A 72,089-nucleotide genomic window follows, 5' to 3' on the forward strand; every position below is an offset into this window, starting at 1 on the left:
GCTTCTTAAAAGAAGTGCCTTTTTATTCCATAATCTGACTGAAGTTGTTCATGTTTTTGTTGTCAAGCAAAGAAGACCACCAGCCTCAGCCTAAGGCATTCCTTTCAATAAAATCATTAATTATGTTGTCTTTCATATGTTCTGTACTATACCGCGACTACCATATCTATCTTTAAAATGTCTCGACTTCTGTATGGATACAAATGAACAATTCAAAAATAAAAATGCTAACTCTTTTCCATACATTAAAACTTAAGAAAAGTTATAATATAGGGACACGTGTGGAAATCAATTATGTTAAAAAATTCGATGACGTCAACATTAATATTCATCTAAACGCCTATTGGTAGTTTCTATTCCACCTCAGTAGAAATTAAATGAGCTTGAGAACTATAAAAGTCCCTACACCGACGACAGGTGAGATATCTAGTTACCGACATGATGGATCGACACCTTATTTCCCTGGCCGTGGCCATACTGCTGGTCTCTGTTGGGCCTGGCACGATGGTAGATGCCGCACTCACTCCTGATGAGATTGAAGACGGGCTAGCACCATACGAAGGCAACACCGCACATATACCAGTATCTGGCCAATACAGCCTTGACAGTAAGTAGACATAACTAATATTGATAGAGTGTGAGCGTGATGGCTGACAAGAAAACCAACGTACATTTCTCTCGCTACATCACTTTTTGCCGTCATTGCGACGAGACATTGGATGACAATGCTACTGTAAAATATTCGCTATATTATGTAAATGAACCATCATATCTTTGGTTATTATGGTCATAAGGGTGTATCCTGTAGGCATTGATCTGATACTTTCAAAGTATCAAACGTGAGTGCAAGTAGTTTAAATAGTTTTTTCATACCATAGGTCAAATACTTCAAGGAGTTCGTGTTTACATGTATGTTGGGCGGAATAGAAAGCAAAAGAGTGACTAGACTTGTTGGCACCCTTCGCGTTTATTGTATTGTCCAAAGCTTGAAACTCTCTGTTCTCTTAGTTAGGAATAGCACGTGTTGGGGACGAGGTGATGTACGTCCGTACGCTGGACGGTCTGAAGTTCCCCTACAACACCCCTATTACTAGACTTGGCGTTATGGTCATGCCTTGGATGTTTCTTCCTTGGTGGGTGGTTACGACCCAAGAATTGTTTGATGGAGGTCCAAAAACGCGCATCGATGAAGTCTACGTTAAGTGTTCAGGCGAATACTTTAGGGCTGAATTAGGTCCAACTGTGGCATTATGGGTGAGTCTTTTTCCCAATATAGTTTTCATTCCAGTGAACACATTTTGCATTAAGCTGCATAATATGTGCACCGTATCCACTGATGTTCCTTTCTGTCTCTCTCGTCAGGAATTTTATGCACAAAAATTTAGAGCTATGACAATAGTATTTTGTTTACTATGCACATGCATATTGTTCTCAATACTAATTGATGTATTCCATTGTGCTATACTAACATGGTTCTTTGCATTTTGTTTCCAGCATTGGGCCGGGGCAGGGTGGGTTCCAATTCCACCACCTTTCGACTTTGCCGGAGGAGCTGTTACCGTGGGTTTTTTTGCGGCCAGCGGTTACAGTATATCTTGTCATGCCGTTCCAATGACTGTTTATGTCGCTCTGCACTCTGTTTGGATAACCATGACCCCCTTACACTCCGCCGCTAATTTAGGAATACGTGGTATTTGCGGAGACTACAATGGCTTTCCACAAAACGACTTTTTTATTCTACAGCCGCTTGTCCTTCCGCCATGGAAACCTCTCTTAGTACCTGTACCTTAATAAAGATAATCAAAACATGGACACTGACAAGGGTAAACGAGACTTGAATACGTACGGACAAACAAAACACGAAGGTAAACACAGACAACTAACTGGACTGAATTCCATAAGGATGCCGACAATGAGTTCTGAAAATGGGAAACGCAAACTGCAGTTTCACTTCTCTTTCTTTATTTACATTATTGATGATTGGGCTATATGGTAAGGATTTTAGTTTACTATATTTAGTGGCTTTCGATGCAGATAATTCTCCGATAACTGAATTCCATAAGAATACGGACAATTAGGACTGAAAATGGGGAACGCATACTGCAGTTTCACTTATTTTTTAAATTTTATTGAACATTATATATGTAGGATTTGGATTTCAGTTTACCATTTAGAAACTTGTTCAGGTAACTTTGTCGCTGACGTATTCTGTATTTATTCAATTTTAACAGTAGACAGTAAACATGGTGCTTAAGGTCAGATTTTTTTGTGAAGACATGTGGCTGTGTATTTATTTCGTGTATTATTTTTGATGGTATTTTTGATGTAACGTAAACGTCAGTACTATCTTTCCGGGTACATAGTTAAGATTGACATTTACCCAACAAACAAATCCGACATATTTGTGTTTTGATAGAGATATTTAGAGATGCTAATTGCAAATTACAAATACCAGTAACGAGTGAATAATGATATTAATGTATGGGTGTTTTCATTTCCATCATGTTGCTTTGCTTCATTCTTAATTTAGATATTTCTGTAAACTATTTTTCGCTTCTATTAGTATGGTTGTTCAGTTTTCTAAAATGGCTATTTAATTTAATTATAAAATACATTCTTAATAGTTAATAAGAAATCAATTCTATTTTGATTGTGCATTTTTAATCCGAGTGGACTTTATTAATATTCAAATATATTCATATATGTTAGAGGCAATAATTGTAGAATTCAACATATTACAACGAACGGTCTATAATTATGCGATTTATATCAATTATGGCTCTTAGCTTTGCTTCTGAATAAAGGGTGAAAAAGATTACTGTATATTTATTGTCTTTGTTTGATAATATTTGAATGGTTAAGAAGCCATACAGTAGTGTTAGAATGATAGAAATGCTAACTATCCTTTACATTATCAAGCAAACTGTCCTTCAGAGACGCCGCCAAAGCTCTGATTACCAAAATGACCATAAGCCACCGGGTCAAAAACAGTATTTTAAAACTTCTAATAAAAAGCGATATATACGTGGGTCAAAGGAACCCCGTAGGGTTAAATGTTGCCATTCGTGGATATCCCAGGGAAATGTTGGCACAGTGGCAGGGTCCAAAGGTTCAAAATTATGTGGCTTGGGGCTCACAGAGGTCCATATCCTTAACCATTTTACTGGTGCATCCGCCAATGCCCTGAATAATTAACAAGGCAGCAAAGCTGTCAAATGTACAGACAAAAACCAGAAAATAAAAACGCAGGAAATAGGATACTGTCAATTCTGATGAACTAATGTATTATGCTTACTGTAACTGCATAGCCAACATCAAATTCTAATTCTGCATAACATTGGATTAGGATGAAAGTTAAATGCGTATCAAGCATTAGACTGAGTTCCCATACCTAGATCAATCTAACAGGATCAATCCAACTCCAAGGGGTTTCTCACTAAATTGCTTTCAGCTTGAGAGTCTTAGGATTCTGGCATGCCAGTTTCAGTAGACGTGACAGACAGCTAAGCCACTTACATTGATTGCAATTTAGCGAGAATTCCCATGGAGATAGATCGATCCACAGTTAGTATGATAGGGTCTGGAAATAGTCCCTAAGGTGTCAGGCTGATAAGAGTTAAACTTTGGAAATGCCAGAATGAGGTACAGTGAAAATTACACAAAAAATTGCTTAAACTCATTAAAAAAATATATATCTATACATATATATATAATTTATTATTTTTTGGGGGGGCTGTATGTCAATCCTAAGAATCATTCTTGACTCCTAAGAATCATTAACTTAACAAAATACAGAAAATGTTACAAAGTAAGAGTACAGGGCTCCTGGCAGATGGGAGTGATAAGTCACAACTTGAAAATGCCAGTATAGCACTCTATAAACCTGCATTGCTTTCAAAACAGAAAACAATCACACTGGTTTTCAAACACAAGCTGCACTTCTGTCTTATGAAACTTTTCAGTAAGTTTCAGTATCGTAGGTAACATGGTTTTGCCTTAATCGCTATCCTGGCAGCAGTGTCCAAAATAGGGTTTTCTTCAACTTTCATGCAATAAAACATAATACTTAACAGCATAATGACCATCAAATTTTTTATAAAAAATAAAAATAAAAGTATCATGAATATTCAGAAAATGTGATTTGGGAAGGTCTTCAAGGCCATGGAAGTTCAGAGTCACACTTTCAAAATGCCAAAACGTAAACAAGAGATAACTGTACTGAAATGATTTTCTTTCCATTTTCAACACCTTCTTTAAAACAAAATAATCAATAAACTGTCATTTTTAAATATTCAACTAGGAAAATTGTTGACATAGGAAAAATATCAATAGAACAATTTTCAATGTCCAATTTGCTCCATTTGCAGATGCTGAACATAGTGAACGATTAAATCTGACAAACTGCAATGATGAGTTCCTTTCCATTCATGATACTTTATTACACAATGCACAATAACAGGTTTACCGTCATTTTTATATAATCAACTAACAATATTGTTAAGAAGCAGAAAATGTCAAAACAACACTTTTACATATCTTATTAGTTCCATAATGAGACTGTTAACATGCCTAAGAATTAACCCTCAAGTGACCGAGTGGGGTCATTTACGACCCCAGCCATATGATTTAATGTGCCATCTCTTTATTTTTTATTCGAATTTTCTTCCCTTGCATGAGTTTGTCAGTCTACTTTTCCTACACACTTTCACAGTTTTTTGTAGGGATCAACCAATTAGTGTGGCGTATACATCAAAAACTCTTGTGGGGTCATTTATGACCCCAAAGCGAAGCATTTGTTTTTACATATTAGTTTTAAAATTTTATTCAAATGTTTTGCCCAAGCAACACTGACAGGCAAATGTCACATGCATGTGCTTCATGCAACCAGCCAGTGTGCCCAAAACAGGCACAAATAAGTGGTTTGTGAAGATTGTGCTTGAAGTGTTACTAATAGTGCATCGCTGAATCTAATTTCAGTACTTTTGTTGGAACTTGTTCTCATAACTGGGTCTCTCATTTTGACGGTTACAATTTTCGGGTATTTCTGAAATCTAAATAATTCTGTCAATATCATATTATACATATATTAACAAATTGTTTGTGTGGATTTTGTTTCATACACAGCTGGTGTAGTAACATACATGTAGGTTGATTGAATGTGTTCTGAGTAGTACGACTTCCTTACCAGCATTAGGGTATTCCCTACTCAGCAAGTCAGCTAATTATTCTTATTGAAGTTAGCAGGATGCTATCTCAACATAAATCAAAATATTTTTACTCAAAGTAATTTTGTAATGTACTTTTTTCATTTAGTGTGGCAAATAAAAAGAGAAATATTTCTGCAAGTGGAAACTGACAATGACTGTCTAAATGCCGGTGTATGTTGTTCTTAAAATCTGTGCTTGGTTATTTCATGCAATAAAAGTATTATTAACAAATACTTATTACTTTAGATCATTATAAAATACTTGTCTTAAATCCTGGGAGTAGTATAGGTGTGATAAACCCTCAACAGCCTTTTATAATAAGGATCCCTGTACAGAGCACAATGGGGTCATAGATGACCCCACTTGGTCATTTCAGTCAGTAAAATAGCTTGGTCTCTTGAGGGTTAAATCTGAAGAAATAACAATTATATACAAAAATACAGAAAATGCACAGCACTTCTGGTGGATGGGAGTTAAAAATCACATCTTGAAGATGCTAGTGTTTGAAAAATAATTTAAAAAAAATTTTAATAAAACGTAAAAAATTCCAATAAAGCTGCTATTCAAACTTTTAATCTAGCTGTATTAACTTGATATTAATAACCCCACCAAGTTTGAGAAAAATAAAGCACTGTTATTCATCTATAGCATGTTGGCATAACACATTTTTTGTTGTAAATTTATTTGCAATGTTAAACACCATTTATCTGCATAATTATCACCAAATCCTAATTTTGTGACACAGTTAACAGAGCTAAACCTATGGGACTTTACAGGGAAATCTCAAGGAGTGTTTTATGTAATCTCATTTAATGGCCAATAGAAAATTAATTACTAGGCAAGACTTTATAGACCTTAATTTAATTAGGGATCACCCAAGGGACAATTTCATACAGTACCATCATATAGCACAAAGGTGTTATAGGTGTTGCATACATGCTGAAAAAAGTGAAAAAAACAGCATAACTACCCTAAAAATGACCCGATCATGCTGATTTTCAAACTTGACCTGCGTATTATAAATATTCATTAGTTCTGCAAGTTTCAAGCCAAAAGGTAAAATGGTTTTCCACTTATCATGTTATCAGTGTTGCATATGTGCTGAAAAAAGTGAAAAACAGCATAACTTCCTTAAAAATGACCCGATCATGCTGATTTTCAAACTTGACCTGCGTATTATGAATATTCATCAGTTCTGTAAGTTTGAAACCAAAAGGTAAAATGGTTTTCCACTTATCGTGTTATCGGTGCTGCATATATGCTAAAAAAAGTGAAAAAAAAAACAGCATAACTAACCTAAAAATGACCCAATCATGCTGATTTACAAACTTGACCTGCGTATTATGAATATTCATTAGTTCTGCAAGTTTCAAGCAAAAAGGTAAAATGATTTTTCACTTATCATGTTATCAGTGTTGTATATATGCTGAAAAAAGTGAAAAACAGCATAACTTCCATAAAAATGACCCGATCATGCTGATTTTCGAACTTGACCTGCGTATTATGAATATTCAGCAGTTCTGTAGGTTTCAAGGCAAAATGTAAAATGGTTTTCCACTTATCGTGTTATCGGTGCTGCATACATGCTGAAACAAGACAGCACTGTTCTGCAATGGGTTTACTTCTATTTTTAAAACCCTTTTTTAACATAAAACAAAATAAACAGTTTACTACCATTTGTATATGATCAACTAAGAAAATTGATGAGATGGGAAAAATATCAATAGAACAGTGTTAAATGTCCAATTTCCTCCATTCTGAGATTCTGAAGATAGTAGATGATTGAATCTGACAAACTGCAATGATATGAGTTTATTTCCATTTTTGACACTTTATAACATAATACACAATAACAAGTTTATCATCATTTTTACATAATCAACTAACAATGTTATAAAGATGCAGGAAATGTCAAACAAACACTTTTACATATCTTATTAGTTCAATAATGAGACTGTTAACATGCCTAACAATTGAATCTGAGGAAATGTGAAAAAACAGCATAACTTCTAAAATAATGGCCCGATTATGCTGATTTTCGCACTCATCCTATGTTTTAGTAAGATTGACCAGTCCTGTTAGTATAATGACAATTTCCCCATCTGTTTTTCTTATATTGTGTTATCAGTGCTGCATATATGCTGAAAAAAGTGAAAAAACAGCATAACTTCCCTAAAAATGGCCCGATCATGCTGATTTTCGAACTTGACCTGCGTATTATGAATATTCATCAGTTCTGTAAGTTTCAAGCGAAAAGGTAAAACGGTTTTTCACTTATTGTGTTATCGGTGTTGCATATATGCTGAAAAAAGTGAAAAAACAGCATAACTTCCATAAAATTGACCCGATAGCTCTGATTTTCGAACTTGACCTGCGTATTATGAATATTCATCAGTTCTGTAAGTTTCAAGCCAAAAGGTAAAATGGTATTTCACTTATCGTGTTATCGGTGTTGCATATATGCTGAAAAAAGTGAAAAAACAGCGTAACTTCCCTAAAAATGACCCGATCATGCTGATTTTCGAACTTGACCTGCGGATTATGAATATTCATCAGTTTTGTAAGTTTCAAGCCCAAAATTAAATTGGTTTTCCACTTATCGTGTTATCAGTGCTGCATATATGCTGAAAAAAGTGAAAAAACAGCATAACTTCCCTAAAATTGAACCGATAATGCTGATTTTCGAACTTGACCTGCGTATTATGAATATTCATCAGTTCTGTAAGTTTCAAGCCAAAAGCAAAAACGGTTTTCCACTTATCGTGTTATCGGTAAAAGTGCACGACGGCGACGACGGCGACGACGGCGACGACGACAGACGCAGATGACGGCTATATGTACAGACACATCTGTGTCTGTACATAAAAAGGGTTTCTTGTGATCTATTTAGCCTCAAGAATAAAAGGTAGCAAACCAAACGCTTCATCCCTGATGGATTACTGCGTAATATTTTCTTGTAACTTTGAGAGACGTAATAAAGCAACATAGTTTTGCTTTAGTTATTGCATTCCGTTTCTTCTGAAGATTGTAATTACTGTTTAGGAAGTAAGGTACAACATGCATATGTTAAATTCGGTGTTATAAGCAAGCTTTTAACCACGCTATAATTTGTATTTGGAATTCCCAGAATTGTGTCAGTATACCTGTATGTTAGTTGTAGTCTATTTCCTGTCTTTGAGTAGCTAGGGGGGCAAGTTTTGGAATTGTTACTAACAGAGGATGAAAGGTTTCAGTGTTTTTCACAAAATACTACAGTCAACTGCATCTTCAACGCCTATAATTCTGAGATAGTGATTTGGTGCTAATATTCTCTTTGAAATTTGTTATTGAAACCAGAAAAGTTTAGTATCTAAACAATATTGGAAAGGAATGTTATCCAGGGCTTTCCATCTTTCAAAAGTGGTAGGTTCATTCAAAATGAGTTCTCATTTCACATTGCATTCGTCTTCTTCAGTTCATTTGAATTAAAATATCATAAGAAGCTCCCCTCCCTTTTATTTTAATAATTTTAATAACCATTTTAGTTGGGTTGGTATTAGAGGGATCTCAATTTTTACCCGTAATTTATCAATATTCATTTGTTTTTGAAATGTTTTAACTGCACATAGCACACTTGTGAAAGTAACATAATTGGTTAAATTATCGTAGATTTTCTTGAACTGGTCATGTGTTAAGTAATTCCCCTCTGTATCAATCAAATTATTTATGTTTTCCAATTTATTTCATTTTTTATACTAAAGACTAAAGGAAAAAATAAGAGCATATTGAGTTGTTGTGCATGACTCCTGAGCCTTGCAATTTTAGGGAATTGATAGTCTTTAACGTTGGGAACTTTTATACCCCCATTTGAGAAAGATTGTGCCTTTCAACATTACGTTTTACCCTAATAACTTTTTCATTCCATAAAAAAATTGAATCACATTTTTTTGTATTTTATCTACGTATTCGTTTGGTATTGACTATGCAGATAATATATGTGTAACATTTAGGAGAGTGAAATTTTTGAAAACAGTATTTCTCACCAAGCCTGTCAGTGAGTGACAAGACCAACTGTTCATAGTTCTGTTCATGTCTTAAAATTTCTCTTTTTTTAGATTTTCTCCACCATTTATTGTAAATTTGTCAAGAAATCTATTTCAAGCCAGTTTAATTTTTTTTTTTTTCCTATGTAGTTCAAACATGTTTGAGAATTCTTCTAAAAACCTAAGTGTATTTCTTAAACTTTTTTCAGCTCATTCAGTTTCATCATAGGCATTTATTTTTATGCATTCTGTATTTTCTTCTCTTTATAACATAACACTAAGTAACTCCGCAGAGAGTATATGACGACTTAAAAAAAAACAGGCAGCAAACCAGGACACAAAACGAGTCATTTAGAAAGGCTTTATCTATGGAACAGATTCTTCAAAACCAAACAATTCAAAAGTTTTAAGGGTGTTGTTACCCGTTGTTACCATCAAAATACCGAAAATGAGTTTTTTCCTGCATCTAATCATTCAATAATTCATCTAACTTTGTGCTTATTTAAAACAATGAAAAAACAGTGTGACATTATATGATAAACCCCCAATCAATTGAATTTAAAGCCTTTACGAAATTGATTTGCATAAACAGGTGCCTCATGTGTTTCACAATATTCGAGTTAATCGAAAATAATTCGTGCATTCTCCCCCAATTTATCTGCCCGTCATAAATTGATTTTGGTCTTCCACCTCTTGGTTTGTACATCCAAGTCCTTACTTTCATTAATGTTCGTATTTTCAAATACAATTTAAATTTAAAAAAATTAGATCAAGCCATTTAATATACCTGTTATTCGTCCCCTCCCTCAGTGATTAACGAGTAGCTTAATTTACTTTCAACGACCAAACGGAATGACATTTCTGTTTTAGTCATTGCATTCCGCTTCTTCTGTAGAGTTTATTTAATGTAGGGGAGCTGAGGTAAAATATGATGGAAATAGCAAAGACGTCGCACTGAATGAATTGATTGAGCCGGAAAGAGCCAGAAAGCTTTCATTTGTGCTAAACGTTAAATATAAAAAAAAAAAAAAAAAAAAAAAAAAAAAAAAAAAAAAAAAACAAAGGCTGAATAATGAAATATTTTTTCTTCCTACGTTCTATGAAGTTCAAGATTAAATGCAACTCACCTGCCAATTTTCATTTAAATAACGTTTCGGAGGCAGTAAGGTAATTTCAAAGCAATGTAATATTTTAGAATGTGATAAGCCTATTAATACCCTAAATATGTGTTATTTATTTAGCATTTCAAAATGACCATATAATTTCCTCTGTTAGACTTTCTTCATCTGTCTTCCACCTCTTAAGTTGCACAATGCAAAGTCCTAAATTTCAGTATCGTTTGGAGATTGGGCTCAGGGACAACAGGTGTAGTATTAATACTTCAAAGGTCCATAATCTAGACCATGGAATAAGTTGCGTCAGACTATTAGAACGCACCTCTCACTGCACACATTTGTATTACAATTAACAGATTTAATGTGATTTTTATCATCGCATGTAGGACATAAGAGAATAATAGACCTTTTAATTCCTGTTACCGTTCATCCCCCACACCCTGCGAACACCAATTTAGAAATGGTGGGGGTCGGGTCAGGCTTTTTTCCCAGCTCTGGGACTGGGAATGAGGCGTAAATGCGCACGCAAGGGGTGTATAGTGTATTACCGTATTTTTAGATATTCAATATTTAATAATGTGAATGACCAGGGAAGCTTCTGTTTTGAACATGAATCCCACAGTGCCCGAGTTGTAAAACCGGTTTCTTGTGATCCATCTAACTGCAAGAATTAAAAAAGAAGGAAAACTTAGCAACTGCTGCATTTCTGGAATATTATTGTGTAATTTTTATAGAAACATCATTTCAATTATCATTGCAATACATGCAATTCCAAAGTAATTTTGAGATTTGTAATTAATCAAAACAATTACTTAAAAGGAGTCAGCAATAAAACCATTTGCCCATATCCCATTCACTCTATTATGATTGACGAGTGCAAAATCCACTTTCAACGACCATATGTTGCCATTCCTGTTTAAGTCATTGCATTGATTTTCAAAATGTTTTATCTATTGTCTAGAATCTGAGGTAAAATATGATGGAAATAGCAAAGACGTGTAAAGGGATTGAGTCAAAAAGCTTTCATTGTGGTTAACGATGAAATAAAACCCTCAAAGGCTAAAGAATTAAGTATTTTTTCTAATTTTCTATCAAATTCGAGATAAATTGAACCTTACGTGTCAAACGGAATGCTGCATTTATGGAAAATCAACATTTAAGTTTCATTTAAATCACGTTTAGGAAACCTTTCAAGTGAGTTTAGAATATGACAAGCCTATAAATAATTAAAAAAATATTGTTTTTCAAAGTGGTTTTTAAATTTCCTCTGTCAGTATTTCTACATCCGTCTTCCACCTCTTAATATGCATAACCCTAAGTCCTCACTTTCATTATCGTTTTTATTTTCAAATACAATTAAAATTAACATCACAATTAAAAATTGTTTCAAATCAAGCCATAAGTTATCTGTTACCGTGTTAACCTATTTGTGGTTAGGGGCAAATTTACCTGTAGCGAGAGAGATCTTGTATTTTAATACTTTAAAAAACTTTGACATTTCTATATTTCACGTTTTTTTCGGAAATTCTGGGCAGGAAAATGTAACAGCGAATAAAAATTCAACAAGCTGAAAGTATTGGGTTTGTAATCAATGTTTGTAGTATAAATACTTGAAAGGTCCATACAGAATTTATCCTGATAAGAGGGTAAAAGTGACCACCTTTGTACATGAAAAAAAAATGAATGAATGAAAAAATGATACCAAATTAAAACCAAGGTATTCCACTTTTTACCCTAGGTTCTAGATTTACGTATTGCCAGCTCCATGTAAGAATAGCAGACGTTAATTGTGATGGTCCCTACTTTATAAAGAGATCCATGCTATAGAGACCCTCTACACATAGGGTGGGCTTGACCCAGCCCACTTCTAATGGGTATGAAAGTACATATTGCACAACTTAGATCATTGTGCAAATGCCCGCTTTTATATCTATTTTGCATAAAAAGTAAAATAAAAGGCTCCATTACACACACCCTAGTTTTGTACCGACCTTCTGCACCAGCATTATATGGTAAAGGAATGTATTTTTTCCAAAATGCTACTAAATGCCTTCCGATGTCAAGGAGATCAGCGAAAACCTATTGACTTGGTAAATAGTCCAAACAAGAGACCACTGTAGAGCCGCATTTTGCAACCGACCGCATTTTGCAACCGGTTGCAAAATGCGTTCAGTTGCAAAATGCGGTCCTACTAAGTAGAGCCGCATTTTGCAACTGAACGCATTTTGCAACTGCAACGCATTTTGCAACCAAAGAAAATCGTGAAAACGCATTTTGCAACTGCAACGCATTTTGCAACCAGGATTTTTTTCTAAGTCCCTGAAACAGCTTGAAGTACGAGACAGGTAGAAATGAAGTTGGGACGGGTTTGCTTCGACTATGTATGCTGAAACTGGCCAGGCTGCCCCTGGGGTGGACGAAAATATAAAACTCATTGCACATTGTAATTTCCTAAACCATTAGAGTTAGGAACTCTAAACGTTAATAATTATAAACATTTTGTTAGGCATGTGCATGGGACTTCGGATTTTTTTTTTTAATTGGGGGTGTGGCCGTCCCTAGGGTGGTTGATAGTTCTTTTTACTTCGTATTTTTCTCCTATCTACCCTTATATCTTAAGAATTGGGAAATAAAAAAGTTGGGGATTAATACACTATCGTAAGAAATGTGCATGGGCACTTCGGAAATTTATTGTGACATGGGTGTGGTTGTCCCTGGGGGTGGTTGATTCTAATTTTACAACGTATTTTCTGCTATCTGCCCATTGTATCGGCCATTTGAGTTAAAGCATGAAACGTAGCTACAGTATAATTTGGGACGTTGAATGGCATTTAATTTTTTTGACTGAGGGTGTGGTCCTGGGGGTGGTTGAATACAATTAGACGTTGTATTTTCTGCTATCTACCTTTAGACCATATAATTCAGGAACGGAAGGCTATGGGAATTGAAAACATGTCTTTAGGGATATGGATCCTTCTCGGGTATTGATGGGTGTGGCCGTCCCTGGGGGTGGTTGATTCTATTTTTTGCACCGTTACTTCTACTACATGTATCTACCCTTAGAGTTAGGAACATGAAATGTTGGGGATTGATAATGAATGTACATGGGTTTTTGAGGAATGTAGAGAACAGCAGCGGCGCACATAGCACTAAACGCACTTACAGTCGTAGGCATGAATATAGGTCAAGGAATCCAGTTAAAGCTGTCCTTTCGACCCATGCCAACCATAAGGCCCTACACACTCAGAAATCCTGGCGTTAAACTAGCCGTTGTGTTTTATATGTTAATTAATCATAAATAGTAATTAGCATGTGTGTTGCTCTACAGAGGCTATGCCTGAAAGTACATGTATATGGGGTCTTGCATGGGTTTTTAATTAACTTGACCTATATTCAAGCATACCGCTGAAGGTCTGTTATTAAGTGCCGTCTGCTGCGTTCTTTGTATTCCCCTTCCTTCTTAACTCAAAGACAGCTTTCAGATTCATACATCCTACTAGCTGGGTCGGTCCAACTTTGCAGGGGATCTCACTTAAGTGCAATCAGTGGAATCAGCTTAATTGTCTGACGTACCACCAATAACCCCATCCCCTGAGGGACAATCACACCCAAAGTCACACTAAAATTCCCCTGTACCCATGCACCAAAGACTCGTGCTCCTAACTCGAATGGTCGAGAAGGAGATGAAAGAAATTACGGTGAAAATATTACAGTCAAGTAACTATCCCCAGGGACGGCCACTCCCCAAGTGACTAAAAAGTCCAATGTGCCCGAGCACATCTCTAACGATCTCAACCACCCCCAGGGACAGCTACACCCCAAGTCACAAAAAATCTGGAGTGCCCACGCACATTTCTGACGATGGTATTAATCCCCAACGCTTTTATTTCCTAATTCTAAAGATATAAGGGTAGATAACAGAAAATACAATGTAAAAATACAATCAACCACCCCTAGGGACGGCCACACCCCTATGTGCATGCCTAACAATATCTTTTTTACTCCCTGACGTTTTAACCTCCTAACTCTAATGGTTTAGGAAATTACAATGTGAAATAAGTTTTATATTATCGTCCACCCCAGGGGCAGCCTGGCCTGTTTCAGCATACATAGTCGAAGCAAACCCGCCCCCACCCCAATTATACCGTAGCCTACCTGTCTCGTACTTCAAGCTGTTTCAGGGACTTAGAAAAAAATCCTGGTTGCAAAATGCGTTGCAGTTGCAAAATGCGTTTTCACGATTTTCTTTGGTTGCAAAATGCGTTGCAGTTGCAAAATGCGTTTTCACGATTTTCTTTGGTTGCAAAATGCGTTGCAGTTGCAAAATGCGTTCAGTTGCAAAATGCGGCTCTACTTAGTAGGACCGCATTTTGCAACTGAACGCATTTTGCAACCGGTTGCAAAATGCGGTCGGTTGCAAAATGCGGCTCTACACCACTAGCTTATAATTATATAATAACCAGACGTTTACCAGATAAAGCAAGCTAGCCACTATACTGATGAGCATCTGCTAGATGGCCAGCTTGGAATTAGTGTATGTCAGAATGCACCTAATTTAATCAGAGCCAAAATGCAATTAACAAATCTGCAGGTAGCACACATCTAGACACCAGTACACATTATGGATTTTGATCTCCCATAGCAAAACTAGACCCATCAATGGCTGGTACTGTCAGTGTAAAGTAGGAGCCTGGGCAGTTGAAAGTTGTGCACATATCACGTCAGTCCTGTGGTATATGGAGATTACCAAAAGGCAGGGATGCAATCGAAAATTATGTTGTGGAAAAGGCTGCTTGTATGCCTCATATTTACCAACATAAAGTGATGACAGTATAAGCGAGATCGAAAAAGTCTTGGAAAGTACATACGATTGATTATCTATTGTTTCTTAAACATTTTATTCTCATCTTTTTATATTTTGTATAATGTAACTATTACAGTTACCATTCGTAGGATAAAATTGGCAGGATACATCATTCGACTACCAATTGAGATGCAACCAAATTCTAAAACTGCTATGACTTGGGTACTACCGGGAGGCAAGCACAAATTTAAATAATTCACAAATCAAAATATCTTCTCAAAAGGATTCACTGATTAAACTGGATTTTTACAGAACTGTCGGGAAAATACAATAGAGACATAATTGTAAAAATCATCTAAGATCACGCCCCTCTTTCTTGTTCCTAATAATACATTATAAGTACAATGCTTGTAAAAATAGAACTCAGCCACTCTTTTTACCGATAGCTGAATAGATTGGGGGAGAATAAAAACAAGTAAATATGTAGCGGGTAGCAGGTTAATTGCTTCATTTAATATCAATTTTATTCTTAATCATGCTTTATGTTGCGATTTCTGACCAATTCATTATTTGCTTAAACTGTTTATGGCGCCGTCATATCTTTAAATTCCCATTAAAAATTGCTAACTTTCTTTTCCGTCTCATTAATGTATATTTCTCTCAATATTATGCAAACGACTCCAGAGATTATGAAGAGAGTAGGCTGCAAAACCCCTATTTGCCTGTGTAGTTTGGACAAAAACACTAAGATCATAAATATTTAAATGATTTCCCCTACGTTTGTTCTTATTTCTAAAAGGTTTATCAAATGTCGCAAATGAGACGCTGTGTTTATGGAAATGAATGAATGTTTGTTATTTAAGAATTTTATTTAAGAAACTTTATTTACCTAAAATTTTCTCATGAAACCAAAGCAAAAGAATTAAGGAATTTAATATGATGTACGGTCATACTCCATAAAATATGTTTTTAATTCTCAACCTGTTTCTGTTCATGCTTTCTACATCCGCCGTCGCCTTAAAAAATTAAATGACTTTCTCCGTGTTCTGCCAAATTCGAGATTTTATGTATTCTACTTATACGTTCTGTATTTATGGTAAATCATTTTTTAATCATGTAACTGGCATCATTATAATGTTTTTAAAAGGGGTAACTGGTTTTAGAATATGACAAGCCTATAAATACTCCAAAATCTCACTGGAACAACATGAAAATGCAGGCAGCAAACAGCCATATACCTAAAGAAGAGAGGAAGGACCCTACCAGTCACTGGTAAATTAAGAGAGGAGACTAGTTAATGGAGACCCGGATAAATACATGTACAAGCAAATACAAAACACCATAGAGAAATGCAGAAAAGCTAAATAACAATGGCTAGAAGAAGAACGGCGTGGACATGGGTTATCTAATGCTATACCTGGTACTCCAGGTGTCCTATACATATCTACCGTGGACATGGGTTATCTGATGCTATACCTGGTACTCCAGGTGTCCTATAGATATCTACCGTTGACATGGGCTATCTGATGCTATACCTGGTACTCCAGTTGTCCTATAGATATCTACCGTGGACAGGGGTTATCTGATGCTATACCTGGTACTCCAGGTGTCCTATAGATATCTACCGTGGACAGGGGTTATCTGATGCTATACCTGGTACTCCAGGTGTCCTATACATATCTACCGTGGACATGGGTTATCTGATGCTATACCTGGTACTCCAGTTGTCCTATAGATATCTACCGTGGACATGGGTTATCTGATCCCCACTTATAACATGAAAAAACACATGTACAGGGGTATAGAGCAAATAAGATCCTAATTCAGTCTGATTCGATCTGCTCAAGCCTTTTACACCCGCCGTTATATCTTTAAATTATCACAAAAATTGCTAACTTTCTTTTCCATCTCATTAATGTATATTTCTTTCAATATTATGCAAACGACTCCAGAGGTTATGAAGCGAGTAGGCTGCAAAACCCCTATTTGCCTGTATAGTTTGAACATAAAACACTAAGATCATGAAAATTTAAATGATTTCCCCTACGCTTGTTCTTATTTCTAGAAGGTTTATCAAATGTCGCAAATGAGACGCTGTGTTTATGGAAATGAATGAATGTTTATTATTTAAGAATTTTATTTAAGTAACTTTGTTTACCTAGAATTTATTCATGAAACCAATTGCAAAAGAATTAAGGAATTTAATATGATGTACGGTCATACTCCATAAAAACATGTTTTTAATTTTCAACCTGTTTCTGATCTTGCCTCTACATCCGCCGTCGCCTTTTTATTCTCACATAATTTTGCTAACATTCTTTATCATTGCCACCTAAATAATGTATATTATCTCTCAATAATATAATAATAAATGCTGTATTTGAAACCTAAAAGATCATGATCATGTACTGTATTAAGCCATATAGCTACCTGTTACTATGCTAACCTGTTTGTGGTAAGGGAGACATTTACCTGTAAAAAAAAGGTATCGTTGTAATACTGCAGAGCAGTCTCTTTTTCCCTAATTTTCTTTCTGTGTCTCTTTATTTCTTGGTTTAAAGTCTCCGAGTGTTTTCCATTCTTCCCCTTTGTTCGGTTCTGTGCCAATACCCGATTCTAGGAAGAGCTCATGTCTTATGTCTACCTCAACACATCACACATTCAACCGTGTTTTGAAACCTTATCTTTGCAAGACAGCTTGTCCTTGTCTCGACACATTTTGCAGCGACTCCATGTCATTTACAAACGTGTACTTATTAACAGTGTACTTGAAACATTTTTTAATGAAATCATTACCTACATTTAATGCATACTTCGAATCATTGCATGTGGGTGTGAATGTAAAATCGCCAGCTTTTCTGTAGAATCCATTTTAGTCTGTCAATCTGATTGCATTCAGCGAGAATCCCCGTGGATTTATTGCACAGTAGACGGGTCGATATATTGATGATAAACGGACCATTGATTATCTGGCACCCATGGTTAGGTCCAGATTCCTCTATCCCATTTTAACACCGTGATTTTTGTTCGGTTGGTCTATTTTCGTCATATAAATTGAGGCATTCGTAGCCATTTTGATTCAGACTACAGAAATATCAATCGACCTGATACATCATTGACATTATGTCACATCTGACCACTGCAGTACAATGTCATTACATGTAACAGACCAACTGTATGTTGCTTTCATTAAATAACTCAATAAAATTGGAGGTTATTTTTACATTGTTTTAAAAACTGGCTTACGCCAATCTAAGAATTATCTTAAGCTTTCCAGTTATGCACTGTGACCATCAGGTATAGCATCAGATAGCCAATGTCCACGGTAGATATCTATAGGACACCTGGAGTACCAGGTATAGCATCAGATAGACCATGTCCACGGTAGATATATGTAGGACACCTGGAGTACCAGGCATAGCATCAGGTACCCCGTGTCCACGGTAGATATCTATAGGACACCTGGAGAAAATGAGGCTATCAAGGTGAATATCCCTGATGAAGATTTTCTGCTACACATCGAAACATTGGAAGTGAAATCTATTTCAATTTTAAACTGGTGACAGAAGAAAGATTACTTCATTCTTAAAACATAGCACAGCTGATGAAATTCTTCACCAGCTGTTATCTAACCTTGCTCAAGGTTTGTGGGAAGACGTAAGCTTCATCACTTATTTACCGCATTACGCATGCGCCGCCTGGGTCATTTTTGTACTTTTATTTGAATTAAACTTAAATGTATCAGCCCTATTGATGACGTGTACAGTATCACGTACAGCATCAGACTCTCTACCATGACCATTTGACATAGAACAGATGATGAGGGAGGCGGAGAAAGACTGTATAACATTTTTCGTCAGTGAAGTTTATTTCTGTTATCAGTAGCTTCTAGTTAGAATTGTCTTTTTATTCCACAATCAGACTGAACTTGTTTATGTAGTTGTTGTTTTTGTACTCAGGCAAAGAAGACCATCGGCCTCAGAGCTCCTTGATTTAAGACATTCCCTTCAATAAATTATGCTGTCTTTCATGTCCTGTACCATATCGACTACCATATCTATCCTTAAGAAGTTTCGACAATTCAAAAGTAAAAATGTTAACTCTTTTCCAGACATTTAAACCTAAGAACAAGTTACAAAATAGGGACACGTGTGGAAATAAAAAAATGTTTAACAATTCGATGACGTCAATATTAATATTTATCTAAACGCCTATTGGTAGTTTCTATTCCGCCTCAGTAAAAATTGAATGAGCTCCAGTTCTATATAAATCCTCACATCGACGACTGTTGAGATATCTGCTTACCGTCATCATGGATCGACACCTTATTTCCCTGGCTGTTGCCATAATGCTAGTCTCCGTTGGACCTGGTACGATGGTAGATGCCGCTCTCACTCCCGCTTACATTGAAGACGAGCTTAAGCCATACGAAGGCAACACCTCACATATACCGGTACCTGGCCAATACAGCCTTGACAGTAAGTAAACATAACCAACATTGATTGAGTGTGAGCATGATGGCGACGAGATAAATTTTAGTGACTATAGCGATTATAAGATTATCTCTATGTTATGCAATTGAATAACTTTATATTTGCTTATTATGGTCATAAGGGTGTATCCTATAGTTATTGATCTGATACATTCAAAGTACCATCCATAAGTGCAAAAAGTTAAAATAGTTTATTTCATACCAAGGAATTCGTCTTTACAGTATGTCGGGTGGAATAGAAGGCAAAAGGGTGGCTGGGCTTGTTGTAACCCTTCACATTTACTTGTTGTGCTATTCAAAGATGTGCTATTCAATGTGTATTAATTGACACTTATTAACATAACATACTCAAACTTGAAATTCTCTGTTCTTTTAGTTAGGAATAGCACCTGTTGGGGACGAGGCGATGTACGTTACCGTACATTGGACGGTCTAAAGTTCCTCTATAACACCCCTGTTACTAAACTTGGCGTTATGGTCATGTCCTGGATGTTTCGTCCTTGGTGGGTGGTTACGACTCAAGAATACTTCATCTATAAATACTTTGAAGTGTCGAAAACGCGCATCGATGAAGTCTACATTAAGTGTTCAGGCGAATACTTTAGGGCTGTGTTAGGTCCTACTGTGGCATTGTCGGTGAGTCTTCTTCCCAATAGTTTTCAACCCACTGAACACATTTTGCATTAAGCTATCGCATTCTTTTTTGTCCTTTCTAGCTCCTTTCTAGTCAGAATTATTATGCAACAATTTAGAGGTATGGTCATAGTATTTTGATTAATGTGCGCATTCTAATTATTCTCGACACTAATAGATGTAGTCCATTGCGCTAGACATATACTAACATATTAATTTGCTTTTTGTTTCCAGCATTGGGTCGGGGCAGGGTGGGATCCAATTCCACCACCATACGTATTTGCCGGTGGAACTGTTACCGTGGGTTACTTTAATCCCAGAGGTTATGTTATAGATTGCTTTGACGTTCCAATGACTGTTTATGTCGCTCTGCACTCAGTGTGGATAACCATGACCCCCTTACACTCCGCCGCTATGTTAGGAGTACGTGGAATATGCGGAGACTACAATGGCTTTGCGATTAACGACTTTTCTAACTTGGAGCCAGATATCCTTCCGCCATGGGCTCCTCTTTTGGTACCTCCGTAAATATAAACGAAACACGGACAGTGACAAGGATAAACGAGACTCGAATACGGACAAACAAAAGGTAAACACAGACAACAAACCGGACTGAATCCCGTATGCATACGGACTACGAGTTCTGAAATTGGGGGACCGCAAACTGCATTTTCACTTCTCTTACTTTATTTAAACGTATTCATTATTGGGCTATGTAGTAAGGATTTAAGTTTACTACATTTATTGTCTTTCCATTTAGGTTATTTGTCAGAAACTGAATTCCATAATAACGCAGACAATGAGGACTGAAAAATGGGGAACGCATACTGCAGTTTCACTCATCTTTCTTAATTTTAAATATTTATTATTGTATATGTTGGGTTTGGCTTTCGATAACTTGCCATTCCATTTAGAATCTTATTCATGTGGCTGACTTTTTATTTATTTATTTATTTTAAACAGTAGACAGGGTGCTTAAAGTCAGATTTTTTGTGAATACATGGTGTGGAAGTGAACTTTTTCGTCCTTTGGCGGTATTTTTGATTAAACGTAGACGTAAGACTTAATCTTAACTGTTACCGGTAGTAGAGATTGAAATTATACCAAGCTACATATTCAGCAAATCCGAATGTCTCGGTATAGTTGCGCTTTGAAGGAGAATTTTATAGATGTTAATTGCAGGTTGCAAATACCAGAAATGAGTGAAATGACAAAAAATGATTAATGTACGTGTCGTAATCAGTTCCAACATGCTGCTTTGCTTCATTCTAAATTTACATGTTTATGTAACTTATATATTTTGGTTTCTAAAAGTATTATTGTTCAGTTTTCTATGTCGATCAGTTTTTTTCCACTTTTCATGATGTCTTTTATTCTGGTTGTGACAAAATGGCTATTAAATTAAATAAGATATTATTTATAATTAAGCATAATCCAAATCAGTTTTGATTGTGTATTTTTTATCAGGACTTTATTAATTTTCAAATAAAATATATTTTTGAGGGATTGAAAGTCAAACAAACGTTCAATTTGACCATCTGGACAATATGTTGTTGGACTTTCTGTTGGAGTATAATTATGAGATTTTTAACAATTATGTCTTTCAGCTTTGCTTCTGAATAAAGGGTGAAAAAGATTACTGTAGATTTATTTTCTTTATGTGATAATATATGCATGGTTAAGAAGTCATATAGTAGTGTTCGAATGATGGAAATGCTGTCTTTTACACCATTAAGCGACTCATCCCTCAGACCGTCAGAGCCAAAGACACCGTCAATGTCTTGATTTTTAAATTGACCACAATCCAGCGCGTCAGAAAAAGTATATACATCAAAATTTATACACGTGGTTCAAGGGGGAGCCGTAGGGTTAAAATGTTGCCGGTCGTGAGCTGTTTGGGAGATCCAGGGGAAGGGGTGGAACAGTAGGAGGGTCCAAAGAGTCGAAATGATGTCGCTTGGGGATATCACAGAGGTCCTTCTTCCCTGTTAACCATTTTACTTGTGCATGTACCGAGGTCCGAAAATTTGAGGGAAAAGCAGTGTCTGTTTTTATTTGAGCGGGAAAAAAATCCCCAATGCCTGAATAATTTTTTTTTTTTTTTTTTTTGTGATTCATTTAACTTCAAGAATTAAAAAGTAGCAAAGCAAACGTTGCATTCCTGGTGGATTATTGCGTAATTGTTACAGAGATTTCAAATCATTAATCATTGAAATAATTTTATAGGCAATTTTAAGAGATGCAATAAGCCAAAATATTTTTGTTTTAGTTGTCCAGGGTCTGAGAAAAAAATATGATGGGAAAAGCAAAGACGTCGCACATTTAATAATGTTATTGAGCCAGAAATCTTACATTTGTGGTAAACGTTGAATATAAAATCCGCAAAGGCAAATAACTAAATCGTTATCTTCCTACGTTCTGTCAAATTCGAGATTAAATGTATCTTGCGTGTTAAATGGAACGCTGTATTTATGGAAAATCAACGTTTAATTTTCATTACAATCACATTTCTGAGACCATGCCTACAAGTGATTTAAAAGCAATATGATATTTTATTATATGACGAGCATATAAATACCCCAGAAATATTGTTTTTATACTTGGTATTACTTGGTATTTCATAAAGCGATAAAATGATCATAAAATGTCCTATGTCAGTCTTCCACTTCTTTTTTATTGCATATCTCAAAAGAAACCTGACAAGTTTATAAAGAAAATAATGAAAATAATAAATTTCATAATTTCCCGCAAACATGAACTTATACCAACTCAAACACGCACACTGACAGAAGGGTGTTTGAAATATAATTGTACAATTTAACGAATAATACGATGGCAAAAATTAACAGAACCATACAGACAGAAAAAAATTCACAAAAAAAAAAAAAATTCTTACTAATTACTTAGGCCCCTAAATATGGCAGACCTACATGAAAGGAATACGGCTTAAACCTGAAATGGTCTCTTCGCCTCTCACACGCCTCCCCACGCGTCGAATCTCGACCGATTGAATTTAGCCAATATTAAATTACTGTGCCCCCAGATTTTCCTCTGTTAACCTTTCTACATCTGTCTTTCACATCTTGATTGTACAATCCTAAGTCCTAACTTTCATTATTGTTTGTTGGCTACCATGGTTTGGGGTCAATGTGTGTAGAAATAATCCTTCAAAGGTCCATAATTAATTTACGACAAAGTGCAAACTGAAAGGCTGGGTTATTATCAAAATTTACTTTTAAAGTAACAAATTGCGTCATAATATTAGAATGCACCTCTCACTCTTTTGTACGTTGAATTAAACACATTTAATGTCATTTTCATAATCGCATGTAGGATACTAGAAAAATAGACCTTTATTTTGGTACCCTTTACCCTCTACCGGCTTGTAACACCAAAATCTAAATTCAGAGATTATACTTTGCTATTTTTGATGTAGCAGTGTATTATGTAAAATCTGAAGCTTCTTGACCGGAGTTGAGTTAAAATGTTAATTAAAATAGCAGTGGTGTTGCATATTTATATACGTGCATGAGCACGAGAGCTTCTAATTTAAAGGCATCCCCAAAATATCCTCATTGCTTGAATAATTATATCGGTTTTATATATGGTCTAACATATTTCAAAATTAAAAAAAAAGAATAAAAAAATAAACGCTGCCTTCTTGGCGGATTATTTTGTAATAATAATAGAATCACATTTCATTTATCAGAGAAAAAAAAACTTGCAGATATAAGATGTCACAAATCAAAATATTTCATTAAAAGGATACACTGACAAAACTGCAAATACAATAGAACCATGATTTAAATTATCCTATAGTATCGATATATCGCGTAAGACAAGTCCGTCCTTGCTCCTAATAGCATATTATAAGTATAATAATTGTAATCAATATAACACAGTGACTTTAAACAACCATTTCTACCGGAAGCTGATTAGATTGGCGTACCATGTGTAGTAAAAATAAATACCAGGGTAGCAGGCACATTGAAGAAATTGTGCTTCTTTTAATATCTATTTTATTCTTAATCATGCATTTTTGTTTCAATTTCTGACCGATTCTATATTTGTCCAAGATGTTTCATGGTGTTGCCTGAGCTATCGACAGAAGTTCTAATTGTTATTATTATTACTATAATTATTATTATTTATTTGCCTTTCCCTCATTCACTCCAATATGCTCATGATAAGCAACATCTACTTTCAACTGCCATATGTTGCCATTTCTCTTTTTGCCAGTGGTTTCTGTATTATCTGAAGATTTTAATTAGTGTTTGGGAGATGATGTAAAATATGGTGGCAATAGGAAAGACGCTGCATATTTAATGAAGCGTTTGAGTCAGCTGACAGCATCTCTTTGCCGCAAACGTTGAACATAAAACATTAAATGCCAAATTAATTCGAGATTTTATGTACCATACTTGTCAAATGAAATGCTGTATTAATGGAAAATCAGGATTTAATTTTCATTAAAACCCTGTAACTGGTATCATTATAGTGTTTTAAAACCAATATAATAATTTAAAATATGACGTGCCTATAGATATACAGAAATACTTATCGTTTCTCATACTTCCATAATGATCCTCTTTCCTCGACCAGTGAACATATTTTTTCGATGTCAGTTGCCTCTTTTCTTTTAGTTATATGTGTACAACTGTACCTTCTATATGACTAATTCTTATGACAATCTCACCAAATATGCAGTACCCCCTGCTTTGAAGTCGGTTTGGATAACCCTTATTCATTCCCTCGTAATCATTTGTCTCTTCCAAAATATCTTAATAAAATGAAAATAAAAAAATATTAAATACAGACCGAAGAACTTTCATCCAGTTAATTTACGGTCCACTTGGACCCCCCCCCCCCCCCCCCCCCATAATTGTTAAGGAGTTTTATCGTGATGTGTTAGCTTTACAAAATAGCGCGTTGTTAGTTTATTATTTGTCCTGGCGTACGCAGTTTTCTCCCTCCCCAGTCACTCCGTTATGATTCATGAGTACAAAAATCTGTTTTCAACTGCCATATGTTGTTATATCTGCTTTTGTGCATACCGTTCCATCTGAAGATTTCAATTAGTGTTTAGGAGCTGAGGTAAAATATAACGGCAAATAGCAAAGACGTCGCATATTTTATGAAGTGATTGAGTCAGAAAGCTTTCATTAGCAATTGTCGTTGAACAATTAAGCCCTCAAAGGCCAGATAATTAATTCATTTCCCTACGTTCTATCAAACCTAACTTGTATATTTTCAAATACAATTAAACTTACAACGTTGTTTAAAATCAAGCCATAGAAGTTATCTGTTACCGCGTTAAGCTGTTGGTGGTGAGTAGAAATTTATCTGAACTGGAGAAACATCTCTTGTATTTGAACTTTGCTGATGAGTTTGACTGAAAACTGTGATTTTTTTTTTTTTCTTTTCGTGCTTTCATCAAAATTCTTCACGCGTAAATGCAGATTTACTTTTGCTGATTTTAAGGGAAAAGTAAGCCACACCTTCGATTTACGTTTTTTTCTGGAAATGGTGTGTAGGAAAATGCAACAGCTCCGAATAATTCAGCAAGCCGAGTAGATTGGGTTTGGGGACAATGCGTGTAGTAGGAATACTTCAAAGATCCACGCCATAATGCAAGGTGAACATATTGCTTTAGTATCAAATATTACTCAATATACATCAAGTAACATAAATTGCGTCATACTATTAGAATGTACCCTTCACTCTTTTATGTACTGAATTTAAAGGGATAATAACTCTTCATTTTGGCCAAAAAATAAATTTTCCTGGGGTAAACATCAATTTCCCCATACTAACCAGTGGTTATTGAATCCATTTTTACATTCAAAGTTAGTCCCTGTTTTTTTTTTTTTTTTTTTTTTTTTTTCTAAAAAATTGTTTTTGTTAAAATCTCTTAAGAGATTATAACAGAGTACAGCCGTCAATGGAAGTCAAGTGATCTGAAGACAAGCTCAGATATCAGAATTATAGCTATAACTGCTGTTTTTGTGGTAAAACAGAATATACATGTATTATATTTCTATGAATTGTTCACAATGTTTTTATTGTGAAATAAAGATATCATACGAAGAGTTATTATCCCTTTAACAGATTAAAAGTTATTCCCATCGACGCATGTAGGACATAAAGATAAAATTCACTTTAATTCCAGATAGCTTTGACCCCCTTTCACTATGCTTGTGGGGGTCGGGCAAGTCTTCTCTTCCTTCTAGACTGTGAGGCCGAAACTGAAGCTTCTTCACGATACACACATAATCAGTAAGATTTAAACTAAAAATGACATAGACGTGGTCAGTGCAGGCAATGGCATTCTTTTCCGTGTCATTTGCTTAACTTCTACTAGCTTTCACCCTGCGAAATATCATCAAAAGTAGAAAGCATACCCAGTAGGAGAAAATCAATACAGTGCAATAACAATCACTTGCTTATGGATAATAATAGTTGCATTTTGGCAGATTATTGATAAAGTTTTGTAGAAACCCTATTTCATTTATCACTGAAATAGTTTTATAAGCAGATTGTTACTTTGAAATATGAGCCTGAAAGGCTGAATATTTACAATCATTGTCCATTGACAAAATGTAATAATGTGACATTCCACAGTCACTGCATGAAGCAGCAGTTTGCGATGGCAGTTACCACTTTTACTATTTATTTAGTTTTTATGTGACTATTTCAAATTTTTTTGATTATGTTTCACCAGAATCATAACCCTCTTAAACCCCTCTTTGAACCAACCAACCAATATCTATCTATCTATCTACATATCTATCTCCCTATCTATCTATCTATCTATCTATCTATCTATCTAAACAAGTAAGCATTTATTTATTAACGTGACATGTGATATATATATATATATATATATATATATATATATATATATATATATATATATATATACAACATCCGGCCTCCTGGGCCCAAAAGTCATCGAACTTTGTACATATACCAGAAACAAAGCCAAAATAAATAAATTAATAAATAAATAAATAAAATAAAATAATGATCAAGGTTGAAAGTTATGACTATAAGCAAATATTATATTTTATGGAACACTCAACTCCTGAGCCCTGATAAAAACTGTCTGCCTTCAACTAAAACTGTTCTTTAAATTACATCACATGTCTTTAGGTTTACTTACAATTAAGTATATTAGTATTTTAATAAAATATTCCCTGCCAACATGATTACAGTCCACGTCTCCCGGAAACTTTCATTATATGTCCTCGTATAGGGGCAATACCAAAACACAATATATATATATATATATATATATATATATATATATATATATGACCCAATTTGCAAAGACATTTACTACCTTGCTTCACTGCGTTGTGTCACGTTGGCATCACTAGTTCTAGCTTCAAAATTTAAATTATATTTAATCTCGTTTTCAACCACATTCTCTTTGCCTTACCTCCAGCGAGCTTTTTATTTTCAATCCCAATTTTAGTCTCCTGGCCCACACCAGCATCTTCATCTATTACACTCCTATCCAGCTCACTGTCATTATTAATCCTCAATCTCGTTGATAAGTCAATACATATTTATCCAGCAAAAATAACTTCATTGTTTTACCTGAAACCTTATGCATGATAGGTACATGGGGTCGGCATTAATTCCGTAACTTATTTAATTGCCAATACCTCTTTCAGCATCAAATGTTAGTTCCACAATTCCCTTAACGTCAGTATTATCTTCGGCGGTCATAACTTTAGATGTTGATCTTACTGGGCTGAATATGACATTTCAATCATGTAAGATCGCTTATCAAAATCTCAATAAACAAATTGTTAAAATAAGGCCAAATTAACTCCTCTCTGCTTAGTCTTTCTATATCTGCTGTCTCCCACTTGGTTCTCACGTGAGTTTCTTCACCGACATCACTTCATTAATCACAGTGTTTGTCATTTATCCTACAGAAAACGAATCTACGTGTGTGTAGGTCACCTCAAACTCTCTGCCTCTTGCTACCATCGTGGTCATTTAGCACATTTCATGTCATGAATATTTACTGTGTTATCGCAAAGAACCCTGTGTTGTAGATACAGAGTAGATGAAATGGAAGAGATCAGCACAGTGATGCATTGAGTCATATGAGCAACCTGTTACTGGGTTAACCTATTTGTGGTCAGTGAGAAAATTCATCAGCAGCAACGTACTGGTGTAATATGCTGCTCTTATGCTGTATGATGTATAATATCTGTGAAGAAGGAGTCAGTTTGTCAGCAATTGACTGTCTTCTCGAACTTTCATTCCTGATACCCTTCACTCCCCTACCACTGGCAAACACCAATTCAGAGCTGGTGGGGGTCGGGTCAGTCTTTTCTGGACTGATACCGAAGCCTTTTTACTATACATACACACATGTAATCAGAAACATTGAAACTTAATTAGAATATAAAACACAGGTGTAGCCATTTCAGTCAATGCTACGAAGGAGTACGTTCATTGCTTAATTTCGGCTAGCTTTCACCCTGCTGAATATTAAGAAAAGTGGCAAATATAGGAGAAATTCAGCATAGTGCAATTACGACCACTTGACTCTGGATAATAGTCTTAACAGTAAAAGTAGCTCATCCCCAAGTTCTCAGTATCTCCATTATGTATCAAGACATAGTTTCAGAAAACATGCGTTTTTGGAATCAGCAGTCTCTTACATGTATTGTCTTCTTGATATGAGAAGAGGTTCATGTACAATGTGATGAAAATAGCAATAATCTCGCATATCTAACGGTGTGGATAGGTCGGAAAGCTTCTATTTGCCCATAATCTTGGAACATAATGGCATTGACGCCTGAATAATCAAACGGCTTCATATGCGCTATCTACTTTCAATATTAAAAATTCGAACAGCAAATGAAACGTTGCGTTTTGCAAATTATTGATAAATATATATAGAAATCAAATTTCATTTATCACTGAAAAAGTTTTACAAGCAGTGCATGTTACTCTGAAATACAAGCCAGAAAACTGATTATTTACGATCACTGACATCCGTTTCAATGACAAAAGGTAACAATGTGACATTCCCCGGCGACATTTGACGATGCAAGTTGCGTCTTTTACTATATTTAGTTTTTTTTTTTTTTTTTTTTTTTTTTTGTATTTCTACTTTTTATATCATTATGTTTCACCACAATCATACGGATCTCATATTTTCCTCTATCTTGAACCAATCAACCAATATCTATCTATCTATCTATCTATCTATCTATCTATCTATCTACGTGCATCTATCAATATATCGCGCTTCCCTTGTAGTCTGGATGATTGGTGCTATATATTGTCCAAATTGTTTCGAATGTGGAAAAAACATGGCACTTGTCACAAAGGTCTTTGGACTATGCTTATCATTTTCAAGGGGGGGGGGGGGTGCCTAAAATTCCAAAGCGTTGCTTAGCAACCGTTGCTATAGAAATTACCTTAGTAAAAAGCTAATTAGACCTTTCTTGTCCAGTCTAAATTATTAACAAATGTTAATAACAAGGTTTCAGGGCATCAAAGGTATCACTAGGCTATTTTAAGGCAATGAAAACCCAAATTAAACTTAGCCACAGTTGCTAGACAGCATATTACCCTAGCAACAAGCATTTAAAGTTGTGTTAGTCTAATAAATAAGGCAAATCTATAAAACTGGGTAGAAACTACACTTTTGAGCAAGAAATTCATACTTTTAATCCAGTAAGTTGAAACAACTGTGTGAAGTTTACCCACATCCGATCAAAAACATTGCCGCTGCCGATACTTAAGGCAGCATGTTCAAAATTAGTAGCTAGTCATTTCTATTTTTTTAATCACCTTACGACTCTTTATAAAATTTAGCAATAGTTTAGGCGTTAAAATCCCCTTGCATGTGCAATAGACAGTGCATTTTAATTGCCCTTGCACATTGTCAGCCTCTACATCTGCTCCTACATGCACACTCCAGCAGCTCTGGACAGAACAATAGTTTCTGGTAAATGTGTCCACAAGGGTCGTTTGTTCCACAAAAGTCCAACCAGAGAGAGCACATGGTATCTTATGACATGGCACCGCCGTGCTGATTCAGATATGTTCATCTCGCAAGACTTATCTTCTTTTATATTGTTGTAGAGCAGCCTTGGTGTGGAAGGAAGATGTGGCATCTAACGGCCTTTTTGTGTGAACAGAAACTTTTGAGCGTCATTAATTAACAAAAAAGAATTAAAGTGGGGCCATGGGGATGTATTTAAGTCACTTGGTAGAGAATAGAAATATATAAAAAACAATGTGAAAAAAACTTTTTTAGAAAACATTGAAAAAAAATGAAAAATAACTTGGAAATCTGGTCTCTGAGTAACCTTTCAAAAATAGGAAAGTCAACAGTGGTTAAACCTTCAGTACATGTACATGTACATGTATTTCTCATCTTAGTGCATGTATAAACACTCCTGCCTGCCCCCACCCTCCCTACATACTTAAAACTGTGTATATCACATTTAACGAAATCAGGAATAGGAAAAGAGATAAATGAGCAAGGATGGCGTCTGATCACAAAAATACATTAGACTGTAAAAGGTACCGCAAATTAATTTTTTACCAATTTTCTCGGTGAACTGTCAGGAATCGGGAGTAACAAAAAGTTGATTAAAAACACTAAAAGCACCTTCTAATCTCTTTTTGGCAAAACATTATTGGTTCTTTGAGTGAAATACAGGAAAATTCCAATTTAACCCCAGATTAAATCCTATCACAACCATTATGTAAGATTCAAAAATTCATGGAAATGGACAACTATTTTCCATAAAAGATGTTGCAAAAATAGTTTATTTTATATCAATGATAATATAAATGACATTTATAAATACTGCTAGGAAAAATATCCTGTACGTTTTTTTTTTTTTTTTTTTTTTTTTTTGGGGGGGGGGGATTTCCCACATGTACAAAATGTTCGGACGTGCATCATTTGCCCCGCAAAAGATAACTTAAGTGTGGTCATTGATAGATCTCTTTCTCTTTGGGCTTGTGCAAGCATACAATATTTATGTACCTATCTTAATAATTAAGAAATATGTTAGCATATGTAGTATGTGAACAAAAAGGTGGGAAGGAACTGGAGGATATGTCAAATACTAAAGAGATATTTGTATATGTTCTATATATGTGTACAGAAAAAAAAAGAACAATATATATAATTAAATACTTGTTGCTAGGGTAATATACTGACTAGCAACTGTTGCAATGGCTTATTTGGGCTTTTAATGGCTTACAATAGTATAGCGATAGTTCTGATGGCTTGAAACATTAGTAAAAGCCTTTCTAAATATTTTAAACTGGATAAGAAAGGTCTAATTAGCTTTTTACTAAGGTAATTTCCCTAGCAACGGTTGCTAAGCAACGCTTTGAAATTTTGGGCACTACCCTTTAAAATGATCAGCATAGTCCAAAGAACATTTGTGCCAACACATGCTTTTCCCACCTTCTGAGCAATTTTTGCACCAATCGTCTAGACTATTGGGTGTATCGCGTTACCAGTTCTAGTTTCAAAATTTAAATGATATTCAATCTCTTTTTCAACCATATTCTCTTAACCTTACCTCCAATGAGCATTTTGTTTTCAATCCACATTTCAGTCTCTTGATCAAAACCAGCATCTTTGTCTATTACGTTCCTATCCTCAGCACATTGTCATCAGTAATTTGCAATCCCATATATGAGACAGTGCATATATATCCAACACAAATTGCAATAGCTTGTTTTACTCGAAACTCTATGAATGATAGGTACATGTGGTACATGTGGACGTGATTATTTCTGTAACTTATTTAACGGCCAGTGCATTTTTCAACATCATATGTTAGTTTCGCAATGTCTCTTAACATCAGTATTTTCTTCGACCGTCATAAGTTCATATGTTGGATCTTACTGGGCTCGACCTGACAATTCTATCATCTAAGATCGGTTGTCATAATTTCAAAAACATAATGTTCAAAAGAAGCCAAATTAAGTTGTTTCTGTTCAGTCTTTGTACATTTGTTTTTCTCCCAATTGATTCTCACGTGAGTTTCTGCATTATCAACACCTTATCACAGTATTTGTCATTTATCCTACAGAAAACAAATCTACGTGTCTGCATGTGACGTCCAACTTGCTCTGCCTCATGCTATCCTCGTGGTCATTTAGCACATTTCATTTCATGAGTATTACCTCTGTTATCGCAAATAACTCTTTGTTGTAGATACAGAAAGCAAATGTAGATGAAATGGAACAGATCACAGTCGTAATAAGCCATATGAGCAACCTGTTACTGGGTTAACCTATTTGTGGTCAGTGAGAAAATTTATCAGCAGCTACGTGCTGGTGTAATATACTGCTCTTATAGTGTATGATATATAATATCTGTGATGCAGGTATCAGTTTGCCATAAATTGACTGTCTTCTCGAGGTAAATTCTTCAAATATTTCACTCGATGTTCAGATAATTTTGATGAGATGTAATAAATCAAACTATTATCTTAGAAGAAATCACCAATAATCCTAGATTTTACAGAACTGCTGGACATCAGTATAAAGCAACTTCCCCTGAATAATTTAGCAAGCTGGGTTTGTGGCCACTATTACACCATAATACATAAGAATGTCATAAATTGCGCTAGAACTATATAATGTCGCAAACAAATCATACATGTTTACCTTGTTTCCCTGTATTGTATGATGTAACGCGCAAATACATGCAAATAGTGAACGCGGGAAAACCTCACCATTAAAACCCACCATTTAAACTCCTTACTAGTACATATACATGTAGAATGACGATAGATGGCAGTGTTGCAGTGTCCTCTGTCACCATACTGTCACTAGGAAGAATGATGTCAGGTTTACAGAACAGAGTGACCTGATACAGCCTCACAGAAACTGTCACTATTTGCCCATTGACTGTATTAATTCACTATTATAACCCACTCGTCATTCACTGTGCCACGTGGGGTGCTGCCCCCCCTCTGCAACCCCCCTCCCCCCCATTTTTGTGCATGAATTATACTGGCACAGAAGATCAATGTCACGCACTTACATCCCAGCTTTTTTAAAATGAAATAAATAAAATTACTATCACTGATGAATCAGATGATTAATTGAAACAGTTGTGTTTGCGGAGTCTTAGTACGAGTTGTGGTATACGCGCGGTGGCTCTCACTGCGTTAGATAAATCGGAGAATAACACAATCTAATAATATCGCACCATGCACAAGCAGCAACATACACACGTAGCAACAAATTACAATTTTTATTTCAAGTAAAAATCAACGATTATTTTGCATTTGTGCTGCCTGCCGGTGGCGACAGCTTTTGGTGGCCGTATGATTTGCAAGGGTGGATTCTCTCAAACTTTTTCCCGCTTTGCCCTGCCACTGCTGCTACTTCCTCCGGATCCCCCGGGGAATATACCGCAAGTGGCAACATTTTAACCCTCTGGACCCTCCCACTGTACCCCCCCCCCTCCCCTTGGTCCCCCTCTGGAGTCTGGACCCTCCCAATGTGTCGCCCCTTCCCCGTGGTTCTACTGTAAATATACTACAAGGGGCATCGTTTTAACCCTCCGGACCCTCCCACTGTGCGGCCCTACCTCTTGACCCCCAGGTTGCTCTACCACAACCGGTATTATTTTAATTAACTCTTGCGACCCTTTCACCGACATATAAACTGAAAATTATACACTCATGCATTTTATCTGAAGACATTTATTTCTTTTATTCTGTCATATATGTCATTTTATCTTTTTAAAACCTTATTTCTGTTTTTACGATATCACTGACGGCGTCTCTATCTCTCGCCATTTTTTGCCCATTGTTTTCTCGAAAAGAGGGTGTACTGGCGATTATTATGTCACTTATTGTAACATTGCTATGTTTTTCTCTTTTCGGCGATTTCCTTTTCAAAAACAATATCAACAATTTCTACTTTTTTTGCAACCTTTATTCAGAATGAAGCAAAGCTAAAAAATGGAAATGAATAAGGCCCCATACACACAATATTTGAATTTTAACCTCTATCAGTATGCCATATGTAATTAGTAATGAAAATATGACATTCCGTCAAAGTGAACGAAACAATTATTTAAATAGAAAACCCGATAAATATAGTGAACTGAATCATATTCTTAATCAAACACACATAGAATTGTTTAGAAAAATATTGATTGAGTAATATAAGTGAAATTTCATTTTGCCTACCCCACAATCTATATTCTAAGGGAATACAATAATTAATAATGTGACATGGAATTTGAAATACCTTCAAAAGAACAAATGTAATACTACACAACCGTAATAATATATTCAAGTATATATCCACAATGTATATGCCCATAAAACCCTAATTTCTGTTAAAAATTCCACAAAAAAGAGGACAGATCACATTCAGTAAATCAAATCGATATATTCATAGCAAATATTATCTTAGTCATACAGATCCAAGACCCGAAATTTTTAATTAAGTAAGATTAGTAAAATTGCAGTTCGCGTTCCCCATTTTCATAACTCATTGTCCATATTCTTTTGGAATCCAGTCCGGTTTGGTGGCTTTGTTAACATTCAAGTTTTGATTGTCCTTGTACACATTTTGTTTGTCCTTGTTCATGCATGTTATTTCAACCTCGCCAATGTTCAAACCAATAAAGGTCCCCAGGCTGGCGGAGGGCCGTCTAGTATAACAACGTCGTTGTCAGGGTCACCATTGAAGTCTCCCAAACATCCACGGACTCCCTGGCAGTCGGCGGCGAATATGTTATCCAGGTCTATAAAGATACTGTGTCTGTGGACCAGAACAGTCATAGGGACACTTGCGCATTCTATTCTGTACCCAGAATCAAAAACTGTCACCGCGTTAAGGATATAGACACCAGGACCGATGATACTCCATTTGGCGCCATCCCATACCTCAAAGCAAATGGGAGAGAACTGATATGCATGTAGTAATACAAATGTTGTTTTAATGAATATGTGCAGTTAACAGAGGAATTTTTTATATGAGAGAGAGAGAGAGAGAAAGAGAGAAAGAGAAAGACGCCTTGTTATTAAAATTAAAGATTTGGTGAAAACAGAATACCTTTTTGAATGTACTGAGAATCAAGGAAAATGCCTCACCGATAAAATAACTGCATGTCCCATTGTGGCCCTAAAGTACACGCCTGCACACTTAATGTATCCCTCTTTTACTCGTGTGGTTGGAGCGCTTGGGTAATATTCATGAGACGCAAGCACAAACCACGAGGAACCCACCCAGGACAGGACCCCAACGCTTAGTTTATCAGGAGGCGAGTTGAATTTAAAACGCTTCTGGTCAAACGTCAAATAGCGGATGTCACCACTATCTCCACCACTTGAAAATAACACAAGAATATTAAGGTTATTCAGCACAGAATTTACAAAAATGGGTGTAAACAATTCAACACACCAGAATATTTTACTAGTATATCGGTCTCCTTCCCATCTCCACATTTACGTGTAAAGATAAAAATATAGTGCAATAATCACACTCGCGTGGCATCCAAAAAACGCAACAAGCGCGCTAAATAAATATAGCCTAAACGCACTTTACGTTTCAAGTCGGTAATCAAACTGCTATAAAGACTTTCAACTCCACTTACGAGCACATGGTCCAGGTGGCTTTGGAACCGTGCCTAAATGTGGCTGTAACCGTGCTTCAAGTTGTGCGGGAGTGAAGAATCCATCTACCATCGCAGGAGGTCCAACGAAGGCAAGCACAAAGACCAGGACTGTGGAAATCGGTTGTCGTTCCATGGTGTCGGCAAGCAGCTATGACAACAGTTGCCTGTTCAGATGACTTTATAGTCCTCAAGTTTATAGATTTTCAGTGAGGGGGGAATGGGAACTACCAATTGACGATTGCATGAATATTAATGGTGACGTCATTGGTTTTCCAATTTTTTAAATGTCTGGCTTACGTTTTCATTGGTTTGTAGAAATCTGATAATAGTAGGGCAAATAAGCCTATGCAATCGCCCTTACTGTGTGGAACACCGAAAACGAGATGAATGAATCCTTTAAACATGTTTCGTTTAACGATAAGAGACGTATAAATGTTAGTCAATATTGTTAAAGTAATAATTACTGAAATCCCATGTCTGTCATTTGGGGTTCATTGTTGAATCATGATCATGCGTTATGAATTTTTCCTTAGGAGATATACATATTAAAGTACTAGAGTTTACGTAATTGATAAAATGTCAATATATCGCTATGTTAATGTAATGATAAAATTGAAGACAGAGAATCAGATGCCTAAAAATGTTTATGGGGCTGTCAATTATTTGAGAGTGGAGTGAGTCTCAGATGTCACACTGACAGTATTTAATATAATAGATTGAGGGAAACAAAGACTTGGTTAATGGAAGTAGGCACATCGAAGGAATATCGCTTTTGTAATTTATATTTTATTCTCAATCATGCTTTTTTGTTTCCATTTCTGACCAATTCTATATTTGCTCAAGCTGTTTCATGGTGCTGTCTGAGCTACTGAAAGAAGTGCGTTTCGGGTATTTGTCCACCCCTCAGTCACTCCATTATGATTCACGTTAGGCAAAATCTACTTTCAAAGGCCATATTTTGTTTTCGTCAACGTATTCTGTTTTATCTGAAGATTTTAATTAGTGTTTGGGAGTTGAGGTAAAATATGATGGCAATAGGAAAGACGTCGCATATTTAATGAAGAGTTTGAGCCAGCTGACAGCGTCTATTTGCCGCAAAAGGCCAAAATAATTAAATGACTTTCCCCATGTTCTATCAGATTTCATATTTCAGATATCCTACGTGTCAAATAAAATGCTGTATTGATGGAAATCAGCATTTAATTTAAATCCATTTACTGGTATCAGCATAGTGTTTTTTAAAGCAGTTATGATATTTTAGAAAAGAACGAGCCTATAAATACTCTGGAAATACTCCAGCAATTGTTTCTCTTACTTTTGTGGTGATCAAAACGTTTAATAACTGTGCGCTCTTAGAGCCGTCCTTGATTTTTGAGTTTTAAAAAAGACTGCTAAAAAACATATATATATATATATATATATATATATATATATATATATATATATATATATATATATGTTTACCTCCAATATTAAAGGTGTTGATTGGGAAAAAATCAGTTTATTTTTATAACATAACACGGCTTCTCTTACTATAGTGTCAATTTGTTTTTACCTAGCTTTGGGAGAGACCAGATTTGTCATCAGATAAAAGGGATCTTTGAGGCTTATGGTATTAAGTCAAATCAGTTATACATGATAATACAAAATTCAATTAGACTGCTATTCCAACTTGGGCTGCATTTTAGTCCTATGTTTCTTTTTGTCTTTATTCTTTATTTATTTATTTATTTTGGTAAGAGTGGGAATCATAAGATTAATGATCAGCAACGGTTTCAAAAATAGGGGCTTTTTTAACTTTTATGCAATATTACATAATGCTTAACCATAAATAATAAACATCAATTGTTAATAATGAAATATAAGTCTAATGGGTTTTCAGAAAATGTGACTAGCAAAATTCTTCAAGCACATGAATATTCTAAGTCCCACCTTGAAAATGTCAATATGTGAAAAATATAATTTATTATGTACAATAAAAGGATTAGTTTGGGATGAGATTATCACTGACAAGTTTTTCAGGGAGCTTGGCTCTTAAAACAAGCTCCAGATGTTTCTTCCTTAATTTCAGTCAGGATGTCTCCTCTGTGTTTTCACACTTAGACTTAATTACTTTCAAGCGGCACTTGTGAGACAGAATTAGGGGATGCAACCTAATTGGACAGTGCCACTTTGCCTCTGTAAGACCAGCCAATCAGAGGCATATGAATTCAGTTACTCAGAAGAAAGTTAATGCTCTCCCTCACTTGGCACTGCCCAAAAAAAGATTTTTTAATTTTGATGCAATATAAAAATTAAATTTCACAAAAAAATTGTATACATTTCAGAAAAAGTAACCAATCAGACTAGTTTTTAAGTGAAGCTGTATTTTAACCCTGTTTCTTTCCTGTATGTTTGAGAATAGTAAGAGACATGGTTTTCCTTAAACTGTCACTATTGAGGCAGTACCCAAAATATTTTCCTCAATTTTGATGCAATATTACATAATGTTTAACAGATAATCACCACTAATATTTTTTTATGCACTGTAGGTAACATGGATATTTAGAAAATGTGACTAGCAAAGGTCTTCAGGCCCATGAAATTTCTAAGTCACACCTTGAAAATATCAGCATGTACACAAGAGATTACTAAAATGAGTTTATTTCCATTTTCAACACTTTTTTAAATGTGGCAAATAATCAATTTACTGTCATTTTTTGTGATCTACTGAAAAATGTTGAAATAGGAAATATATAAACAGAAAAAAATTAAATGTCCAATTTGCTCCAATCTGAGATTCTGAAAATAGTGAGTAATCGAAGCTGACAAACTGCAATGATATGGGTTTATTTCCATTTTGACACTGCATTGCACAATTCACGATAACGTAAGTTTAATAAAGAGACTGTTAGCATGCCTAGTAATTGAATCTGAGGAAAACATTTATATACAAAATCTAAGTCAAAACTGAACCCATCAAGCTTAATTGCTTGACTGTTTATTAGTCCAATGAATCAGACCGACAAAATTTAAGACAAAATGTTATCTCTTAAATGGTGGACATAATATTCTGAAAAAAGTGAAAAAACAGCATAACTCTTGTACAAAAAGGTTCAATCTGGCTGATTCTCAAACTCTATCTGTATTTTAGTACGATGGATCACTCCTTTGAGTTTAAAGACAATAGACCTCTAGGTTTTCCTGTAAACGTGTTATCAGTGTTACATAATCTTGAAAAAAAAAAAAAAAACAGCATAACATACATTTGAAAAAAATGACCAGATCATGCTGATTTTCGAACTGGATGTGTATTTTATGAATATTCAGAGAAAAGTAAGTCAAATTACAGCAAATGGAATATCATGCTGCGTTTGTGGTAGATCATTGACAAATATACATAGATTGTCCTTTTCATTCATCACTGACCTTATTTCAATGCCAATACGTTAATCTTAAATATGAGCCAGAAAAGCTGAATATCTTTGACATCTGGTTCATTGAAAACATGTAACAAGTTGACTGAAATGGCATTTTACGATATTTTTCTCCCACTTGATTCTCAAATGTTTTTTTTTTTTTTTCATTATCATCACTTAATCACAGTATCTATCTTTTATCATAGGTGTACACATATACCTTGTACGTGTATGCAGGTCACATAAAACTCGTCATTTAGTTCATTTCATTTCATGAATATTTCGTCTGATATCACAAAGAACTCTTTGCTGAGATATTCATATTGAGGAGTAATACCTGCATTGTAGAATAAAGCTATTATATTGTAATATAGATAATGCCTGTAAAGAGATATCATTGTGAGAGTTTTCACGTCTTAAATTCTTCAAAAGAAGATAATTTTGAGAGATGTAATAAATCAAAACATTTTCTTAAAAGGATTCTCCAATAAAACTAGATTTTACAAAACTGTTGAGCATCACCATGACTTATTTTTTAAGCTGACACCATCGTTTTTTTTTTTTTTTTTTTTTTTTTTTTTTTTTTTTTTTTTTTTTAGTCAGTACTACATCATAACACGTAAGATTGTCATATATTGCGCTATAACTGTATAATTCCTCAAATAAACATCAGTTTCTTTAATACATTTTTTCTGTCATGAATATACGCTTGTCCGTTTTCTATTTCATTTCCCCGGTTGAAGTATGCTTTGATAATTCTAGTTTTACATTTCTACTAGTATTTTATCTCTTGGTAATCCTGATGATATCTGCCTTAATTATTTAGACGAGTCACTGCATCATATTGGACTACATATAACTATAAACTTAGTTGTTGTTTCAAGAACAAATGACCACTCCTCTGAACGAGTTATTAAATTTTCAAATCCTCATTACCCTTCGTTTTTTTATACTGTTTGTTTTTACTTAAAAGTATTTCGTATCGGAGGACCCGAGAAGTGTGGCCATTATAGTTATAAAAACGTTTACATGTAGTTTTTTGTAATTGCGTTCGTTCTGTCTGACGTCCGAGTCGCCTCAAGATCTCCCATGAATGCTGAACTTCTTGCTCAGTATTTTTACACGCGTCTCCGCCCGCTTTATCCCTATGTGACAAACTTTCATCTAAATGCTACATTGTTTTATCAATTATATTATACAGGGTTCTTAAACATTATTGTCCTAAATACCTTTGTGTAGAGAGACGATATTTAAAGGATCAGTAGCATGTGTCTTATTAAGCTATGTTGACTACAGTATGTACCTGTTACTGCGTGTCTACCAGCTTGGCTGTTTGTGGTGAGGAGAAATTTACCTGCGACAAGGTTCTGGGGTAGATGTAATACTGTAAGACAGTCTCTCTCTCGTCTTCTATCTGTGTCTATCGTTTTGGTGGTTAAGAGTCTTTGAGGCTTTTCCATTATTTTCCTTCTGGAAGATTGTGTGCTGGAAGAGCTCATGTCTAACGTCTACCTAAACAATTAAAACAATTAAAACACCGTGATTTTTGATGGGTTGGTTTATGCCCATGGTAAACATAAAGGCCAATGGGAGTACCAGGTATAGCATCAGATAGCCCATGTCCACGGTAGATATCTATAGGACATCTGGAGTACCAGATATAGCCTCAGATAATCCATGTCCACGGTAGATATCTATAGGACACCTGGAGTACCAGGTATAGCATCAGATAGCCCATGTCCACGGTAGATATCTATAGGACACCTGGAGTACCAGGTATAGCATCAGATAGCCCACGTCCACGGTAGATATCAATAGGACACCTGGAGTACCAGGTATAGCATAAGATAGCCCAAGTCCACGGTAGATTATGGTATCTATAGGACACCTGAAGTAGGTGTTGTTTTGATTCTAACAGCTGTTACCCAACCTTGGACAAGGTCTGTGGGAAGACGAAAGATTCGTTAATTATTCACTGCATTTCGCATGCGACGCCAGAAAGTAATAAAGTAAGTCAGCAGCAAAGCTTCTTTTTGCCTGTATAGTTTGAACATTAAGTGTGTGTCCATGATAAGACCAGTCAGAGGGTGGCAAGGTGGGGGTCAACAGATTTCAACCAAATTCATAATATTGATGCATATATAGGAGATATTAAGATTGAAGGCAACAATCCCAAAAGAAATCATTGGATATAATTATAATATGATATTATATGTTTTGGCCATTTTTGGCTTGATTTTCAGCTTCGGTCAATAAAGCCACTTCATAAGCAAATAATTCAAAACTGATGACTTTTTAAAATTAATTGAAAATTTACCTATTTAAACCAGCCATTTGCCATTGAGAATATGTTACTAAATTTCAGTTTAACCCACAAACTAACGAGCCACGCCCATTTTTATGACCCCACCCCCCAAACTCACTTTTCTACCAAGCAATGTTCAAACATTCATATCTCTCTTTTTGCAGGCTTGACAGCCATAAAATTTTATAGGGATCCTAAGCATATATTGGTCTAATCATACAAAATTCAAAAATTGTGTTAAACACAACAGAAGACATTGAAAAAGTGCCTCAAACTTAAGCAATTTTAGCAGAAAACCAAACGGCCGAAATCAAGATATCAGTACATTTTGAGATAATACCTTCCAATAATCAAATTTAATCAAAGACTCACAGCCAGGAATTCAAACTATGCTTTGATAAGGGCAAATCTATCCAATTTTTATAAATACAAAATGGCTGCCATCAAATCTGTCCCAAAATACAGTTACCCTAATTCCTCAAAATAATCAAGAGGCCCATTTTTGCAGGTTTTTTATTTTGAGATCTGTAATACAGGATTGCTCAAATAATATTGTTTTCAAACAAAGCCATACAACTTCTGAATAAATTTAAATTACTAGTGACAAGTTATCCCCCCCCCCCCCCAATTTAATAAGTTATTACTGTGCATATCCAGTGTTATCAGCATTGTGTATATACCTTATTTTCAGGGAGCAATAGAGAAAAAAAAATTACAAATGACTTTTCTAAAGGTAAAAGGGAATGACTGTCTCATTTTATCAGTTTTCTCAAGTGCAACACTAATTAATCCACTTGAAATGATTTATATTGCATTTTTCTTTTTCCTTTCAAATGATTCATAGGCTTTGTAAATACATGTGATATCTTGATATCTATATTGTTTTTCTATAAAGAAAATTAAAACAGAGTCAGCAACATACAATGACAGGAGGAGTACTTTATTTTCATATCATCAATTGGACAGTAAAAGAACAAAGCAGTTACTTTTTACAGGAGTGAAATCAAGTTATGAATCTCCAAGGTTCCAATATCACGGTCATCTTTTCCATATACTGAACACAACAGTGATGGGTAGTGTTCAACAGATTTTAATCTTATAACTGATTGATCCCCAAGTTTCTTCTTCTGGTTGAGAGATCCAGGGTCAACTACAGTAATGATAATTCAGCAATCTTAGAATAAGTGTGGTAACTTGAAGCAACATGCCACTATAGTTTAGTGTGACTGAACTGTCAATTGTCAATATTTGTCAATTCAATGGCGCCAATCCTCCTTTCCTACAAAACTGATTGAGATTGCCAAGCCTAAGATGCATATTTGTTATGGGGGATTGTCCCAAGGTGGCTCCAAGTCCAATAAAGGTTTGCCAGGACATCCACTGCTGCGTCTACCTGAAGATGGCAGGACAGGCTGTCAAAAGAAAATGTATTAAACATATTTTAAACTCATGTTAATTGCTGTATAAGAACAATTACTAAATAATATTCTGATCAAACATATTGCATAAGTGTAAAAAAGGAAATCAAATATGCATGATTGTAGCTACCAGAATTTCATGATAGAAAAAGAAACAAATGAAAAAAAGGTAAACCTTTTTTCTTCTACGTGGAAGTGTTCCAGGCATTACAAAGTTGGTGCTCACATCTGAATCTGATGAATTTGCCTGTGCAATTTCAGGTGACTTTTCTATTATTGTCTGTAAGATTGTCCAGGTCAAGGTTCACATCCAGGCCTAGGATGTAAAATCTGAAAAATAAACATAACATCAATAAATGTTTTACAACAACAGAGGCTTACTGTGTTCAGAATAGAAACTATCGTAACAGGATCAATCTATCTCAGCGGAGTATCACACTCGGGCTCAGTCGTTGTAATCAGCTTAATTGTCTGGCACGCCCCCTTGCAAAGCAACATGAACAACATAATGGACCGCAAAGTTTTCCTGATTTTACTAAAGTACCTTTAGTTACAAGTGTCCTGTGTAATATGTAAGTCTTGAAAATTGAAGCACAGGTGGTTAACTTCAACTTCATTGTAAACACACATGAATCTGCATAGTGAATATAAAACTAAAATATATAAAACTGGCACAAGTAACATCCCCTAAAATGCCAAAACTTGAAACTGAATGTGTGTTACATACATACATGTTTACCATGAAACAGAAATCAAGTAAAACTCTGTGAATTGAAATATACCAGCTAGTATGTCTTTTAAATTTGCTTATATTCTTTATATTACTGAATAATATTCAAACTTATTATTTAAACTGGTTTGACTTTTTAGTGTATCTGATTCTAGTATATCTATGCCACCACTGATCACTTACCTTACAACAAACATCCAGAGCTAAATCGATGAGATGGATATATTGAGGAACCCAAGCCTGACAACAGTCTGAAGTGGTTCAACCAAAAAATGCACATTCTAAGGACGACCAGCTGCTATGGTCATTTCTTGTTATATTCTGGTGCACACCAATCATTCTGAGATGTACCTAAGCATCTCTAGTGTGTGTTCTTCATAAATTTAAGAAAGTATTATGTTTTAACACTGTGAAGACGATGTGCTTTGCTCTACAGTTGCTCCGGTGATAATCCTAGCCATGCCATGTTGAATATAGGTCACAGAGTTAGCATCGTTATTTTACATTTAGTTTCTACAACATAAACAAATTTAAAAAAATGTATTTTCGCTTCATAAGTTCGTCTGCAGGGCAAACATATTAATTTTAAGGGCTTTTCACAAACCTATACATGGTTTTGACCCATTAATTTAGTTGAAGAAACAGTTTAGCATTTAAGTAGTATAAAAATTTTCGTTTTTATGCCCTTTTTAAAATTGTTATAGTTCTTATTTTACAAGGTTTAACACAGATTTTATTTTACAAAATTTATTTTTCAACCCTTTTCTATCAGCACATACCAAAATTATATGGATACAACCTGCAAAAAAGAAGTTGTGTGCATTTAAAGAAGGGGAGGGGGTCAAGCATACGGAAAACATGCCTTATTAGAATCAACCTTGTGTGGTCATGACAGTGCCTTTTCAAAAAATCTGTACTGGGTATTAAAGGTCTTTCCTTAACCTATCATGTGGCTTACCTAAATAATTCCTTATGATGTACATGATTTTTTAAAAGAATATTTAAAATTATAACTTTTCAAGAGCTAAAATATGCTATATTTTGACAAAATTGCCAATAAAAGATCTGCCCCCATATCTCTAAAACTAATGATTCAAAATAAGAAAGCCAGTGGCTCACAATATCTTTTATGTTGATGATTTACCACACCAAAAATTATTAAAATCTGCTGACCCCCACCTTGCCGCCTTCTGACTGATCTGTCTGGCTTTCTCATGGACGCGCTCTTAACGACAAGTGCATAAAGTATTGATTGGCCTTGATCTTAATTCCAGATGAAGATTATCAAATTTCGGAAATGAGACGCTGTGTTTTTGGAAATGATCAATTTTATTGAAGAAAATATGTTTATTTACTAAAATCAACAATTGTAATTGAAAATGATAGAATTATATGATGAACGCTCATACTCAGGAAAAACATTTTATTTTAATTTTCTGCATTGCACTGTTATAAATGGCACCTCCCCTTTGATTTAAAAAAAAAATCACACCAATGGTCCCCTACTGAAATTAGAATTTTGAATAGCTGAATCATAATTGAAAACCGTACCAAATGGCACAGTTTGCCCTATAAAATACAAATTAAAATACCACGGACACCCCTTTAAACAATCCTGTCTTTTGCATCGTAAGGTCTGGGGAGTGTGGTCATTTTTCATAGGACTACAGTCAGGGTTCTTTCTGACGTCCTTTTCATCAGTGATCGATTCCCACCGATAACATGAAAATACACATGTAGAGCAATGAAGATCCCGATTCAATCTGATTTTGCTCAGGGCTTATACACCCGCCGTCACCTCTTTATTGTCACAAAATTTTGCTTTCTTTATCATTTTTATCTCATTAATGTATATTGTGTCTCAATATTGCGCATTTGATGGCAGAAGTAATGAAGTAAGTAGGCAGCAAAACTTCGATTTGCCTGTATAGTTTGAACATAAAACACTAAGTGCATTAATAATTGACTAGTTTTCTCCACATTTCATCTTCTTTCTAGATGAAGTTTATCAAGCTTCGAAAATGAGACGCAGTATTTTGGGAAATACAAGATTACATTTATTTGAGTTATTCTGTTTACCTAGTATTTTCTCAAGAAACCAATTGCAAGAAAATTATGATATTTTACATGCTTTTTTCAGTATTTCAACACTTAAATGGGCACCCGGTGAAATTATAAAAATTACCAAATGAATTGCCTCTGTTAGTTTTCATGCAGTTTTAATTTATAATATAACATGTTGAGCTATTGAGAGCCCAGTTCAACATGTTTCTGTTCATGCCTTCTACAGCCGCCTCCATATCTTTATTCTCAGATAATTTTGCTAACTTTCTTTATCATTTCCATCTAATTAATGTATATTTTCTCTCAATACTATTACAATAAATGGTGTATTTCAAATAAAAAAAAGATCAGCATCATGTACTGTATTAAGCCATATAGCTACCTGTTACTATGCTAACCTGTTTGTGGTAAGGGAGAAATATGCCTGTAACACGATGTCGGCGTAATACTGTAGAACAGTCTCGTTTTCTCTAATTTTCTCTCTCTGTCTCTTAATTCCGTGGTTATAAGAATCAAGGCTTTTCCATTCTTTCACCCATTGTGGTGATATGTGCCAATACCTTGGAACGTTATCTTTGCAAGACAGCTTGGTCTTGTCACATACCCGTACTGTCGGAAAATAGTGTTGTAGTATTATGCTAGAACATTTCTGTAAGGCAGATGTGAGTTGACTTTCAAACTGCAGTTCAAGTACCAGGTAAATCATGAGAAAGCCCATGTCCACGGTAGATATCTATAGGACACCTGGAGTACCAGGTGTAGCATCAGATAGCCCATGTCCACGGTAGATATCTATAGGACACCTGGAGTACCAGGTATAGCATCAGATAGCCCATGTCCACGGTAGATATCTATAGGACACCTGGAGTACCAGGTATAGCATCAGATAGCCCATGTCCACGGTAGATATCAATAGGACACCTGGAGTACCAGGTATAGCATCAGATAGCCCATGTCCACGGTAGATATCTATAGGACACCTGGAGTACCAGGTATAGCATCAGATAGCCCATGTCCACGGTAGATATCTATAGGACACCTGGAGTACCAGGTATAGCATCAGATAGCCCATGTCCACGGTAGATATCTATAGGACACCTGGAGTACCAGGTATAGCATCAGATAGCCCATGTCCACGGTAGATATCTATAGGACACCTGGAGTACCAGGTATAGCATCAGATAGCCCATGTCCACGGTAGATATCTATAGGACACCTGGAGTACCAGGTATAGCATCAGATAGCCCATGTCCACTGTAGATATATCTATAGGACACCTGGAGTACCAGGTATAGCATCAGATAGCCCATGTCCACGGTAGAAATCAATAGGACACCTGGAGTACCAGGTATAGCATCAGATAGCTCATGTCCACGGTAGATATCTATAGGACACCTGGAGTACCAGGTATAGCATCAGATAGCCCATGTCCACGGTAGATATCTATAGGACACCTGGAGTACCAGGTAATGCATCAGATAGCCCATGTCCACGGTAGATGTCTATAGGACACCTGGAGTACCAGGTATAGCATCAGATAGCCCATGTCCGCGGTAGATCTCTATAGGACACCTGGAGTACCAGGTATAGCATAAGATAGGCCAAGTCCACGGTGGATTATGGTATCTATAGGACACCAGGATTAGGTGTTGTTTTGATTCTAACACCTGTTATCCAACCTTGGACAAGGTCTGTTGGAAGACGAAAGAATCGTTAACTATTCACCGCATTTCTCATGCGACGCCAGAAAGTAATAAAGTAAGTAGGCAGCAAAGCTTCTTTTTGCCTGTATAGTTTGAACATAAAACAAGTGCATAAAGTATTCATCGGCCTTGATCTTAATTCTAGATGAAGATTATCAAATTTCGGAAATTTGACGCTATGTTTTTGGAAATGAAAAAATTTATTGAAGAAAATATGTTTATTTACTATAATCAACAATTGCAAGTGAAAATGATAGAATTATATGATGAACGCTCATACTCAGGAAAAAACATTTTATTTTAATTTTCTGTATTGTTATAAATGGCACCTCCCCTTTGATTAAAAAAATCACACCAATGGTCCCCCTCTTGAAATTAGAATTTTGACTAGCTGAATCATAATGCTAAACCGTACCAAATGGCACAGCTTGCCTTATAAAATACAAATTAAAATACCACGGACACACCTTCAAACAATCCTGTCTTTTGCATCATAAGGTCTGGGGAGTGTGGTCATTTTTCATAGGACTACAGTTAGGGTTCTTGCTGACGTCCTTTTCATCAGTGATCTATTCCCACTTATAACATGAAAATACACACGTAGAGCAACGAAGATTCAATCTGATTCTGCTCAGGGCTTCTACACCCGCCGTCACCTCTTTATTATCACAAAATTTTGCTTTCTTTATCATTTCTATCTCATTAATGTATATTGTGTCTCAATATTGCACATTTGATGGCAGAAGTAATGCAGTAAGTATGCAGCAAAACTTCTATTTGCCTGTATAGTTTGAATATAAAACACTAAGTGCATAAATAATTGACCAGTTTTCTCCACATTTCATCTTCTTTTTAGATGAAGTTATCAAGCTTCGAAAATGGGACGCTGATTTTTGGGAGATAAATGATTACTTTTATTTAAGTAATTCTGTTTACCTAGTATTTTCTCAAGAAACCAATTGCAAGAAAATTATGATATTTTACATGCTTTTTTCAGTATTTCAACACTTAAATGGGCACCCGGTGAAATTATAAAAATTGCCAAATGAATTGCCTCTGTTAGTTTTCATGCAGTTTTAATTTATAATATAACATGTAGAGCTATTGAGAGCCCAGTTCAACATGTTTCTGTTCATGCCTTCTACAGCCGCCTCCATATCTTTATTCTCAGATAATTTTGCTAACTTTCTTTATCATTTCCATCTAATTAATATATATTTTCTCTCAATACTATTACAATAAATGGTGTATTTCAAATAAAAAAAAGATCAGCATCATGTACTGTATTAAGTCATATAGCTACCTGTTACTATGCGTACCTGTTTGTGGTAAGGGAGAAATATGCCTGTAACACGATGTCGATGAAATACTGTAGAACAGTCTCTTTTTCTCTAATTTTCTCTCTCTGTCTCTTAATTCCGTGGTTATAACAATCAAGGCTTTTCCATTCTTTCACCCATTGTGGTGTTATGTGCCAATACCTGGCTCTAGGAAGAGCTCATGTCTCATGTCTGCCTCAACATTCCACACACTCAACCGTGCCTTGGAACATTATCTTTGCAAGACAGCTTGGTCTTGTCACATACCCGTACCGTCTAAGAACAGTGTTGTAGTATTATACTACAATATCATATGTAAGGTACATGGGAGTTGAATTTAAAACTGCGTCTCGACACACTTTGTAGCTACTTCATATCATTTACAAACGTTTTCTTATTTAAAGAGATCATCACCTTATGGATACTTCAAATCACTGTATATTTAGGTGAATGGACGTATAATTGCCAGCTTTTCTGTATTCTACTCAACGTCAGAAGGAAACGTTTTCATCTGTCAATCTGATTGAAATTCAGCAAGTGTCCCCGTGGAGTTATATTGCATAGCAGACAGGTCGATAAATAAATGGTGAACGGACCTTTATCTGGTATCCAGGGTTATATCCTAAGCCCTATTTCCCAATTTAACACCATGATTTTGGGTTGGTTGCTTTTACTCGTTATGTAAATTGTTAGGACACCTGGAGTACCAGGTATAGCATCAGATAGCCCATGTCCACGGTATATATCTATAGGACACCTGGAGTACCAGATATAGCATCAGATAGCCCATGTCCACGGTAGATATCTATAGGACACCGGGAGTACCAGATATAGCATCAGATAGCCCGTGTCCACGGTAGATATCTATTGGACACCTGGAGTACCAGGTATAGCATCAGATAGCCCATGTCCACAAAAGATATCTATAGGACACCTGGAATACCAGGTATAGCATCAGATAGCCCATGTCCACTGTAGATGTTTACAGGACACCTGGAGTACGTGTTGTTTTGCTTTCACCAACTGTTATCTAACCTCGCTCAAGGTTTGTGGGAAGACATAAGGCTCATCACTTATTTACCGCATTACGCATACGCCATCTGAGACATTATTTTTTACTTTCTTTGCGTTTCAGCCCTATCGATGACGTGTGCAATATCACGTACAGCATCATTCTATCCACCATAGAGCAGAGGGAGGCCGAAGACGACTGTAGAATTTTTACGTCAGTGAAAATATAGTTCTGTTTTCATTAGCTTCTAAAGTAACTGCCTTTTTATTCCGAAATCTGACTGAACTTGGTTTTTGTTGTCAGACAAAAAAATACCATCAACCTTAGGGTTCCTAGATTCAAAGCATTCCATTCAAGAAAATCGTTATGCTGTCTTTCATGTCCTGTACTATATCGACTACCGGACCTATCTTTAAGATGTTTCGACTTCTGTATGGATACAAATGATCGATTAAAAAAAGAAAAATGCTAACTCTTTTCCAGACTCATTAAAACTAAAGAAAAAGTCACAATATAGAGACACGTGTGGAAATCAACATGTTAAAAAATTCGATGACATCAACATTAATATTCATCTAAACGCCTATTGGTAGCTTCTATTCCACCTCAGTAAAGTTAAATGAACTTGAGAACTATAAACGTCCCCACACCGACAACAGCTGAGATATCTGCTTACCGACATCATGGATCGACAGCTTATTTCCTTGGCTGTGGCTATACTTCTGGCTTACGTTGGGCCTGGTAGGGTTGTAGAGGCGGTTCTCACTCCCCAGCAGATTGAAAACGAGCTAGCGCCACATGTAGGAAACACTTCACATACACCACAGTTCAGCCCTAACGAAAGTAAGTAGACTAGACCAACTTACAATCAGGTCGGACGTGATTGTTGAACTTGTTCATCAACGTACACTTTAGAGCCTCTACAATAATTTTGTTGCCATTGGGAAGAGATAAATGTTGCTCTTCTTGGGTGCCAAGCGAGTGTAAAATATTTGCTATGTTGTGGAATCGAATCACTTGATTTTTTTATTTTTATGGTTCTATGGGTGTATACTGTAGTTATTGATTTGTTCAAAGAATCAATCGCGAGTGCAAATAGTTTCCTACCCATAGGTCAAATACTACGCCCTTGCTTCCCCTTACTTTACTTACTTTTTGGGGAGTTAGTGTTTATGTTGGACGGAATAGTAGGCAAAAGGGTGGCTGGATTTGTTGCCACCCTTCATATTTACTTGTGCTTTCCAAAGATTACATGCGTTTTAATTGGCACTTATTGATACTCAAACTTGAAATTCTGTGTACTTTCAGTTAGGAATAGCACCTGTTGGGGACGAGGCGATGTACGTTACCGTACACTGGACGGTCTGGAGTTCTCCTATAACACCCCTAATACTAAACGTGGCATCATGGTCATGCCCTGGAGGCTTCTTCCCTGGTGGGTGGTTACGATTCAAGAATTCTTTAATGGGGGACCGAAAACGCGCATCGATGAAGTCTACGTTAGGTGTTCAGGCCAATACTTTAGGGCTGACTTAGGTCATACTGTGGCATTGTGGGTGAGTCTTCTTCCCAATAGTTTCCAATCCAGTGAACACATTTTGTATTAAGCTGTCGATTATGTGTACCGTATCCCTTGTTGCCCCCTTCTAACTCTCTCGTTAGATATTTTATGCAAAGCAATTTAGAGCTATGGCCACAGTCCTCTGTTTACTGCGTGTGTTGTAATTGTTCTCAATACTTGTAAATATAGTCCATTGCGCTAGACATTTACTAGCATATTTGTTTGCATTTTGCTTCCAGTATTGGTCCGGGACTGTGTGGGTTGCAATTCCACCACCACCACCACCACTCATATTTGCCGGAGGAGATGTTACCGTTGGTGCTTTTGCTCCAAGAGGTTTCACAATATCTTGCCATGCCGTTCCAATGACTGTCAATGTCTATCTGCACTCTGTCCGGATAACCATGACCCCCTTACACTCCGCCGCTAATTTAGGAGTACGTGGAATTTGCGGAGACTACAATGGTGATGAGACAAACGACTATTCTAACCTAGAGCCACTCATCCTTCCGCTATGGAAACCTCTCTTGGTACCTCCATAAGTATAAACGAAACGCGGACAGTGACAAGGATAAACGAGACTTGAATATGGACAAACAGAACGCGAAGGTAAACACAGACAACAAACCGGAATAAAACCCATAAGAATAAGGACAATGATTTCTGAAAATGGGGAACGCTAACTGCAATTTCACCTCCCTTACTTAATTTATTGATGATTGGGTGACACGGTTAGGATTGCAGATAAACATTTAGATAATTTTCCAGATAACATTGTCGCTTACTTGTTTATTCGTTTATTTATTTTTAACAGTAAACAGAGTGCTTATGGACAAATTGTAAGTGAAGACATGTTGTGGTTGTGCAGTATTATATAAAGTCTTGTGACGGTATTCCTAATTGTTATTTCTATATGATACACAGAAGATATAAATTTCTAACACCTACTTCAGGTTTAGCAATACTTGGGACATTTGTGTTATGTTTAAAACAAGTATCTGAAATGAGTGACGTAATAGAAAATTGCTCAAACATATAGGATCTTAATCAGTCCCATCATGTAATGATGCTTCATTCTAAATTTAAAAAGTTCTGGTAGCTAAATACTTTGGCCTTCAATTAGAATGTTCTTTTATGTTTTCCGATGTGTTCTTTTCTCTTTGAAATGTATACTTTACTATAGAAATTGCATAGAAGGTGCTTATGGGTAAATTACTTCAGTGAGACAATTTAAAGGTTGTGCGAAATCTCATTCATTTTTTGTTTATTGTTAATTTTATGTGGACTTATAGAATAGTTTGTATATGACAGGAATTGAAATCGAAACACCCAATTCGACAGTTAAGAATGCACGGGATATATGTGTTGCGTAAAAGTGATATTTCTGAGATATCATTTGCAGATTTCACAGTGATACAACTACTGGAAGCCAGCAGGGTGATAGAAAAAAAGGTTTTTAATCATTTCCATCTTTCAGCTTTGCTTAAATTCTAAATAAAGGGCGTAAACAGCCAGTTGTTTCCCATCTTTTCTTCCAGAGATAAAAGATTGCAAGAAAACCAATTGTCCTTAACATCGTCAAGCAAACCGCCAGAGGCAACTGATTTCTTAACTGACCACAAACCACCGCGTCAAAAATAAAATTTTGCAACTTATAATACGAGGGCAAAAGCGAGGTAAACATGGTCCAAAGGGTCCCGAAGCTTTGATTGCTGCTGCTCGTGGGATATTTGCTGAGGGATACCAGAGTGAAGGGACGGCATAGTGGGATGGTCCAGGGGGTTAAACTGTTAAACTGATTGCATTCAGAGTGTCCGTGGTGTTGGATCGATATGCGTAGACTGGTGGTGTCTATAGGAATGGGGTCGTTAGTCATTTGGACAAGAAAGTCGGTCAAATTCAGGCGTGCCACATAATTTCTTACTACATTGTATAATTATGCTTTTTCAAAGGAATAGGTTTTTTTTTTTGGTGGTTTGGGGGGGAGAGGGGCTGAGTCCACATAGATATTATGAATTAATTTAGCTATGTGCAAGTATGTGTGTTTTGCACAGACATCTGCATTGAAGAAATGCGCAGGAGGGGGCTCCTGACCAGTCTCAAGGTCTCGAACTCTTTTGTAAAATCCTTTTTATCGCAGATGCAGATTGTGTTTTTCCATCGCATCTAACGCAATAACCGCCACCACGGGTGTAGCACATCTAATGCAATGACTGCCGCCACGGGTGTAGCACATCTAATGCAATGACTGCCGCCACGGGTGTAGCACATCTAACGCCGCCTCTAGGCGATAACAACGATCCCTATTTTCATCATTGTTTTTTTTTATCTAAGTGGTTAAAATGGCTTAATTTTTATAAATAACACTTAAAGAGTTGAGGTAAAATGTGATGAAACTTACACCAAAAGTTATCAAACTCCCTCATTAATATTTTTTTTATATGTTGGACTGTGGCATTACACTATACAGACCGATCTATGTTTTTTTATCATTAAAAAGATATTTTGAGTGAACGTAGCGAAAACTATTTCGTCACAAATGGCAAGATTACTCACATAAGATATTTTGATGGACTATCGATGATTTTCATAAGTTGAAAGGTGACACAGACGTCGATTTTTTTAAAAAAAGTTTGAGAAAATGATATTTTACTTCTTCTATTCACCAAACAGGCTAATGGAAAATTTTAAACACATCAGTGAAAGTTTTTTAACATATCGCTTAAAAAAAGGATCTTGAGAAAACCTGCCCTAATTCTAAATACGACTCATTGACTCATATTAGACTACAATTAATTCTGAGCTTATTTTTTGTTGCAAAAATAAAATAACTGTGCCTCTGAACGAGTTCTTAAAATCTCGCTTCGACCTCACCCACTGTTTTTTCCCTCATATTCTATGATGCTTAAACGTATATAAATTATTCATCGTCTATTTAGCTAAAAACTCTCAACGACTAAAACCTCTTAATCTTCAAACATCAAAATCATTCATTTATAATTAGCAAAGAGTCGATGTGCCTCTGCCTGTGTACAGACAGTACACTTTCACATAAAAAAGCCTTTGCTCACACCAGTCATTATAATAAGATATCTTTACAACACCTAAGAAAACCAACATCTTCATACAATTGTCTTTATAAAAAAACAATTTTATAAGGAATAAAGTGGAGCTCAGGTGAGGCCTGGCTGCTGCCAAGGGGTTTCTCGCTAAACTGTTTCAGCTTAAGCGGCTTAGATGTCTGGCTTGCCTACTGAAGCTGCTAAACGAAAATTAATTACCCCCTATACTGTAAAGCAGTCTCCCTTTCCCTAATTTTCTCTCTGTGTCTCTTTATCCTTGGTTTAAAGTCTCCGAGGATTTTCCATGCTTCCCCTTTGTTCGGTTCTTTGCCAATACCCGATTCTAGGAAGAACTCATGTCTTATGTCTGCCTCAAAACATCACACATTCAACCGTGCCTTGGAACATTATCTTTGCAAGACGGCTTGCTGTTGTCACACACCCGTACTATCTATGCACAAGGTTATTGTATTATACTTAATATTATATTTTTTGTAAAAAATGTAAATCTAAAACTGGGGTTATGTTCACGTAATACATATTTCAGACAATTGCGCCATCATTTAAGAGTTTGATTGTTACAGACGCCGCCATATGTATCTGACACCTTTTAAAATGTTATGTGCAGTCCCAGCCAGTGTAATGTATATTGTGAAATATTGAGATTTGTATTTAACAGAAATGCTCTAGGTCGAGAGCGTTAACAAAGAGTCAATCTGATTGTTTTAAGGCTAAGGAAATAATACAAAAGCCGTCTAGTCCAAAAAATTAATACAATAATTATTTCTGTTTACTGAAAAAAGCAGAGAGTTAAAAATCTTTTCAGTCTCCGGTAACTTTTTATTTTTTATTCAAAACTGACCATAAAATCTTGTATCAAGATTTTTAATATGATCAGTTAATTCTAATTGTAAAAAAATATTTAACCAAATATACCGGAACATATGATATTATAATTTATGTTTTAACCTATATCCATGCCAAAAAGCACAAACATTTCCGGTGGTTTTCAGAGAAACAAACTGCTTGACGTCAGTGTTTATTGGCAGGCAAGCGCGCCTGTGGTGATCCGCCTTAATCGAGCAGCACTCATGTTGTGATACAGCAGGAGATAAGAATAGCCACCATTTGAATATCGATCCACTTCAACAGTTTTTATAGAAACATGGACCAAGATTGTCATGTTTCATTTTGTATATTGCAAATCCTCATATTAGTGTCAAGGAATTTAAATCATCTGCTGGTAGGCAAAATTTACAACGAAATACCGTTTTTAGTTCAAAATTACCTACCTCAGCCATTGTTTAGACCAACTCTATAAAACCATTCCATCGATCAACGTTAAGACCCGACGAGACAACAAATGTTTGAAACTTTGAAACTGTTTACGCCTGTTTTTCATCTCATCATTTCAAGATAAAATTAATTCCCCGAAAATATAATTCAACAAGCACATGCTGGAACTTCACATGTGATCGATGACAAACAAGTAGTAAACACAGCTTGTTCTTGTTTATGTTAAAATTTCAGTTACTTATCTTTTTAAAGGAGATATAACACACTCGGGGGGGGGGTCTGTTTTAGTAGATCTTCGAGCAAGAGCGGAGTCGAGCGATGGACTAAGTCCTTCGGTCGCATCTATGACAATGACGTTAGCGTATATTTTGACCATGGCATTTCAACGGATAATGAATTTAAGTACCTGAACAAGGCATGGCATTTAAAAGGAAAGGAAAAGCAGCATGTATAAGCAGCATGTAAAAATTGAATTAAAGTTTAAAAAATGAAATACTTGTATATTGAGAAAGTTGTACAAAATCGGTCATGGAAATAATAGTTATACATTAAATAAGACAACATTAAACCACCCATTAACTTCAGTTTATTACTGGTTATATATGTGCACGTCCACTGCACTGGGTAACAAAAATGGGACATGGACATCAAAATTTCAACATAGCACCGATCTTTTGAGCACGCTTTCCGCTTAGAATATGCAACGTATTTTGTTTTTTCTTTATAGATTTTGGAAAATGTAACATTGAACATATATAAATATTATCAGGGAAGAATACATTTAACTTCACAGAGTTTGGAAAGCACGCTGCAATCCTGAATCGGCGGTTAAGCAGCGATGACATGAAATCGTCTCGCGTGCGTTTCGCAGCAAAAAAGAAGTGGGAACCGGATATATCTCATTTAATTATTTTCATTTAATATTCGTGCGACCGGGTCATTACGTCATCAAAGAATATTTTTACTAGGTGCGCTAGGTCATTGGGCCGAATCTGTGAAATGTACAGATATTTTCCTGGTATTAACGCTGATAAAAATAACAGCTGTTTATCCTGACTTTAAGACTGCAATGTGATTTCCCCCGCACAAACATCTGTGTACATTATATCATATCACAAAAAGCAGAAATTTTTCAACTGTTGAATTTATGAGCACGGACATTTTATCACATCCACTTTCATAGTATGGACATGACAGTGACGCCAAGTAGACCTTTTCATAAGAAACCATCACCATTTTTTCATTGATAATATCAATATCAACTTCATTGTCCAGTCTTTTGATGCTAGATATGATATTAGGAAGGTATTTAATAAAATAAAGCTTAGTTTACCATTTTGCAATTCACTTCACAGCTGAACACAATAATTAATCTACAAGTTTGGTTAAAAGGAACATTAGATGTTTTCTGTTTTTAAGTTTAATATTTTGAAAAATGCTCGCCTAAAATTGGAATTCATCCAACCGTATATGAAAGGATTTATTGCTGAACTTAAGGATGCTAATTCAACGGCAATGTTTCGAAGAACAGCAAAGGTCAAACTTCCCTCCTCAAAGTATTTTTCGGTCCAAAATATTATCAGGCATGGAAAATACAGAGCAAAGAAGTTACCGAGAATAACTGCAGTCATTTTTGCAAGCTTGGCCTCTGTGTTGCTGGTCGGTAATTTGATTGTCACCCTTTCTGACATGTCAGATTGGACATTGGAGGTAGAAGGATTCCCAGTAGACGCAGCTGCCGCCAATGACCCCAAACCCGTAGGTACAGACAGCCCGCTTTTGACTCCCACACTGGGTCCCTGGACAACACTTGAAACCACTTTTATTCCTCCAGGGCGGCTAGTCGTGTTGGGAGAAGCCGGTGGGTGAGAAACTGTTGGTAACATGGGCAACACTCTACCAGTAGCTGGTTGGTTTGTCGGTGTAACAGTTTGCCGCATTTGCGATAAAGCATCCTGATGAGCATTGCCATGCTGCCCAACTTGTTGTTTTTGCTTCTTGACTTTTCTAAATATTGCGATGTAGAAACTTATAGCAACCAAAAGACAAATATGGATGTGTGGTATCACAATGAAGCGTCGAAATCCTAACACAGAGGTTTCCGCCCTGCATTCCACGCCTGTAATCCAGTTATTCCAGCCCATGAGGGGTATAGAATTTAAAGAGACCATATACAAGTAGCACATGCCGGTGATCAAATAAAATCTCTTTTCTGGTAAAACTCTGGGATAGTGAATGTGCCAGCATATCTTCATGTATCTTTCAAAAGAAATCAGAGTCTGTACGAGTATTGAAAGTCCAAGATATGCACTCATTGTTGCTATTTTTCCAAGGCAGAAGTACTTGTTGAGGGCCAAATGATGCAATGCTGGAAAGATGTCGACGAGATACCCTAGGACTATATTGTAAGGCATGCTGATCAGACCGGTCAAAACGTCTACCAGTGCTAAGCTCACAATGGCTACAAAACGCAAAAATGACAAAACAGTTAGACGTTACCGATACCAGCGATATCAAGGCTTCTATGGTGATAAAGACGATGCAGCTCATGCGTTGACAGGGGAGAGCGGTCTCATTTGATCCGTTCGTTGGAAAAACGTCGGTCACCAAAGTTTCATTTAACATCTCGTTGGAATTCATGATTTTCTGGTTTTCAAATCTACAAGCGCTCTTTGTGCGTTCAGCGTTATGTGTTGATGTCGCCTAACTATGTGAGCGACAATAATGTTGAATGTTCAATTAGCACGTGTATTTTCACATAAGATCAGCGACATTTGAGTACACTAATTACATAGTTGATGTTTGCAATACCTGTTGTTAGCACGTTGCTACATATTTCCTTTGTGACTTTGACAATCCAAAGACGATAATGAAGTGACGACAATAATATAAAAACCTGATATTTCGTTTAACAGAATATGAAATATGTTTTCCAGATGTAGTTACCCCCGTCTAAGTTTTCCCTTATTTACTTTAAGCTTTGAATTCAGTACAAAATCTAAAAAACGTGCTTATTTATTTATTTATATTTTTAGTTATTTATTTATTGTAACAATATTTTGTGCATCGACCGTTTTTTCACTCTTGATGAAAATGATGGACTATTCCAAAGGAATATTGCATTTAAGATTTCAATAAGTTTAAACTAAGACAAAAATGTATCTAACAACCAGCGTTTTATTGAAATTCCATGTTCTACCTTCAAGTTACAGTACATATATTTAGGGATATTTATTCTCTTGGGTGCCTCCTAGTGAATAATATTATTTATAGAGAAAAGAGTGCATGAATGAAAATTAAGAAATATATATATATTTTTTTCATTATTCGCTAAGGGTTTATAAGGAATGAGATACAGATAACACTTCTCTGTTGTGTTGATTTGGGTATGGAGTATGTGTCCTGATTTGACTAGGTCAGCGTCAGAGCAAATGCGTCATAATATACAGACTTGACATTTAATGTGGAATATTTCAGTTTCGAAAGTATGCCTAGGTAAAAATGCGTTCTTTAAAAAAATCCGATCTCATATAAGATATTTTAAAGGAGAAGTGTGTAGTCAGGTGTGTCGCTTCCAAATAACTGAATACCACGTTTGTTGCACTGCTGCATTATGTAATATGCAATGATTTAATCGGGCAGTGCTCCTTTGGGCAGTCAAAGCTTGGCTTGGGCAAATCATGTTTCCTTCAAAAAATTATCAATATGTAGGCAACTACTGCATATAAAAATTTGACATTTTGCATGCAAGTGGTCGGTTTTGCAATGTGTAAAATGAGCTATGCAGTGTTTTACAAATGTGTTAATCTGTGGCAGAATGGCGCATAAAAGACAGACATTGCCAGACAGATAATTGCGCCAAACGAGACGGTCTGCACAGTTTTATAGAGTAATGCCCAGACTTTAACTGCATCATTTATTTAAAAAATAATAAGACATTTAACACAATTTATGGAAGACGTCCACATGTGCAACAGGTCGGTTCAATAGTGTAGTGGCTATCACGCTCGCCTCACACGCGAGAGGTCCTGGGTTCGAACCCCAGTTTAACCATTCAAAGTACGTTTTTTCACCATCATTTCTCAATGTTTACAAAATTGGGTCGCTGCTCAGTTGGGCAGTTATGTACGAAATCAATTGATTGCAGTAGCTGCACCTGATGTGTTTTGTATCTTCTCTGTCACAATCAACATTCCACGTGACTGTTGTTATTCATGTCCTTGTACAATAAAGGAATGCAGTCTTGACGTCTAGTATTTTAACTTAGTATTTTAATTTAGTATTTCAAACTTTTAAACTTATAAACACTATAGCCATTTATTGCTTTGAATACGACAATGAACTTTCTTCTCGTGTGCCCTTTGTACCAATATTTTAGAATCCAATGGTTAGGGAACTTTTGCAATTTCATCGTGAGTAAGACGATTTTATTTATAAGATTAATGGGTACAAAAGAAACTCCTGTGTTACGCAGAATTGCCTGATATTTGATAAATGCAGAAAAAGAAGACTAGAACTTACTACTACTGCATGTAGACATACATGTGTAGAGTTACTGCACTATAGTTTAAATGTATCATGCACTCATGTATTCTTCCATCTTAGCCTAATCGTTTCATAAAATCAGTTTCTAGTCTATGAAGAGTATCAAATTGTCATCATTCACTACATAATGTTACCGTCTGCTTTTCAGTCTACTTTCATTCTTAGGACTACCATTCCTGTCACACCGGTGTGACAGGAAAAGAAGTCCCCTAAAAACCGTAGTCCGTTCCCCATTACTTTGTACAGGTGACATTCGTCCTATATACTAACCCCGATACTCCGACTTATCATTTGGGAACCCATTACTAGGACTACCATTCCTGTCACACCGGCCCTGATATTGTATTGCGGTAGATGTGCCTTGACTCACTCATTAATAGTGTTTGTTCAGTTTTGCCATCCACATGCTGATTTTCCACAGACTGATTTCTAATCTATTTGCTTTTCACTAAAAGTTGGCTGACATTTCAACAAATATATGCATTTAATTCAGCCCCCTTTACACTGGACGGCGTCCTTTCTGCGTCCTTTGTGAGGAAACTGGCATCGCAGTGGTCTAGAAAAGAGGCACAAGCATCGCTTTGGTTGCAGAATGAATGCTCAATGACCGCCAGTTGTCGGCAAGTAAAGTTGTTTTTTTTTTAATCTCAAACGGGGCCGTACTACGGGACGCAGAGAGGACGCCGTTCAGTGTAAAGGGGGGTTAAATAACATACCCCCTCTTATTGCTGTATACATTGGTCATTAAAGTTGATGCATTTAACCAAGGAGTTATAACAGAATCTGTTATAACTCCTTGATTTAACTAAGTTTCAGCAGGTAACTAGATGGTGTCGACGAGGAACCATAGCATATCCTCGCACTTCGGCATACTGCCAACGTAGGTCATCCCAGGTACCCATCCCCTGGACATCTGTGCTACTGCCAAAGTCTTGATTATAAGAAACATAAAATCGTGACAACAATTACGTAAGATATGTGCTTTCATGCATGGCATCCTGACATCCTGATAAAAGGTCAATCAATCCCTTGAGTTCAACGTTCATCAATTCCATGGTCCCGGAGTAGAAAGATGCATATAACAAGTCACGTAATACATAATTAGTGAAAATGTAATACATATAGAATGACCCATCCCCAGAGATCCCCACGTCAGCATCTCTTTAATTTACGGCGCATACCCATCCCCCAATGATCACTAATGATAGGTCTATCAATCCCCAAAGTTGGAAGTTCCTCGCTCTAATTGTCTCTGAGGAGATAGAGGAACACTAGGAGATAAGGAAGGACATATACACGTATAGATTGATGGGATGACATTGCTGCCACATCTTTAAGTAAAAGGTCCCGAAGAGTCTTGGTCTCCCGCGAAATCACTGAAAAAATCATTAAAATTTACATCGACCTTCTTGAATTTAATTAGAGTGAAATACATTTAAATTTGCCCTTCTAGTAGTTCATTTCTCCCTACTACATCAAAGTAACTCTCAAGGAGAATTTTTTAGTACAGTCTCATTAATGTTGAAGGGAACCAATCATTAAAAAACGTGCATTTAGCCGTACAGTTAGCTTAAAACTTGTGAAAATGGTTTAATGTAAAATATTTACACATGATTTATAGTACGATAACACGCTGCATCAGCTTTTACACCACCGTTAAAACACATATACACCACAGGAATGAAACCCCCTTAGCTAAAAGGCACTAGTTTTCACTTTTTTATTTCATTTTATTTTATTTAATTATTATTATTATTTTTTTTGGGGGGGGGGGGCAAGATGCAACACTTTTAGTTTAGTTGCATATTATTGCACGATGTGAAGTGCAGGCCCGTTGTGACAACAGAGTGCGCGGGGTTTGCGGTATCAACAAAATATACCATTGTTTCTTTTAGCTAAAGAAAAATGAGCTGGGTATTGTTTGCAAGATACGCTTGATGTGCGCATTTGTATTCAAAGTAAAATTTGAATTTTCATCACGTAGGAATGACATTCAATTCGTGTAACAGCTTGATACAAAGGACACTAGTTTTGAGTTAACATCGTAAGATCAGAGGTATTGTATGGAGTGTTTTATGTATATACCAACAAATGCCTTTCGTAAAAAAATTGAATGGAGTCAACCATACATTGCACTGCCCCGACAGAGTGGATAATGTTAAGAACAAATTTCTCGATACTCACGGTAGATTATTAAAAAAAATAGAAATAAAAAATCATAATTTTACAAAATTCATGATTGAATAATATAAACTTAATACAAAACATTATAATTGGTCAACGTTTCTTTTTATACTTAATTGATCATTGCTTGTAACCCTTTACCTTTGGATTTTATTAGTCAACATATTTGTATGGATTTAGACAAATATAATAATAATAATATATTATTATTATTATTTAAATTTGAACGAGTGTTAATCTTACCCTTTTAATTTTCAAGTTGTTGGTTTCTGACCACTGCTTTTAATTATCAGAGACTATCTTTCATTTTTTTAGACATTTCATCATATCGAAATGGCGTAAAATGAAAAACCGCCATTACCAAAAGTGGGATTGATTCGATGTCTATCATTCCTCTATTTAAGATATTGGTCCAGAGAAGCCATACCTCTGTCCAAGATCCTAACGGAAGAATTCCTAACGTGCAGCACTGAAGGGAAAGTAAGAGACTTCTGATGAACTGGGAGGGAATATTTGTTTGCAAAAAATATCTTGGCTGGGCGCCATTGCCACCTCCCCGAAGCATATTCCATTGATATTATCAGTAATAAGGTTGACTCGTTTTATTTTACACATTTTTAATTTTTTGTCAATACAAACTTTATTCAGCAAATGATTTAAATAGAACATCATTTTGCACAATAATAAAAGCTCATGGCACGTTCTCGTGGACTCCATGCTTGTGGTCGTGAACACATACGAGAGAAAAGTAAACACGGGGTTTATTCTAACTAAATTTACATTATAAAGCCTATTTAGACCTTTTTGAATTTTCTATAAAAGCAGGAAAAAACATTGGGGAAGTTATCATGAAAAGGTGTTTATTTACGTAACTGCTCTTGTTTAAACCTATCATAGTCGATCTCACAAGCAAAGCGGAAGAGTAATACGATATATTAAAGAACGAGACTGCATGAGTGGCAGTTCAGTTAAAATTTTGGGTATATAAATCGTGGCCTACCCGCATCTAGGGTGACCAGAATGCTGATGATGTCGATAACAGAGGTTTCCACGATTCAAGAAAAAGGTTACAGGTTGTAACATAACCTGCAACCTTTAGACATTATTGTGGGAAGTAGTACCAATGTGTAAAGTCTTTTGATTTTAACCTAACCTTAAGTCAGTTTTGCGAAGAAATAATACAAGATTCGTATCAAGCACTGTAATTATCTTTTTGCAGTAGAGTTTGGATGTGCGTATGTGTGTGGAATTGAGTATATATTTTTATTATATTAATTTTTTTTTTGTATTTGATGAGAAATAAATAGAATATTAATTCATGAAAGGAAAAAGATTTAACAGAAAAATAATGTTGCACTAACGTTGAATCAGCTTAACAAAGACTGTCCAATCATAAAGTTCGATGGGTGAAGAGGGAATTCCCCACAGCTGTTAGCGAACAAAAGATTTGTAAACGCACGCGCTCTCTAAGTTAATTCAACATGAACAGGGGTGGGGGGAGAAAAAACGCACCTGAGGATTTGTTATAATTGTGTATTAGTATAACTTATTTTTAATACATGGATTTTACATGTAGAAGTCTGCATATATACATTTTTGAGACACCACACTCTCTCTTTTCGCTGGTGCCGACCCTTAACCCCATAGAGCCTGACAGCATCTGACCTAGAAAGTGCCCTTGGTCCTGAGCCCTCTACCCGTATGCACTTAATTTTACAGGCGGACTCATTTAATCAATGATAATGTATTCACTTCTTTCGAAAACACCTAAAAACTGCACATTTTTAGAAAGCCAAGTATGTAAGCTTTAAAGTCATATCAGTTTTATTCACATTTGTTTAATTAGGTAGAAATAGAAGGAGTTTAAATATGAGACTTGCTTTTCTCGAAGAGAAGTAAAAAACAAAACTTTAATTTCAACATGCACATTCTTTTTCACTTTACCCAAGAATTTGTTGAAATGTTCTCATAAACATCCGAAATATGTTTCAAACAATATCAGAAAATTTCAGAAAGATATCTAATTTAGTTTTTGAGTTATAATAAATTTCCTGGGATGCGTGCTGTACCTAAAAACCTGCATCACGTCAGTGAGTTGCACAACATACAGGCAGGCTAGCTGACTAGAAGACTTCCACCTAATATTACTCTTATCATTACAAATAGATTGTAAATTAAGTGCCTTTTTCAATAGTTTTTCATAGTTTTTTAATCAACTGAACTAGGATACTCATAAAATTTTGTTTTGCACTCAAATCATGTACAAGAATACAAACATTGTCATGAGCAAATATTACACTTTCATGAATAAAAATTGCATCATAAAAATACTAGTAAACGTGTCATTTGTACTAATACACAAGCAGGAAAAGACATGTTGATACAGCGCACTAGTAAACATATTACATCTGTATTTATACACTAGCAGGAAAAGACATATGTTGATGCAGCACACAAGTAAACATATGTCATTTGTACTTAGACATAAGCAGGAAAAGACATGCTGATGCAGTACAACGTAACATATGACATTTGTATTTATGCAAAGCAGGAAAAGACATGTTGATGCAGCACACAAGGCAACATTTAGCCTGACTTGCCACGGAACGGTTACAGTCATTTTATCAGCAATATAACCCTTCCAATTACTATTGTCATCTGCTTGGTTACTGCAGTTAGTATCATCAGCGTTTTTCATAAATCAAGTCGCACGTCCGAATCTGCTCTCTGACAACTCATACTAGCCAAAGGTACATCATCTTTGAAGTTATCGGAGTATCAAAATCTATCAAGGACTCTTCCCCGAAGTCTGAATTTTCTAACAAATCTAGAATATTTCTCAACCCATAACTTCTGCTGACTTCTCGCCGCCATTTTGACTGCTTAGCGCCTCGACAGTGGTTGAAATAAATCGCTTTTTCATTATCTAATTCTCGCTACACGTCTTTCAAAAGCTAGGTAGTAAACAAAAAACTAGCATTAAGTTAGTCTTGTGATAGAAGCATGAATTGTTACAAACGACAGGGGACAGTACAAGCATGTAAACACAGAAACCGCGTATATGCGGTTCCCGGCACTGAGGACTTTTTAAAATGAACCGCATATGTGCGGTTCCCGGCGCTATGGGGTTAAATAAATCACAATGTTCATATTGACGGTGACTGAAGGAAAGAAAAAACGACCTGCTGAACCTGGAGGGGAGGGGTAAGGGTAACGCTTAAAGATTAATTTTGGTCAGACAAAAACGCATGTAACGTTTCAACAACAGGATAAATGCATTTTAATAGGGGTCATATATATATATATATATCAGAAATTAAATATTGACCGAGCTGTTAATAGTGAAAAATATATAATAATTATAAAACCCAGTAAATGTAAAAATAAAGTGTTTGATAAGTGTAGTCAAAATTCTGTTGGGGTCGGTGCAATCACACACACTCTCCCCATACTGATTTCCATTATCGTGGGCTTCGGACTTGTGGTTGTGAACACAAAGGACCGCAAGGTAAACACAAGGTTTATTATACAGGCTATACGCTATTTTATAGCCTTTCACAGGCCTTCTGAACTTTCTTTTAATACATTTTGACCTTGTCTGTACAAAATCAGGGAGAAAAAAATCTTGGGGACGTAACCAAGAGAGGGTACTTTATTTACTGTACTGCTCCTGTATAAACCAATCAAGGTCGATCTAACAAGCAAAGCGGAAGAGTAATACGATATACATGAATAGGTGCCTGCCAGAATGAGACTCCATGAGTGGCAGTTCAGTAATGTTTTGGTGTGGGGTATGTAAATAATGCCCTGCTCGGATGTAAGGAGCCCAGATTGCCGCAAATATCGCTAACAGAGGTTTCCACGATGCTAGGAAAAGGTCACTTAATGTTGTATCTGTGCTGTTTGGTGTACGTCATTCTTAGTATTGGCGGATGCAATGCACACGAGTGTCCATGGCCATGCCATTGCGATTTTAGGTCTTCAACACAGGGAATTGTCAACTGCTCTTATAGCCGTGCCTTGTCCCTGGATAAACCTATGCCACGTAATACAACTGTTCTGGATCTACGCTACACCGGTATGTCTGAGATCCCACCTCACGTTTTTAGTCAACTGGAAAATCTGAAAATACTGTATGTCGGAGGCAACTACATAACACACTTTCATGAAGATAGTTTTGCAGGTTTATGGGCTTTGGAACACTTGGATTTGTCTCCCCTTTATTTGGAGACAAATTTCGATTACGAAGCATTCCCCGTGAGCTTGTTCCAGGACTTAACGCAGTTAAAAGTTCTGATATTTGGGAAAATGGGCATCACTGCGCAAGTGCAAAAAGGATATTTAGATCAAACATTAGCCCCCTTACATCGATTGCAACAGGTGTTTTTTCCTGGTCTACCACGGCGTAATTTGGTACTTGGTCCCGGTTACAGAAATCTCACCTCACTTAAAACAGTTGTGTTTCATGATCATGGATCCGTAGCACACCTTAGGAAACACTCTTTTGCCACGGTGAAAAATTGTCCCATTGAACGGCTAGCTTTCATCGGATGCGGCCTTGACACCGTAGAATACGGCACAATGTCTTCATTTCCACATCTGAAAACACTGGATATAGAGGGTGCATCGTTCAGCACTGTAGGAGAGGTTGAAAACGTCATTTGTGATCTGAACAATACCGCCATTGAAGCGCTTCGCATGAGCAACATATTCTCATGGCCATATGGAAAACCAACTGTGCAAGAGTGGAAATTGTCTGTTAACACCTTTCAATGTTTGAAATCCACATCACTTAAGTCACTAGAATTACTTCATGATAGAATTACAGGAATTGACATTCAAAATTGTGATTTTCTAACTCATTTAGAATATTTAGATTTGTCTGGTAACGCCGTTTTATTTTTTTTAGAAAATTTTACACAACCAACCGGGTGGGATATTGTATATCATCAATTTCTATCACTCTCAAACCTTACTTTTTTTAGGATGGATTACAATATTTATCGAAAGTTTATGGTGAATGCCCGAGATGTTCCATCAAACTCATTTTGGTACGGCCATCCAAAGATACCTTTAGAACCAGCCAAATTTCAAAACTCATTGCAGAAAAAACATGAAGGTCCCCAACAAAACGATAATTTTAGTGGTCCAATTTTGAAAATAGCTTTGCCTGATAATATCGAATTCTGGTCTTCAAGCTGGTGGGGCATAGATGATAATACTTTTGAAAAGTGCCACCATTTAAATACAGATTTTTATTTCTATCCAAACAAGGTCAGATATCTCAAAATAGAGGACCTGAATTTGAATGTAAAAGAATTTTGTCCCGTTTTATATGGCTTAGATAGGCTCGAGTTTCTGGATATTTCTCATAACAGCATTCAATACTTGCCAAAAATTTTTTTCAATAATTTCATCTCACTGCTATACTTGTATGTGAAAGATAACAATTTAGGTCCTTTGATTGCTAAAAGTGGTCTCCTTCCCATACAACTCTCACACTTAGAAATCCTCGATTTATCAGTGAACAAAATCAGCACAATACCAAAAGACTTTTTTGGCTATCTTGCTTCATTGAGACGTCTGGACCTCAGCGATAATCGAATATCAACATTATCTTTTACCATGATAAACTTACTTTCCATAGAATACATAGATATAAGCACTAATCAACTAACCGACGTCTCGACATCGGAGTTGGACTACATTAGGAATGTGAATGCCAGTAGCCTGAATGTTACTTTGAACATGAGCAACAATCCCATGGACTGCAACGTTTGCGACGGGATAGGATTTCTCCGTTTGATTATCCACTCCAACATGACGACAATATTCTCCAACGACTCCACCTGTTACGTGGATGGACCTGAAACAAGCTTAGAAAGCAACCTGAGTAGACTTGAGAGGGAATGCGATAACTTTCCACAGGTTATCTCTTCACTAAACCATTGGCTTTCCTTGGGAGCATCTCTTGGTAGCATAGCTGCTGCGGCCTGTGGCCTTATAGTACTTTACATTTACCGTTGGAATATCAAGTAAGTTGAGTATGAATGTGTAAAAAGGTTTCATTTTATATTGATTAAATACATGTCAAAAAATGGACAGAAAATCTATAATTTATAAAAAAATTAGGGTTTGTTGTGCTCTTTTTGCAATATATATATTGAGTATAGCGAATGAATATATAGAATATAGTATCAAAATGAAAATTAAAGCAAACAATTCTAATAAAATATTGGGTAAGTGGTCCACTGAAAACTAATAATGAAAAGATACAATTCAAACGAAACGTGTGTAAACGGTATATAAATATATATCGTGATTGTCGTGTTTCCCGAGTACTTTTTTTTTCTCTCACTATTATAGGTACCACTTCTTCCTTCTTCGCCGCCATTTTCGAAAGAGAGGTTTCATGGGTGGAACACCTGGTCACGTGTACGCCTCCTATGACGACAAAGATTATCACTGGGTGACACACGTGCTGTTACGTCATCTAGAAGATGAGGATCAACTTGATGTCATCATAGATCAAAGAGATTTCATTTGTGGCGCTTCCCTTTCCGAGGCCATTGTAGAGGCCGTGGAGAACAGCAGGAAAACAGTGCTTGTCCTCTCTGAGAGCTACGTTCTCAACCCTTGGTGTGAGTTTGAGTTTCAGATGTCTCTTGCTCGTGGTTACCAATCAGTAATCCCGGTTATGTTGCAGCCTGTGCCATTTGATGCTATGACGAAATCACTGCGAAAGTACATTAGAGCAAGAGGGTATATAAAGTGGACTGAGAAACAGGATGGGCAACGTCTGTTCTGGAAACGCCTCTCCGACGCCATCTTTGATGATAATGATATTCATGCGCAGCCCGAGGAAGACGAATTGACTGAAATCATTTAGCTGAGTATAAACTCCATTGATGGTTTTGGTATATATATAATTATTTGCTTAGAACTTATGATAACAAACCTGCCCATTGTAAACAGAAGTAAATCACAAGGTTTTCATTCTATTCAAAATGTATTTGACCATGAAAAGCAGTTTGTTACACCACAGCGTCTTAGAACTGAGTTGAATATACATATTTTAACTACGGATGAAGTAGTATCTGATTGCAAATATGTATGTCACTATTGTTGTAAGCACAATTCAAACAGTACTGTATTATGTATAGACTTTTATGGGTGCATGTTTACATGAAATATGTCTAAAATATTTCAATCAATTTTAAACCTTAGATAAGGAAAAAAAGGAAATAAGTTATGGGTGATAGACTTGTAAGTGGCAACAAACTTACAAACATTTTCTTGTTAATGTTAAGGAAGTGAGATTAAAACGGTTCACCTAGGATGAAAAGAGTTTATTTCCTACCTGTAAAATATAAACAATCCTTACTGTATCTTTTGTAAAATAACTTTAAAAGCAGCTAAACATCTGCTTATTGACCTTGAAATAGTTTAGCAATTGTGGATAGAAGTAAAGCACTAGATACACCAATAGCCGTTAGTTAAACAATATCATCTTTACAGATAATTGTGGAAAGTTGTAACAGTGTTTGAAATATTTTGAATTAAACTAAACCCTTTATCAGTTTGAGAAGAAATAATACAACAAAGCACTGTAATTACTTTTATGCAGTAGAGTGCAGATATGTGTGTGTGAAATCGAGCATATAACATTTTAATTATATTTACTGTATCTTGTATTTGATGAAAATAAATAGAACATTATGAGTTCTGAAAACTTATTTAGTAGAAATATAATGCTGCAGCTAACAATTCAGCTCCATTCAAGAGTCAATATCCTTATGTTGTACCAGTTTAACAAAGACCGTCCAATCATAAAATTCGATGGGTAAAAGGGAATTCCCCGGAGCAGTTGGCGAATAAAAGATTTTGTATAGTCACTGGTTCTCCGAGTTAATTCAATAACATGAACAGGGGGAGAAAAAAGCACCTCTGAGGGTCTATTACAAACGTGCGACAGTATAAGTTATTTTAAATGCATGAATTGTGATATGTAGAAGCCATACGTTCTAATATATATATATATATATATATATATATTGTTAATAATAATAAAAATTTTAAAATAATGCAAGTCAAAGGCTTATTTATTTATTTAAATAATATGTACTTTCGGGTATAAAATGCCCTGGAAAAAGCTTATCGCCTTTTTTCAGTGCCTTCTTAAGAAGCTTGAGTGGCAGTACATTGCGTATGACATACGTGCCCTACGTGTAATTAGGGAGTCCAGAATGCCATAAATATCATAATTGAAATGTCCACAATGCCAGGAAAGGGTTAGTTTGGGCTATATCTGTGGTGTTTGATGAATATCATTTTAAGTCTTAGTGGATACAAGGCTCAGGGGTGTCTGCAGCTGTGTCATTGTGATTTTATGTCCTTGTCACAGGGAATTGTCAACTGCTCTTACAGCCCAATCCGTGCCCTGCCCCTGGATATACCTGTATCACGTAATACAACTGTACTGGATCTACGGTCTGCCTGAGATCCCACCGAACGCACGTAGCGTCCTAACAAAGACGGCCAATCATAAAGCTCGATTGGTGAAGAGGGAATTCCCCACAGCTGTTGGCGAACAAAAGATTTGTAAACGCACGCGCTCTCCAAGTTAATGGGGGTCATATATATATATATATATATATATATCAGAAATTGAATGCTGACCGAACTCTTAATAGTGAAAAAATATATAAAAATTATAAAATCCAATAGATGTAAAAATAAAGTGTTTGATAAGTGTATTCAAAATTCTCTTGGGGTCGGTGCTATCATACACACTCTCCCCCATACTGGTTTTGTTTTTGGTAAGAGTTCCTTATTTTATTTCACTCTTAATTTTCTTCAATACGTTCTTTATTCAGCAACTCCTTAAATAAATCTTAGAAATCCTAGAATAAAAGAGGTCTTGATGTTCCATACTCGTGGGCTTCGGACTTGTGGTTGTGAACACAAAGGACCGCAAGGTAAACACAAGGTTTATTATACAGGCTATACGCTATTTTATAGCCTTTCACAGGCCTTCTGAACTTTCTTTTAATACATTTTAACCTTGTCTGTACAAAATCAGGAAGAAAAAATAATGGGGAAGGGGGAAGTAACCAAGAGAAGATGTTTTATTTAATGTACTGCTTTTATGTAAATCAATCAGAGTCGGTCTCACAAGCAAAGCGGAAGAGTAATACGATATACATGAATAGGCGCCTACCAGAATGTAACTGCATGAGTGGCAGTTCAGTAATGTCTTGGTGTTGGGTATGTTAATAATGCCCTGCTCGCATGTAAGGAGTCCAGATTGCCGCGAATGTCGCTAACAGAGGTTTCCACGATGCCAGGAAAAGGTCACTTATGGCCGTATCTGTGTTGTTTGGTGTACGCCATTCTTAGTATTGGCGGATGCAAGGCACACGAGTGTCCAGTGCCATGCCATTGCAATTTTACGTCTTCATCACGGGGAATTGTCAACTGCTCTTATAGCCGTGCCTTGTCCCTGGATAAACCTATGCCACGTAATACAACTGTTCTGGATCTACGGTACACCGGTCTGTCTGAGAT

The 72,089-nt window shown here is 36.0% G+C and overlaps 3 protein-coding genes, 3 long non-coding RNA genes and 1 other non-coding gene across 8 annotated transcripts in view; 5 read left to right on the top strand and 2 right to left on the bottom strand.

Moving 5' to 3' along the window:
• The first annotated feature begins 415 nt into the window (after positions 1–415).
• Positions 416–2,815, top strand: LOC147762041 (uncharacterized). The gene is made up of 3 exons (XR_015334059.1): positions 416–607; positions 1,009–1,254; positions 1,495–2,815. It is a non-coding gene; the product is annotated as an uncharacterized LOC147762041 (long non-coding RNA).
• Positions 2,816–19,452: 16,637 nt separating this feature from the next.
• LOC147762042 (uncharacterized) lies at positions 19,453–21,910 on the top strand. Its single transcript, XM_087010291.1, has 3 exons — positions 19,453–19,626; positions 20,017–20,276; positions 20,508–21,910. The coding sequence occupies exons 1-3, from the start codon at positions 19,461–19,463 to the stop codon at positions 20,799–20,801; spliced, it is 720 nt and encodes a 239-aa protein (XP_086866417.1). The 5' UTR covers positions 19,453–19,460; the 3' UTR covers positions 20,802–21,910.
• A 12,325-nt stretch (positions 21,911–34,235) lies between these two features.
• On the bottom strand, positions 34,236–35,609 carry LOC147762043 (uncharacterized). The gene is made up of 2 exons (XR_015334113.1): positions 35,402–35,609; positions 34,236–35,194 (listed from the first exon to the last, which is right to left on the bottom strand). It is a non-coding gene; the product is annotated as an uncharacterized LOC147762043 (long non-coding RNA).
• Positions 35,610–42,547: 6,938 nt separating this feature from the next.
• Positions 42,548–44,265, bottom strand: LOC147762044 (uncharacterized). Its single transcript, XR_015334109.1, has 3 exons — positions 43,960–44,265; positions 43,222–43,376; positions 42,548–43,040 (listed from the first exon to the last, which is right to left on the bottom strand). It is a non-coding gene; the product is annotated as an uncharacterized LOC147762044 (long non-coding RNA).
• Positions 44,266–50,557: 6,292 nt separating this feature from the next.
• On the top strand, positions 50,558–52,962 carry LOC106167752 (uncharacterized). The gene is made up of 3 exons (XM_013546613.2): positions 50,558–50,717; positions 51,183–51,430; positions 51,675–52,962. The coding sequence occupies exons 1-3, from the start codon at positions 50,558–50,560 to the stop codon at positions 51,975–51,977; spliced, it is 711 nt and encodes a 236-aa protein (XP_013402067.2). The 3' UTR covers positions 51,978–52,962.
• A 6,811-nt stretch (positions 52,963–59,773) lies between these two features.
• Trnav-cac (transfer RNA valine (anticodon CAC)) lies at positions 59,774–59,846 on the top strand. The gene has a single exon. It is a non-coding gene; the product is annotated as a tRNA-Val (tRNA).
• A 6,419-nt stretch (positions 59,847–66,265) lies between these two features.
• Positions 66,266–72,089, top strand: part of LOC106167753 (toll-like receptor 4) — an 11,245-nt gene continuing 5,421 nt past the window's right edge. The window contains exons 1-2 of one of the 2 annotated variants that reach the window (XM_013546614.3): positions 66,271–68,557; positions 68,889–70,254. In XM_013546614.3, coding sequence (XP_013402068.2) covers positions 66,387–68,557; positions 68,889–69,411 — 2,694 coding nt within the window. In that variant the 5' untranslated portion in view covers positions 66,271–66,386 and the 3' untranslated portion in view covers positions 69,412–70,254. Of the gene's footprint in view, positions 68,558–68,888; positions 70,255–72,089 lie in introns of those variants that run through there. The other variant, XM_087011347.1, reaches the window with a different exon arrangement.

The sequence above is a fragment of the Lingula anatina genome, chromosome 4 (assembly GCF_051362555.1).
Source record: "Lingula anatina isolate TDL-2025a chromosome 4, LinAna3.0, whole genome shotgun sequence".
In the NCBI taxonomy this organism is placed as follows: domain Eukaryota; kingdom Metazoa; phylum Brachiopoda; class Lingulata; order Lingulida; family Lingulidae; genus Lingula; species Lingula anatina.

Coding starts and splice junctions, on each gene's coding strand:
- LOC106167752 (XM_013546613.2), top strand. CDS start 50,558: ATGGATCGACAGCTTATTTCCTTGGCTGTGGCTATACTTCTGGCTTAC. Junction 50,718..51,182: donor ACAGTTCAGCCCTAACGAAA/GTAAGTAGACTA, acceptor GTGTACTTTCAG/TTAGGAATAGCACCTGTTGG. Junction 51,431..51,674: donor GTCATACTGTGGCATTGTGG/GTGAGTCTTCTT, acceptor TTTTGCTTCCAG/TATTGGTCCGGGACTGTGTG.
- LOC147762042 (XM_087010291.1), top strand. CDS start 19,461: ATGGATCGACACCTTATTTCCCTGGCTGTTGCCATAATGCTAGTCTCC. Junction 19,627..20,016: donor TGGCCAATACAGCCTTGACA/GTAAGTAAACAT, acceptor CTGTTCTTTTAG/TTAGGAATAGCACCTGTTGG. Junction 20,277..20,507: donor GTCCTACTGTGGCATTGTCG/GTGAGTCTTCTT, acceptor TTTTGTTTCCAG/CATTGGGTCGGGGCAGGGTG.